Source organism: Phascolarctos cinereus, unplaced genomic scaffold, assembly GCF_003287225.1.
Source record: "Phascolarctos cinereus isolate Bilbo 61053 unplaced genomic scaffold, phaCin_HiC Scaffold_4;HRSCAF=312, whole genome shotgun sequence".
NCBI lineage: Eukaryota > Metazoa > Chordata > Mammalia > Diprotodontia > Phascolarctidae > Phascolarctos > Phascolarctos cinereus.
In genome coordinates this window covers 541,671,259-541,743,347 of record NW_027555847.1, presented here as the reverse complement: position 1 = coordinate 541,743,347, position 72,089 = coordinate 541,671,259, and the positions used below count along the sequence as shown (strand labels likewise).

Here is a 72,089-nt window from a genome sequence, read left to right as displayed (position 1 = left end):
GAAGGACGATGGGAAGTAAGAGTCAATTGGAACTTTTGAGGCCTGAAATAAAGATGAAGGGTGGAGGAGAGGTGTGTAGACACAGGCCAATTAATCTCAAGAGAAGGCCACTGGCTACTACACCAAACAATATAATCATAAGCATTTGGAAGCTTGTATGACTCACTTTCCTTCCTTACTGGACAGATTACTGCTACACAGGGAGTAGGTAAATGTATCCCTTCTCCACTTGCTCCTCCTCTGCCTCATGAACTGGTGAACTCACACTTCAAATTTGTTTCATATTGACATCTATTGTGTCCAAGGATTTGTTGAGAAGTGCTGTTGCCAGTCAAACTTATCAATACTTAAAGATATTTTAATATCTTGGAACATAGTCTCAAGGCACACAAAAACCAATGGGCTCCAACCAACATTTTCAGCAATCTTTGATAGGTTTTAGTTACAAAACAGGATAGATAGATAGGATAGAGTGATGAATACAATGGAATTTTGAAGGTAAAGCAGGAGAAGATCTTTATCAGGTAAAATAATGAACTGATCAACAAATACTAGGGAATTTAACTAGAATTTGCAGACTAATCATTAGTAGTAGCACTATAGACAGTGACAGGAAATGTTCATCATAAGTAAACTGGATTAACAAAGCTGAGCCAGAAATCCTTCTAACATTAACCAGTTAATTGCCTAAGCTAAATTTCAATATCTCAGTTAAATTCTATAAACACTAGCTAGTGATGTGACTTGCTGTCTCAAGCAAATGACAATATTAAAATTCTTATGACATTGTGTATTTGCTGTCCTTTTGACTGCACTTTGTCATAATAATGGATTGTGTCTGCAGAAAAAGATAAAATGATTTTTACTTATTCTAAGTGAGAGTTTGCTATAAGTAAGTGCATACAGTGGGGAAGGACAAAGAGGAAGCCACTGGACAAATAGTGCTAGACTTAACCAGACTATACTAAGTCAGTTTCTCTCCCTGTCTGCCTCTCTGTCTCTCTCTTTTCTGTCTGTCTCCTCTCTTTCTTTCTCCTCCCCCCAACTTTTACCTTCATACCTGAGAATTTTTGTCATTATTTGTGCATTAAGGCTTTGCCATCTCTAGATCTATATCTGGTCACTGGACCTAGATGGCTCAGGAGGGGAAAGTGAGATTGATGTCTTTGCACATCCCTCCCTCACATAAGTCCAATTCACTTAAATGTTATGGTATAACCTCCATGATGTCATGGTCCTCTTTGAGAATGCAGGACAAACAACAACAACAATCTGTAGTAGTTGAAGAAAGAACCCACATCTCAAGGGACTGCTTCTACAGCTATTTCTACAGATAACAATGGTTAGTTTGGAAAAGTAGTCCACTTCCATTTAACAGCTGGGAGAAGTGAATAATAACAGATTTGACTCTCCCCTCTCTCAACCTCCTAAAACTTATTAGCATTGCTCTGCCCCTTGCCACCTAGTAGTTTCAGTATCTTAATGGAAGGGTGAGAAGGAAGGAATAATCATTTATATAGTGCCTACTATGTGCCAGACACTGGTAAACACTTTATAAATATTATCTTCTTGGAGCCACACAGCAATTCTGTGAGGTAGGTGCTGTTATTATTCTCATTTAACAGTTGAGGAAACTGAGGGAAACAGAGGTTAAATAACTTGCCCGGAGTCACCTAGCTTGTAAGTATCTGAGGCCAGATTTGAACTCTTGTCACCCAGAACTGAATATAATGTTTCATAAATAGCTTCATCAGAACAAAGCACTATTACTTCTTTTATTCCTGACACTGTTCTTCTATTAATACATCATGAGTTTGCATCATAGTCAGGGCCTGCTCAGAAGAATTTAAACCAATTCTTAACTGAGGGCAGATTTGATGATCTCCTAGTGTAGACCCAAACATGCTAGGTAATTAGAAATTGCATTTCCAGTATATAATACAAAGTGCTTTCCTCAAAACTGTGTAACAATCCCCATTTAACAGATGAATAAACAGATTCTGAGAGGTTATAACTTGTGCTGATTATGCAATAAAATAAGACTGAAGCAAGACCTAAAAACCCAGTTGTACTGGTTTCAGTGTACTTCCCCTCTATTCTGATAGCAAGCTGAGAATTATAAACCTTTAAGCACAAGCAGAGTCTCTCAGCAGAGTGAAAACAGCCATTAGACCTGGTCCATCTCTAATTAAAAGGGATTTGTTTGCCCTATCTGGATGCTGGATATGCTAACAACTCCAACACTTGTTCTCTAGGGACATAATAGCAGAAGCAAGCTCAGCTGGTACATGACTGTATCTGAAAACAACTATCAGCATAATATGCTTCTTTAGATCTGATGGATATTGTCCAGGGATAATGGAACAAGACAAACCATGAATAAGAAACAACTTTGAGCCTAAAGATCATTAGAAAAATAGTACTCGATTTCTCTGAGAGGCAAGAAGGAGTCCCAAGAAGTTGAGAACGGAATACGCCTAGTGGGACACAACCCCCTTCTTTGAGTAATTCCTGGAGCCAATAGCTAAAGGTATAACTCCTGAATTTCCCTTTCATTTCATGAATACCACTGTAGAGTGCTCAGAAGTGTTGGTAAGGAGGAGCTGCTAGAGAGACACTCCACAAAGTGAGGGAACCCTATAAGGCAGGGGACTTTAAGCATGAAGAGCTTGTTACTATTGTTTCAAGAAAAGGAAGAGGAAGGTGAAGAGGGAATTGAAAAGGGAGGAAAGGGAAGAAGAAGGATGAAAGAAGTGATGGGGTTTAGGGGTTCAAAGGTGCTGGGACCTCAAAATCACAACACTCAGGTCCTTCCTGAAAGAATTCAATCCACGCCTTCTTTCAGCCAAGACAAGGTTTATTAGAACATCCATCATACTGGGCAGACTCTTAAGGAGTCTGAACATGAGTAAGCAGTGGCTACATTATAAGAATTTAATCAATAGCTAGATTATAAGAGTCTGACCAGGAGCTAGATTTTAAGAATCCCAGCATCTTAATGGAGACAATATGGACCTTATATACAGAAAGACTACGGGAGGGATCTAGGAGTGGCCAAGTAGTCTATGAGGTAATAGAACTCCAGCGGTGGCCAAGGGAGAATGGAGCCTAGATAGGATTAAGGGTGGGAAGTGGCCTGGGGCCATAAGGAGGTATGGAATTACAGCCTCAGGAGAACACCAGAGATTTGGCCATGTGGGAAAGTGTAGGGGTTTTCCTTTTTGAGGTCTAGATCCCATCCCCATCAGGAGGGAAAGAGGCAGAGGGACAAGGACATGAGAAGAGAGAGATTCAGAGAATAAGACAGAAAAGGTGAAAATGGAAAGAGAAGAGAGGGAACCAAACTACCAAGCAGAAAACGTTGCTATGGATTAAGGTGTTACAGATGTCCTTCTTTGTGGTGTGAGCACCAAAGTGCAACTTTGAAAGCAAAAAAAAAAAGATGTATTTTCAAATACATTGATCTTTTGATGCTCTTTCAGTCATAATGGTCTCATTCACTTAGTCTGTTCATGCATTAGATAGACCCTGTTACCATAGGTAATCAGCTATATACAAGGTCTCTATAAATAATAGGGTAATGTTTCAAATCATCTTAATAAGTTATAGGACTTCATGGGTTTTAGAAACTATATCATAGCTAATCTCCACTTATACTTCTAGTGAAGCATCTTAATAATATATTTCTATGGTGCCTTATAGGTTTTTAAAAGTATTTTCATATTCATTCTCAGAATAACACTGTGTAGATGTCATGGCAAGAATAATTATCCTCCATTTTATAAATAATGAAACCAAAGCTTAGACAGACTTAGGGTTGTCCAAGACTATAGATTATAAAGTGGCAGATCTGGAATTTAACTCAAATCTAAGTCCTTGGAATCACTGCCCAGGGAGCTTTGTATACCACCATACTGATGTAAGTCAGTCAGTAAACCAACATGTCTTCAGTGACTATTTTTGTATGTGAATAGTTTGGGTGGTTTAAGAAGAAGAAAAAGTAGCAATATAAGCTGAATTCTGGAGGACTCATAAAAAGCCGGGCAAAAGATAAAGAAGGCTATGAGAAAAGCTTCTTACAAGACAATGGAATAGAGAATGTGACTGGATGACATCAGCTGCTTTTCTAGGAGCCTACCAATTAGAAGAATAACATTGATTTGCTGATTGTCTGAGAGCTCAGCTGCTGGGAGGATGAGAGTACAGAATCTTGCTACTATCTAGCTTATTGCTCTATATTGCCATTTCTAGCCTGAGAGAGAGAAAGCCTCTCAGGGGTACCTGGTTACCCTCTCCTGCTCTTTATTGGTGAGAGGGATAAATGGTGGGATGGAGGGTGGGGATGGGGTGGGGCAGGTTGGACTTTGAGCTACGCTTTTCTGTGAGGAGAGGATTAGAGTCAACCCAACAAAACAGAATCCCTTGTTATTTAAAGATCTGAGAAGTATAATATTTCTCTGGCTTAAGGAAACTGCTTGTCACTAAAAGAGCTTAACACTTTGTCACAATTACCCTATTAAGAATAGCTGTGAGCAAAAAAGAGATTGTCACTACTACATGGGCTCCATAACAGAAGAATATCTGCCCCGTAAGCTGTAGCCCTCTCCACTTTTCCAATCTTCTCATTCTTTACACCCATTAATAAAAATGATTTCTCCCTCAAACAATTTTTTTACATGGATATATCCTTTGCATTCACTTTCATAGTATTATGGCATCAAAGAAAGAATGAATTTTCAAGGTCATCTAATCAAACCTCCTTCATTTTACAGTTGTGGAAACTGAGGACTGTAAAAATTAAATGACTTGCCCTAGGTCACACAGATAATAGTCTTCAGAGACAAGATTTGAAACCACGTCTTCTGATTCCTATCCTTCCCTCTTTCTACTGTCCCATATTGCCTGCCCACAAAATAAAAATTCCCTATATCAAAGGTAATCATGTACATGCTTTTCCTTGTAATTAGAAGATAAGCTTTTGGAAGCAAACCCTATGGCATATATAGATTTGTTACCTCTGCAACTTTGCTTATTTAAAAAAAATACTTGTTGAATAAATGATCTCTAAGATCATTTCCAAATTTATGAATTATGTTGATAGTAGGAATTCATTTCAATCTAAGTATCTTGGGCGTCTGTTAGGTCAATGATGAAAGGAAATAAAAACATCAACAACAAAGCAAAACATATTTATGAAACACAGACTATGTGTTCAAAGTTATGGGGATATCCAGAGAAATAGAAGGCAGTATTCACAACCCTCAAAGAATTTGTTGTTTGTACTTCATTCTTGAGGACTATGACATCAGGAAGGTGACATCACTACTTGCAAGTAAATTGGATTTAAGTAAGGAATGACTGTGCAAAGCTACCAGCCTCATTTTCTCCCCCAGAGCCATTTGAATCCAGAGACTCATCTATTCAGTAACTAAGGCAAGGTAAGAAATGAGGCAAAGAATAATCACTGAACAGGGGGCATTGCTTCAGTCAAACAGAGACTTGGGAAAAACCTTAGCTTAAAAAGGCCAAGGTCTCCCACTGCATCAAAGAGTTCACAAATTAATTGAAGAGACAAGACAACCAGGAGAAAACTCTACGAGTATAAAAAGTGAGTTTGAGATAATAGTAGGAAAGTCTTCATGAGGCAAGAGAGAATTAATTGGCAGATTAATTGCATAAGCACTAATTGCTTTAGGAATTCATTAAAGATTTCATTTTCATATTTAAGTTGGTTTTGTTTTGCTTTGGTGCTTAAATACTGATAAGCTGAGTTTTCTAGCACTCGTAATTAAGATTCTGCAAATGAAGGAGCTAAACCAAATCACTTTTATTTTTTAAAATGATGTTCCACTTGGACTAATATAAATATCTTGCAATATGTAAATAAAACATACAGAAAATTTGCAGAACTTTAACCTTTTCATTTTGATGTTTTTTAATCATTGTCAACAAGTATGCCTCATATTTATAGAGAATTTTAAGGTTTCCAGATTTCTTGTCTCACAATAGGCTTTTAAGGTAAGTCGTGAAATTATTATTATTCCCATTTTATAGATAAAGAAACTACAACCAGTCTCATATTTCCCTGACTTCGTAGAGATTCAATAGTCTCTAGAGTACTCTCTCTGCTGATCAGAACCTCTTAAATCCCTTTGCTTCCATTAAGGCTAGGCTAGGTACCAACCTACTATGAGAAACTTTTACTGAGCTTCTAGTTCTCTCCTCAAGTTTTCTTGTATTTATTAATATATTTACCTTTTGTATCTCTCTGTAGAATTTAACAAGCACAGGGACTATTTTTATTTCTGTCATTTTTACCCTGACACATGGCATAATTCTTTGCATATAATAAGCATTCCATATATTCTCTTGTTGCATTAAATTTATGTTAGAATAAAATTAGATAAATGCATATACACATATACATGTGCATATTCATATATATTCACAAGTCTGTATATGTGTGCATATGTGTGTGTGTATAATTATCCCTGTTGAGATTTTTTAACATGCCATGTAAAATAAACAAATAAATACTGGGTTTAGGCATGTGTGTATGTGTGTATGATCTTATGTATGTTTTTTTTGTGTGTATCTACAAGTATATATATCTAAAGCACCAAGAGATGTTTTATAAGTACTTTGTTAATTGAGTGGAAATATCTCTCCAGCATTAGGAGAATCACATTTTTAAAGAAGTCTTTCAGGGTAGGTGTAAGATGGAACCCTGATGAGGTAGATATGTGGCTTAAGAAAAATTATGATTTTTAAAATATTTTATCTATAGAATTAACAAAAAAAAAGTTTTCCTGATTATGGCTCAGTTGCAGTAATAATCCTATCTGCTAATTATGCCCACTCCCATTTTTATGCTTTCTGCTTTTTAATGTTTCTTTAGAAATAAAAGCTCTTTTCCAAGGCAGAGAAGCCTGCTGACTCTACTACTCTTACACAGACTCCAAGTTTCTTCCTCTATTTCTTAGTCTTTTTCTTTGTTCCCGCATCCATTTCCTTTTCATTGTAACTCTGGATATCAGATCTCTTCCCCTGATCACTCATCTTTATTTATTTTCTAGTTGAAAGTGCCCTTCTGAAATGCAGCGGCATTGTGTATTCCTATTTTTAAAGGGTCTTCCAGAAGGCACTGTATACATTTAAACTTTAATAATGTTGGTTGTAGGCATGATCAATCTGTAAACAGCTCATTTATTCATGTTTAGAACTACACTATACAATAGAACACAACGTATTGTCATTTCAGATCCTTATGACAAAGGAAAAATGCCTACCAGAGATGAGAAGGTAAACTCTGCCCTAGAGCTAACAGAACTGAATTCTGAATTAGTTATCAGAAGAAAGCATACATATTGGAATTTCTTTCTGACTGCTTATCTGAAAAATATTGCAGAACATTGAGTTGACCCTTTGACTTAAAGTTTTTATGGGACATTGTACCAGCTTATTTGCTTGTGCTGTGAAAAGAAACTTAACATCAGCAAATATACTTCCATACTAAATGTTCTAACTTAAAGGAAGCCATGTGAAATAATTTTTTTTCTTTTTCAGAAGTTTTTGAAATAATTCAAATATGCAAGAATAAAAATGGTGGTTCTATTTATATGAGTTACTTGGTATAAATTTTTGCCTTTTCGCCATTTCTGCTTAAAGTCATCAAACCAGTGACCAGATCTCTCTTCTCATTGGTCTCTTGGTCTCTTATATCTTTGATATATTGATACATGTATGCATATATATTTATGTGTGTGGGCACACACACACACACACAAAGACACTCACACACACACATATATATGTATATATATATGTATATATATATATATATATATATACTTGTATATATAGATGCACATATACATGTAGAGAACATAGGAGTGAGAGAGTGTGATATAGGATCTCTCAGATGCACTTGAAGATCACTGCACCAAACCCTGACTCAATTGTCTCCTACTGACTTATCCAATTATAATTTTTCTCTCTCTGAGTTCAAAGGCATTTTAGTGAGCATGTTCAGTAATATTAAGAGAAATTACCAATTGACTCAGGCCTGCCTTGAAAAATGTCCTTTCCTATAGGCTACCTTTCCTTCTCTGTGTCAATCTGAAAACATGAATTTATAAGCAAAATTACTATTAGACAAAATCACAAATGATAATCATGTAATTGCAAAATCAAGTAATACAAAATGTAAAAAAGCACTTAAAAGGCAATGATAAAACTCAAAACCAGGGTAATTCTATATGTTAAGGGAAAATTAATTTAAAAAAAGAAAACATTAACTGGATTTCTCAACTGTGAACAGCAAAAACTACCAAAAAGGCTAGTTCAGACTGATCTCAGTTCATTTTTCTGTCTAATACTTATCTCCTCTCATCTCACTTTCTGCTCTTTGAACTCTAGTGACATATCACTCTTTCCTCTCTACTTTACCCATCTGGGAACCTCAAAACTTCAAGTCCCTTCCTGAAAGCAATTAGAAACCCACATCACATTGAGTTCTCCTAAGTGTCTAAGAACAGTCTAGCATAAGGCTTTTCTATCATCCTAAGGAGGTTATTCAAACTCTCTGAGGATTCTTTGTCATCAGGAAAGTCCTTCATTAGTTTCAGGGATCCTGAGTTTCAATAACATTGCATGTATGTATGTATTTGTGTGTGTGTGTGTGTGTGTATATATATACACACACACACACACACACACACACACATTCATGAATACATGCACGCATGTATATAAATGTGTGTGTATGTGTGTATCTATCTGTCTTCATTGTATCTGCTTCTCTCATGTGTACAGATATAGGTATTTATAAGTATCTATTGAGCTATCTGTATGTGTGTGTATGCATTTATGAATGTGTATGCTAGAGACAGTGTGAGGATTGTCAAATATTCTGGGTGAGCCTTCATGCCTCAGAAAGAGACGAATGCTACAAATCAGGATTTGATTTATTGTTTTGTTGATTGTCTAGACCAGGCATCAGCAAACCTTTTCCTGTATGTAGCCAGATAATAAATATCTTAGGCCATGTGGGCCAAAAGGCAAAATCAAGTATATTATATATGTACTTCCTCAACAAGAGAGAAAAAAAATGTACACAATTTTTTGTTGGCAAAATTCAAAGTAATAAAGTATAATTTTTGTAATATGGATATACTAATGAGAAGTGTGGAATTCTTTGTGGGGTGAGGGGAATAACATTTTGCTTAATCTAAGTTCCAAGTTAGTGTTTTCTGTCATCAAAATTGATATTGATATTCATATATTAATGCATATCTGTAATGAAATTTTGCATATTTCATCTTTGAAGATTCCTTTTCATGTAGATAGTTACTTCCAAATGCTGATATCAGTCCAAGAGCATATGAATTTAATTGAGCATATTCATTGTTTGGAAGGCATTTTTAAAAAATTCTATTAGATTCTTCTCTTGATAGTTGACTTCTATTACGTCATTACATTGCAGATTACTTCCAATTGAAGATTAGGTGGAAGTTATTCAATTGCACAGTTAAGTGGATTTTGAAATATCAAATTCCTTTTGTGTTTGCACAAAAATCAAAAGAATGAAGCTGACACTGTAGTTTGAGCTCAGAAAAGATATTTGCTGAAAATGTATGAGAAGACGTCTTATTTTTTGTTTTAATTTTTGACAATACAATAAATGTTTAAGGTAGTTTGATGTTACTTGTCATTCAAACAATATTAGTTATAAATTTATCTTACTACTGTACAAGTTTCACATATAAGCACCTTCTTGCCTTGTGATTTTAGTTTGAATTCAATAAGAAACATTGTAAAATCTGCAGCAATAGCTAATTTCCAAAGCCATTCAGTGTTTGGTAATATTAGTTGAAGACAGTTCTTCTTGATCAGAAACTGTCTTGACCTTGAGCTCAAAAAAATACAATTTTTTTTCTCTTGTTTTTGTTTTTTGACATGATGAGTATGCACTAATAATAAAATGAAAATATCACAGTATGGCAATACACAGAGCGTTTGAAAGATTGTTGAGTTACAACTATCACTGCAATTTTTAGTCACATATGTCACAACTCTTCAACTCCGCCATTGTAGGAAAAGCAGCCACAGACAAAAGGAAAACAAATGAGCACGGAAATGTTCCAATAAACAATTTATGGATGCCAAAATTTGAATTTCACATAATTTTATGTGTTGTGAAAAATTCTTCCTTTTATTTTTTCAACCATTTAAATAGTAAAAAAAAAAAGTCTTAGCTCATGGGCTGTATAAAAACACACAGCAGCTGTGTTGGGCTAAAGCAACCTGGTCTTATCTAAAAAAAGATAATAATACAGATTAAACTTAAAAGAGTATTGAAGACACTTTTTTCTGCAGTTGTTACACATTTATTAGCACACCCCTCTGTGTGTATTAATATACATAGGTATGAATATATGCATGTGTGGATGTATGTTCAAGATAGAACTTAATTTTTATCTGGAGATCTCCCATACGTACATGACTTTAATGTTTACATAATGTTTTTATTAAATGTCTGTCCTATATGGTAGATAATTGTAATTGTGGATTGCAAAAATTAGATGGGAAACTTTTACAATATATAATATATAACATAGCGTTACATATTATAATAATTACATTAGTTGTGTTATGCTATGTATTCTAATGTCAGGTCATGTCACATCATATCACACCATGGCATGTCATGTGTTTCATGTAATGAAGCATATGTAACATATACTATAATATTTAGCAGCTAGTTAATGAATGAAGTACTGGGCTTAGAGGCAGGAAGACCTGAATTCAAATCTAGCTCCAAATACTTACTAGTCATGTGACCCTATAGTGACTTGCCCAGGGTCACACAGCTAGTAAGTAATGTGTGTGTATTTTAATCTACTTCTCTCTGAAGAGGTGGGACATAGAGATAAATTTTTAGGTGCTATCTCCTACTGTCACTGGATCAGGAATTTTTGCATAGTCAAAAAGGTTTATTAATTTAAAAAAAACCATAAACCTGCTCCTTAATGGGTTCTTTTGGCCTAACCTTGATATAGATCTTATCACAATTTTCTAAATCTTTTACAAGTCTTTTCAATAGTATTATACTTTCCTTATTTTCACATTTAGTATCTACTCACCATAAGCCTTCCCACTTTCATGTGTATATGCACATATTCAATACACACATTTGAAAATTTTTATTAAGGGCACTTAATGTGCCAGGCACTGTGCTTTTGGGGATACAAAAAGAGAAAAAAGTCATGTTTCCTCATTTCTTAACAGCACAAAGGTATTCTATTATATTTATATGCCATAACTTATCCATTCATTTTCATTGACCAGTTGTTTTAATTATTGGGTAGATGTCATCATATTTGTTTCATATAGCAGTAATGAGAAATAAATGAACATTTTAAAAAATAAAAAGATTAAAGAAGAGAAGGTGACCTTTTCAATAAAATTACTACAATGATATCTGTACTTACAATTTAGTAAAGGTTACTAAACTTCTCCATTTTCTTTTTTTCTTTTTTTTTAGGCAATTGGGGTTAAGCAATTTGCCCAGGATCACACAGCTAGTAAGTATCAAGTGTTTGGTCTGAGGCCAGATTTGAACTCAGGTACTCCTAAGTTCAGGGCCAGTGCCCTATCCACTGTGCCACCTAGCTGCCCCTCCATCTTTGATCAATAAACATTTATTAACCATTTGCTCTGTGTTAGTGGAAGGATCAAGTGACAGTTTTTTTCAGGATAGAAGAGACATGAGCTCATTTGTAGGCAGTAAGAGATGAGTCATTAAGCAGGAAAGGTTGAAAACAAGTAAGAGTGGGAATGACAGAGGGGCAGTCTGTTGGAGGAGGCAGATAGAATGAAATCACTTGAACAAGCACAGGGGTTAGTTTTGGTGAGGAGTAAAGCTACTCCATCATGTGAGGCAGGGGTGAAGAAGGAAACAGTAACAGAAGGCATCTGAGTGATGGGACATGACATACAACAAGACCTTGGTTAGTGTGAACAATGAATTTCCTGAATTGGTCACATTATTAAAATTCATACTGCATATATCCATTGGGCTGGGGGAAAAATGGCCATATGGTATGTGTTTATAACTTCAAATAGTGCAAATTTGAATACATGTGACTGTCATGGGATTCATTATTTACACTAATTGGGACCTTGTTGGAGTTTCCTCAGAGTAAGTTAACTTCAGGCAATTAAAAATTGGAATAAGCCTTCTCTTTAAATGCATTAGATCACATTTTCAATAAACATTTTAACTTTATTTTAAAAAATCACTGTGCCTAAAAGTAATTAGATGGAATAATAATTCTCTTTGAATGGAATATTTAGTTTAAAAAAATGTTCAATGTCTTTGATAGTTCTTGTGACACGTTGAATTTCATGGTTTCTAGATTTGTTTGCTTCTAATTGCTTTGTTTATTAAGTCCAACATACTGTATAGGAAAAGTTCTTCTAAGTGTCATTCCTGCATGACTCAGTTCCTCTCTCATCAAAAGTACACATTTGATATTTCCTTTCCAAGTATAATAACCTGATGTATTTCTATATACGACTATCCCTGCACTCTATCATGATGCAACTGCAAGAAAATGCACACTATTCTTTTCCTATTTTCATTAGATTTCATTCAATGTCACCTCTGAAAGTTCATCCCATCAGTTATCTTGATTGAATGCTGGTCCATTCATAGCCTTTATCAGATGTTTTATAAGAAGGTTCTGTTTCTTCTATTGAATTATTTATATTCACCACAAACTATTCTGCATTTTCAAAAGAGAATCATCTAAAGAGGCAGTGTGGTAGGAGGAAAGAGCATGACATTGTGGAGTCACAAAAATCTGGTTGGACACTAGCTTGTACTGCCTGGGTAAATCATTTAATTATTATAGTCCTTAATGTTCTTATCTGTAAAATGGAGATTCATTTATTGCCTGTTTCACAGGAATGTTGTGATGAACACTTTGTAAACCTTAAAGTGTTATGGCAATGGGAGCTATTATTATCTCCTGGAAGAGAAAAATCAGAATGATTCTTTGTAGCTTGGATTGTATGACCTTTAATATAATGTCTAAAAAAGTTTATAATGTGGTAAACAGTTGAGAAAAAAATATGTATGTATATATGTATTTCATATCATTCCAAATGTATGTGTACACATTGTGTACACAAGCCTTAGCCATGGATCATTCCCACCATTTGTAGCCTTCACACCTTCACATTTCAGCAAGTGACCTAGCATTCCTTTAGCTCTCCTGATCCAATACTCCATTTCTCATATCTTCTCAATATGGCATCCATTCTTTCTTTCTTCCTTCAGGTCTTAAAAGATTTATTTCCTGTTCCTAACTGAAGTTATTACTTTCATTTGCATCCTTGATCTCACTCTCTTCTGCCTCATCTAGTTCAACAGTCACTCCTTCTGTTTCATGCATGTTCACTCTTTTACAAACTGTTAGACAACCCTTAAAAATTCCCCACTTCCCCACTGCCCACTCACAGCTATGTTTCGGCCTCCAGTATTCTATGGAAACCTCCATTCCTAAGGTAATCATTGATCTACTAATCAGTAATCCAAAGTCTATCTTCAGTCTCCAATATTCTTGATTTTTACAGTTTGGGTAGTGTTGATTACCCTTATACACATTTTGTGTACCTTTCCTCCACAGGTTGCACAGACAACATACTTTCCTGGTTTCATTGCTATCTCTTCTAGCCACTCCTTTTCTATCTCTTTTGTTGGATCCTCATTCCTCACACACCTCTGAATATGGATGTTTTCCCAAGAACCTGTCTTTGGGCCCCTTCTTTATCTACATTGTCTCTGTTGTCACTTTCATTCCTTCCCTCAGCTTCAACCACCATTTTTGTGCCAATGATTCCTTACCTCTCTTCTGAGCTCTGGGCCAAGAAACTCCAGATCTGTCCCCAGACAAAAAAAAACTGAAAGTACCATGTTTTGGTTTTGGTTTTTTAAATAAATTTGGCTCTAGATTCTCCCTTATCTCATAACAAATTAGTTATCAAGTCCTTTTGATTCTTCCTCTTCAGTATCTCTTGTACTTTTCCTTTCCTTTCTATTTCCATTGCTAACACCTCTAACACAAGTCCTCTATAATACTGACATGAAATATCACACTGATATCCTAGCATGTCTCCTTGCCTCCTCTCTCTCCCTGCTCAAAGCTATACTTTAAAATGTTGCCAAGAAACCCTTTTTAATACATAGACTCTGTCAAGACACTCTTCTACTTAATAATCTTTAATGACTCCTCATTTCCTTCGAATAAACTCAAACTACTTTGCTAGACTTCCAAAGACTTTTTCAATCTGAGGTCAACTTTCCTTCCATAGCCTATGGTCCAGTCAAACTGAATTATTCCCTTCTCCCTTCAACTCTCCTATACTCTCCTTTATTCTTATATATGCTCATATTCTTTTTTCATATTTAATATTCTTTCTTCCCTTCTCCATTCATTATATCCCTTCTCTCCTTTAAAGCCTAGCTCAACTACCTCTTCTTCCCTTATCCTTTCACTCAATAACACTCTGATTTCAGGCAGCATTTTAGGGATAAATCTTTAACGTGGTTATCATATAAAATTTTGTATATTCCTGTGAACTATGTTTATTACTCATCTTCCACCACCAACATTACCACCCACTAGATTGTATGTTCCATGATTATAGGGACTCCTGACTTAGCTAAGCCATGTATTTCCCCTGACTTAGCTAAGCCATGTATTTCCCCCACTATATATATATGTGTGTGTGTGTGTGTGTGTGTGTGTGTGTGTGTGTGTGTGTGTGTATATGTGTGTGTGTGTATGTATGTATATGTATACATATATATGTATATATATGTATGTATATGTATACATATATATGTATATATATGTATACATATATGTATGTATATATATATAGTTGATGCTTAATCATAGGACTAAGGATTTAGGGCAAGAAGGAGTATCTAAGTCATCTAAGCAACCTCTCTTTTTACAGATGGGGAGATTAGAATGTAAAGGGCTTGCCAAAGTCACATAACTAGTTAGGAAATATCTGAGAAATTATATCTGAAATGGCATCTTCAGGATCCATCATCAATGTTCTTTTCACTATAATAAACAGCTTTCTTGGGGGGGGAAAGTGCCATTCAATTAATAAATAATAATAATAGCCAACATGCATATGTGGCAGGCACTGTGCTGGGCACTTTGTAATTATTATTTCAATTTGTCCTCACAACAATTCTGGGATGTAGGTGCCATCATTATCCCTATTTTACAGATGAGGAGACTAAGGTAAACAGGTTAAGTGACTTGCCCAGTGCCACACAGCTATCTGAGGTTGGAAGACTCAGGTCTTCCTAACTCTAGACTTCCTGTCTCTTTAACCACTGTTCAACCTGGCTGAAGTATTTAAATTTTAATGAGAGGGAGTCAACTTAGAAACATACAAGAACTTTTAAAATAAGAGGACATTTAGGTATTGGCATAGATGACAAGAGGTTTTGTGGAAACTCCTTTAATAGAAGAAGATACAGTGCTTTACCTTGGCAGACTTGATGCTTTTCTGATTAGAATAAAGGTGACAAATTGAATATCAACTTTTCACACACTTTGTTTGTTGATTCTCTTAATTAGTATGATAGATGAAAGAAAATCCACATTTAGTTTTACAGATAACATCCCAAATTTCTGTTTCCAATACTTCTTTTTCTCAAAATTGTATTTGTATCATTTTTTAAAAATTTTATATCTCTTAACTTTCCCCTTGTATCCTCCAACTCCACCCTCAGACTATCTTGGATAAAAAAGAATTTTAAAGAAAAAAAAGAGGAAGAATAGGAAGAAAACAGTAAAACAAGTCAATATTTCAAAAATAAAATCTTTAAATATATACAATGTTCCACACCTATAGACCCATAACTCTGCAAAAGAGTGGAGTAAGGATGTCTTCTTATCCCCTTTGTTTGAAGCCATGCTTCTTTGTAATACTGAAAGTTTCACTTTAAATTATTTTGTGATTATTGTACTTTCCATTTAACTGTTGTGTTCATTGTGTATCTTGTTTGCTTGTCTGCTTACTTCACTCTACATTGTTCATTTACAACTCTCTGCTTTTCTATACTCACCATATTTATCATTTCTTGCAGCACAGTAATAATCCATTGCATTCATGCACAACTACTTGTTTAGTTATTCCCCAACTGATAAACAGTTCTACACAAAAAAAGTTCTGCTATAAATATGTTGTTATGTATGGGGACTTACTCTTTTTTAATGAGCTCTTCAGGGTACATGCCTAGTAATGGAATCTCTGAGTTAAAAGGTATAAACATTGCAATAACTTTATTTGCATAATTCTTAATTGCTTTCCAAAGAAGTTCTATTGAATTCATAACTCCATCATCAATATATTAGGGTGACTATCCTCTATTATTTCTTTCACTAAGGTGAATTCATTCTAGGTCCAGCTTTGTGGCTTACTAGCAATGCCGTTGGGTCACTCGACCAACCAATCAATCTATTAATATTTACGTACATGCCTCATACCATGCCCTGTGCTAAGCACCAGGGATACCAGGAGTCGTAAAAGATAGTCTCTTCTCTCAAGGAGCTTATAATCTAATGGGGGAGACAACATGAAAACAAAGTAAGCTAGATACAAGATAAATAAGAAATGGTTAACAGAGGGAAAGTACTGGAATTAAGAGGGGTTGGGGAAGGCTTCCCAAAAAACGGTGGGATTTCAGTTAGGACTTAAAGGAAACCAGGAAAGGCAGTAGCTGGGATGGAAGGGAAAAAAACATTCCATCTATGGGAGACAGCCAGAAAGAATGCCTGGAGCTAGAGATAGAATGTCTTATTCCATGGAACAGCCACGTCACTGGACTGAAGAATATGTTTTGGGGAGTAAAGTATAAGAAGAATAGAAAGGTAGGAAGAGGCTATGTTTTGAAGAGTTTTGAATGCAAAACAGATCATTTTGTATTTAATCCTGGAGACAACAGGGAACTAGTCTGGACTTCAATTTCCTTGCTTGTAATATGAAGGTGTTTGGGTGTTTTTTTTTAACAAGCTACATTTTATCTTTGACATTCTATGATTTATGATTATACGTTTTAACTATAATTTACAAGAGTCAGGTATGTGAAATTTTTTCTTAATGTCTTATGAAAGGAACAGTCAGATTAGCATCCATAGAACCATTTGTGAATACCAATTTCTCTTTGTTAAGAATATTTTACAAAGAAAACTCATATTGATGTCTAAGTTGTAATATCACTTATGAAGGCTTCTTGGGGAAATACATCTTATACTAGCTTTTATATATATGTGTTAGTTTTAGTTATCACCTTTTATTGCTGAATTAAGAATAATAACTTAATATGAGTGACTCCATTTTGTACACAATAAGTAGAATAAAAGATATCATTCAGGAGATTTACAGTTGGAAAAGGCAGGGGACCAGCCAAATAGAAAGAGTGAAGAATAACACATAGGCAGCTTTTACAGTTACTCATATGAAGCTAAAAGATCCCCCAGGGTTTTGGGTGGAGCCCTCAAGATGTGAATGTGTTGTATAGGCCATGGATAGGTAGTCATCAGCACTGTTGGAGATTGTAACCATATTGATGAAATACTGTATCTACTGAAGCAGTAAAGTTAAAAGTAGATGGGAATTCAGTGAGGAGTATGATGCAAGTACTATTATACAAATTTTGTAGATGAAGAGATCAAAGCTTAGAGGAATTGTGGGAATTTGGTCAAGGTCATAAATCTAGTAAGAGGAAGAACCAACACTTATTCTTGTGTCTTCTGTTTCTACTGCAGCCTGGTGTTTCATATCCGGTCATATATGTCAGTTACCAACTTGACTGGCTGTGAAATATTACCTTTCTAAAAGAGTAAGATTTTAGAACTTTATAAATAACATTAATAGTACTATTGTATTGAAATTTAAAAAAAAGATGATTCCATAATGATGTCAAAAGGTGAAGTAATCAGAACCAGAATAATTTATAACATATCCATTTTATTAAAATGAACAAATTTAAGGACTGCTAAAGAACAAAATGAGCAAAAACAGGAGAACAATGTATATAATAACAATAATACTGTAAGGACACTTTTGAAAGCTGAAAAAAAAATTAGGATCAATGCAATGGCCATTCATGATTCTCTAGAGAGCTGATGATGAAACACAATGTCCATGATAATGAGGAGATGGATTTAGAGAGCTGAATAAGATACATGTACAGCCGCTGCACAAAACGTATTTTGCTTGACTAGGCATATTTGTTACAAGAAATTTGTTTTTCTTTTTTTTTCCAATTAGATTAGGATAGAAAGAGAAAAAAATAGATTTCTGCTTTTTGTTCTTTGTTTTAAATAAAGGTGGGAGGTAAGAGAGATGTAAAGTATTGCATGCACCTTCAGATGAGGTCATTATACTTTTAGTGTTACTTAACTCTTAAATCTTCCCCTTCCTTTTCATTCATCTTAGTCCAAGTCCTTATCACCTTGCATGTGACATTGCAGTAGCTACCTAACTGGTCTCCCTATTTTGGTCCTTTCCCCTGTCATGTAGCTTTCATAGCTTTACTATATCAATGTTCAGGGAGTACTAGAACCTCAGATAAGAGGGCTTGCTGAGCCTTTTTAGGGCTCCTCACACACTTTTGGTATCCACCTATCACTCAACTCTCATCTGTGGCTCCAGGTAGCTATAGCATGTGCAGCAGCACACCCCAGTAAACCACCTTAACAGACAGTCTAAATCAGGTGAGGGAAGCCTACAGGATTCAAACTCATTGGCGAGCAAGTAAAGACTTCTTCTGGCTCAATAGGAGGAGGAAAACAATTTGTTCCAACAGCCATGAATGCTGAATCAAGCATTGTGGAGCACTTAGAGCTTGGTAAGACATCAGAGAAACCAATGTCATCCAATGTGCTCTGGGCCACTACCAATAGTACTGACTTTTGTCTTGCTACTGGACTGGCTACTGAAAGGGAGTGAGACTGATGACTTCATACAACTCTGCCTTATTATTTATTTTGATGATGTCTTTGGTCTTCTTCAAAATTGAAGGACCAGGGGCAGCTAGGTGGCACAGTGGATAGAGCCCTAGCCCTGAAGTCAGGAGGACCTGAGTTCAAATTTGGCCTCAGATACTTAACATTTACTAGCTGTGTGACTCTGGGCAAGTCATTTAACTCCAATTGCCTAAAAAAAAAATGAAGGATCAACAATATCAACATTCAGAAGACATTTCTTTGATCGCATCACTTCCTGGTTCAGATATCTTTACTGTCTCTCCATTGCCTACAATATGAGATTCAAACTCTTTCCTCTAACATCAAAGGTCATAAGCTACCTTGCATATTTAATATCCTTTTACTCCCCTTTGTGAAGCCTCTACTGTCTCCTCATTTCACCAAATACATTTTGTGGTTTTCCACGAATGTGCTTTGCCTCATGCCTTTTCCCCACCTGCAATGTCTTTCCTATTTTCCAAATGTTACTTTTCTTTCAAGACCCAGATTAAATCCATCTTCCATTACGAAAACCTCCCAAGTCACTTCAGCCCAGTGATTTTTTTTTCCCTACTCCAGAATTGAAGGCACTAATTGTCCATACTACTCCTCTGGAAGTTAACATTGTGCTTTTCTATAACACCTCTTTTAATATGCAAAATTAGTATGTCCTTTATTTAGATTTCATGTTTTAACTGCACTTTCCTTAAGGGCAAGGACACTTTCACTTATTTGGATCTTCCACAGTGACTAGCACAAGGCCCTGCAATTCGATCAACTAGTTGACATTTTAAGGAAGCAAAGGATGAATTCAAATGAGCTTCTTTGTAAGAACCTGTGACTTGAAGACTATGCAGGTTAGTTAAGGAGGAATGTTTTATCTCCTATCAATTTATGTAAAAAGGCAATGCCACTTGATGAATGTAATTCTATGGAATAGTTGAATAACTATTTTATATAGTTTATTAACTTGGACTTTGTTTATACAACTAAAATCATAGGGGGTGCTTTTTAATGCACCATTTCATTGACTGGTTGATTCTCTAGGTCTCTGGAGTGCAATTGATGAAATGTATCCTGGGTGGCCTATTTATAGGGCTTTTAAGTTATCATTTATTGTAGGCAGCACTAACAATAATGCATCAAATGAAATACAAAGATAACATTATCCTGTGAATGACCAGAGAGAGCTCTATATCTCAGAATAGCTAAATTACAGCAGGGGACACTGAATAGTGCAGCTTCATTCCTCCTCTGTGAGCAACAGAATGATTTCAGATGACAGATGTAGTTACAGAAACAACAACAAAGCATTCCCTACCAAGTGAACATGGGAAAACTGCAGACCTCCTAGAATAGGTGCTGGATTTAAAGTCAGAGGCTCTGGGTTAGTTTCTTGGCTCTATTACTTACTTAAACACACACACACACACACACACACACACACACACACATGCAAATATATATATGTATAAATATACACAATGTATTTTATTTCATTATACATGTCTATTACATACACATATTATATTACATACATTATACATGTCTATTACATACACATATTATAAATTTAAACATATATGAATACCTTTTTTTAACCTGTTAACTCTACAATATGTCAATCATGACCTTGCTTTTAATAGTTATGTACCCTTGATCATGCCTGCATGAAGATACAATTAATTGGAAGTTAAGCTACCAGAGGTGACAGCTTACATTGTGACACAACTCAATTGTGATACAATTCAAAATCAGTAGCTGTTTGGTATAGTTGATTTGGGTCTGTTCCCTCAGTTACGAATTCTCATTCCCATGAAAATCAGACAAACAAGTTGTGGGGTTCCTTTCCCTGGCCTGAATTCTTAGTGGCTTTGTCCAATTTTCATTATTAGTTTATTACTGCAATAGCAATCCAACCTCTGCTCCCATGTTGGGACACTTCCAATCCAATAGTAGACATAATACTGCAGGTTGCCATCCCTAATTCCAAATTTCAGCTTCTCCAAGAATGTTTTATTTTCTGTGAGATCCAGTGCATTGAATACCTTATATCCTTTCAATTTGGTGAGAACCAGGGCACTACTCATGAGGTCTATAAGTGGGTGGGAATGTTGTATAAGCAGTAAGCAGCTTTCAGGCTCTAGTAGAACAAGTGGTTCATAATGTTGGAGGGCAGAGTCTAAAAGCTGAAGAAGTCTGTCTCCTCACCATTTGCATTCTCTACCACAAAAATGCCAAAGATACTCTTTTAAGGGAAGAACTACATCTTCCTGGATCAAGATAGCAATCAGATAGAACTACAAGAACTTGGGAGTTGGTGTACCACTGAAATATCCTCCTGTGCGTGAGCTACACCCCACGTGGAGTCTCAGGCAGTCAGTACAGCTTCATGATGTGCTGAATAGTCATGTTCCTGCTCAAAGGTGAGAATTTCATTTCAACCAATATCCATAGAAAAATGCACTGGTACCAGCAAGGGCCAACAAGTTTGGGTAGTACTACCCTGCAGTGTAAATAGCCTGGAAGATCCCCTCCAAGTAAACCCTTGTGATATCTCTGATCAGCATGGAATGCAATTTCTCGTAAATGCAAATAAAACTGATCTCTACCATTGTTTTCTCTGTGGAATAGATATGGATGCTTGTGGGGACAGCACTGATGGAATTCACCTTCAAAGGTTGATTCTGATATTCTAATGGCTCATTGCTTTTCTTGTTCTTCTTTTACTATTTCTTCTTCTCTTTTGGCTCCAACTATCCCTGTTATAGATATCTTCCTCCTCGTTCTTACAGTTGCTACAGCACTCATAATCATTCCCATTCCCTTCCATTAGCTGTGGTATTCAAAGTAGCAGCAGCAGTGGCTTCACTGATATCTCCCCTTCATCCACCATCTTGAGTTGTCTGCCATTTCCTCTTACTATTACTTGGCCAATTACCTGTTCTCATCATTCTCAAACATTTAGATTTTAGCTTTCTATAAATGATCAACTTAGATATCTCATTTTTATGAAGCTAGACCTTTTTTATTGTTCAATTGCTTCAGTCATGACCAACTCTTCATGATCCCATTTGGGGTTTTCTGGGCAAAGATACTGGAGTGGTTTGCCATTTCCTTCTCCAGATCATTTTACAGATGAGGAAACTGAGGCAAACAGAGTTAAGTGGTTTGCTCAGGGTCACACAGCTAATAAATTTCTAAAGCCAAATTTGAACTTAGGTCTTTCTGATTCCAGGACCAGCACTCTATTCATTGTGCCACCTAGCTACCCCTAGCAATGCCTTTAATCATACCTGTAACAGTAATAATTAACATTTAAGTAGGAATTTAAGTCTTACAGTGCTTTTTGCACATATTATCTCATATGATGGGAACAATAACCCTGTAAGGTAGATGCTACTATTATCTTCATTACACAGATAAGAACTGAAGCAAAGAGAGGTTAAGAAACTTTCTCAATGTCACACAACTTGTAAAGACTAAAGACAGAATACAGGCTCAGGCCTATCTGACTCTAAGCTCAACTTATTTAACATTATAAACCCTCTATTATTTATTCATGTTCTAAAGGTTAAAGTAAATGGTAGGTGACAAACACATGGCCTACAGGCAGCACTGCCACCGGTTTAATGCCAAGTGTAGCCCAAACCAGATTACAATGGAATTGAGAAATTTTTAACAAAATAAATAAAAACACAATAAAACATAGATAATTTTAATGTTTTTCTAAGTCTATGTATAGCAGGGATCCATTTCTTGAGTCTGACACCATATGCAATCAAAGTTTAGGTATATATTGGTTTTATTACTTGAAATTTAAGCTGTTGCCATTTTACATACTTGTATAACAATTGGATTTATTTTATTTTATCTCCCTCAGATCTTGGGTGCATTCTCTATTTATATTCTGAAGTGAGAACTAGAACCCCTTCATTGAAGGTCTTGTGCCAAGAGTTTATGAAGCCATGAGCAGATTTCTTAGAAAGGTAAGCAGCACATGTTGACCTTAGTCCAAAGAAGAAGAATAAAACCATGATTTACAATGTTAGAAACCATGCAGGGAAGTCAAGAAAAGCAAAAGGAAAGAAAAACTTTGATCTCATGAGAAATGGCAATATTATCATATGTCAAGAGTTCTTCAGGCCTTCCTATAATGTAGCTAGAGATTCTACCTTCTAAAAGTTGAAAAGGAGGTGAATAAAAATGACAGTTGGTGTAAAAATATTGTGTAACTTTCTGTGAATGAACTAGTAAAGATTAACACACTCTCATTTTTGCCCCTGTTAAAACATTCCGTCTAGCCCAAAATAATTTTTGCATTTTGGCTATTCTAATATATAAACCAAGTAGAAAAGTAACTGCAATGGAATAGTAAACAACAGAAAAGAAAAATCTTCCCTCCATGGCCAATAAGCAGTTACCATGAAGGCTAATGTCTCAATGGTCTGCTCAAAGCTTTTTTGTGGGTGCATTAAACCTGTTTAATGACACATTAGTAATAACTGATGAGGTGGAAAAAACAGTGAGTAAAAGAAAGGCTGGTCATAATGGTTCACACTCCATGCACAACTAGGAATATATTAGAAGAGGGGACAGTTATAACCACTATGGGAAAAGAAATATTATACAGGCTTTTCATATGTGCAGTGTACTCTATGATGCCAATAGTATCGAAGGAGCCTACTGTGGATAGAATATCTTAACAGTATAATGGGAATAACAAAATAAGACAGGATTGCATTTCTTGGCAGTTTGCAAACTGCCAAATTATAGCTTAACAGCCAACTATGGTTGTACAAAGGTACTGATATAAATGTTAGGTTTGGGAGAGTGGAAAGAACAAGTGGGAATTCCAGAAATTACTGAAATGACCTAAATTCTAGAAAAACATATAAAAGAGGAAAGTGGGTTGGATCTTGAAGCATCAGAAGATAGTTGTCCGGACAGATGAGCAGAAGGTTTTTGCTTTCACAAAGCAAAGACAAAGAATCAGAAAGCATATGAGCAGGCTATTCACAGGATTGCTGGGCAATGGATTGCAGAGATCACAGGTCAAACTGTAACAAGAGTTAAGGACTATCAGGCAAAGAGTCTGGCCAAACTAGTGAAAAGCCAACAAGTCTCTAATTCATATGATAGAATGTCAGGCCTGGAATCAGGAAGACTCATTATCATGAGTTCAGATCTGGCCTCAGATACTTCCTAGCTGTGTGACTATAGAGAAGTTACTTAACCCCATTTGCCTCAGTTTCCTCATCTGTAAAATAAGGTGGAGAAGGGCAAACCACTCTAATATCTTTGCCAAGAATGCCCTAAATGGAGTCATGAAGGGTTGGACACAACTAAAATGACTGAACAACAACAAAAACAAAAATCAGAGACCCTCTCAAGGTTCAGAACAGGGAAGAGTTCTATCTAAATTAAGAGACAAAGTAAACAAAGAAAGAAAAATTGTCAGGACAGGAGTGAAAGAACAATGTCCGTTGTGATCACTTCAATTTTCTGTGGTACTAGAAATGCTATTTCAATAAGACAAGAAAAATTAATTGAGAGAATAAATATAGGTAAAGAAGAAAGAAAATTATCATTTTTACAGAAGATATAATGGAGTGCTTTCAGAACCCAAAAGAGTCAACTAAAAATGATTGAAACAATTAATAACTTCAGCCAAATTTACAGGCTATAGCTAGGTACCAATTAATGAGATTAATGAATCCTGTGAAGTAGTTGCACGTATTACATTTCACATGATTCAAAATTGTAATTACGTAAAATTTAGTAGTTGGTTCCTGCCCAATGGAAATATAAGAATTCAAATCTTTGTAGCAAGTTTCTCTAATAAAGATCTCTTTGTCAAAATATGTAAGGAGCTGATTCAAATTTATAAGATATGAGCCATTCCCCAAATGATAAATGTTGTGATATAAAGAGGCAGTTCAAAAGAAAAGAAACCTAGACTATCTATAGCCATATGAAAAATGCTCTAAATGGCTATTAATTAGAAAAATGAATATTAAAGCAATTCTGAGAAGCTACGCCATACCTATCAAAGTGGCAAAGAAGCCAAAAATATATATAAATAAATAATTCATGTTGACATGGCTGCAGAAAAAAAATGAATAATGAAACATTCTGGGAAGTACAAAAGTTACTAAACAAAGCATGTCTTTTGATACCAGTAAGGCATATAAAAAAGGGATTTTAAAAAAGGAAAGGGTCCTATATGTATAAAAATATTTATTGCAATTTTTTCACATTAGCAAAAAATCTATAAACTAAAAGGATGCCAGTTCAAGTTAGAAGAGTAACTTCAGTTGTAGTGTATATAAGTTGTAATATAAAACTATGATGTAATATTAATTGTGCTATAAGAAATAAGCAAATAGATTATTTCAAAAAGACATGGAAAATTATATGAACTGATACAAAATGAAGTAAGCAGAATCAAAACAAAGAACAATTTATTCTATAGTGTTGATATTATAGAAATTAAAAATGTCAAGACATTTATAAACAATAAATGAAACAAGCAGAATCAGGAAAGCAATTTGTACAAGAAAAACAATGTAAAAACAAACAGCTTTGAAAGCTGTATGTCCGGTGTAATACAATAACTATTCATGATTCTGGAGGACCAATGATAAAACATACTAACCAACTTCTGACAGAGAAGCGAAGAATTTATGGTGCAAATTAAGATACATATGTAAATATAAAGAAGGGGAGAGAAAGACAGACAGACAGACAATGAGGGAATTTGTTTTGCTTGACTATGCACATTTGTTACAAGGAATTTTTTTCCCCTTAATGATAGCAGTGGAGAGAAAATAAATTTCTGTTCTTTTTTAATGGAAAAGTGGGGATGGTGCTACAGATGTAGAATATTGAATGCAGTTTCAGTTAGTTCATGTTATTAGTTTTACTTAGCTGTCTTATTTTATTGTAAGAGAACCTCTTATGGAATAATGTAAAAACCAAACACATAAATTAAACTTCTTAAAAAATTTTTTTAAAGATTTCCAAAAGGATATAAGGAGTTATATTTGCCACTTGGCTTTATAAAAAATCATTTGGATAATATTTATTTTCTCTGTCAGCTAAGTCAGCCAGTGACAGGTCTTCACTATTTCTTCCAGTGACTCTCCTATGTACTTCTCTAAACTCACTTCTTCCATGAAGTCATCTCAGACAAACATCAACTCCAAAAACTCAGATCATGGCAACCCTCTTAGTACTTACATTTATACCTGCGTAGATGTAGCTGGTGATTTTAATTTTTTTAACCATGTGTCTATATGTATTTGCATATATAAATAGTAATTTCCATTGAGGCAGAGATGATGTTTACTATTTCCTTTGTCATTCCTCTATTAATTTGTTTGGGGCCATATCCCATTCTCCTGATCTATGTCTTGCTCTATGTCTTGCCACTGGACCCAGATGGCTTGGGAGGAGAAAGTGAGGCTGGTGACTTTGCATAAACCTGAGTCACTTAAATCCAATTCACTTGCAAATCAAGACATCACCTTCCTGACTGTATTGATTCTCTTGGAGAACAAGGACAAACAATAACAAAAATCTGAGAGCTAATTTGTTTGCTCCTTTGGGCCAGAAGAGGGGAGGGGTGTTCTATAAGCTGAGAATAAATAAACGTTACTGAAAGATGTCCTTTCTTGACCAAAAGAAGTTGCCGCTCGTACTAGAAGTCCTTTTGCTCATTTCAAAATCTCACATAGTTTCCATGGTGGTATCTCTCTCCTGTGTGGGCAGCTCAGTTAGGCTGTAAGTATTTGATCTGTTCTTGAGATGAAAGCTAACACTTTTCTTCATCACAAGGAATCACATTCCTCAGGAGCCTACCTGTCTACATTCATGATTCATGTGTCTCCCATATATCTCTCTTCTCTTATTTAGATGTGTTGCTTCCCGGTGGTCCAGTATCCCTGCTTATATGGTCAATGGGAAGCAAGGAGTGAGGAGGTTAAAAAAAAAAAAACAAGAAGAACAAGGATGGTGGGGGAAAGAAAGAAAAGAAAGAGGAAAAAAAACCTTTACCCAAGAAATGTGATTCTTAATATCCTTTGACCCTTTTACCTCCACTCTGCTACAGTTCATACAGAGACTAGGACCCTACTAGAAACCTTTTCACTATGAGGGACCTTCCAGAGCTTGGGCTCCACTGGCACCTGTCTTTCAGAACTCAGCCTCACTCTAACACTGTTCTGAAGCCTAGTATAGGATTTTGTTTAAATGAGAAAAAGAGAGAGAGAGAGAGAGAGAGAGAGAGAGAGAGAGAGAGAGAGAGAGAGAAATAAATGATAAAATGGACAATATTGATTTTAAGCAAGAATCAAGTATAAAGGTGCAGATTGGGGAAATGCTTTGTATGTAGACATTGAAGGATATGAACAAAGAGTTTTCTAAAGAAGAAATACAAACTCAGAGTAACCACATTAAATATATGCATTCTAAAATATATTACCAAAGGAATATTTGAGTTAAATTAGAAAGGGAAGAAATGATGGCTAAGAGCCACCATGGTTTCATCAAAACAATGTCATAGAAAACTAACTTCTTTCCCTGTTATGATAGTTACTTGACTGGAGAATGCAACGTGTAAAGTCTGTGGTAATTTTGGCAAGGCATTTTTAAAAGTGTCTTTTGTATCCTTGTTGACAAGATGAAGAAATATTAACTCAATGATATAGTATAGTAAATGGATTTACAATTTTTTGGATGAACAGAATAGAATGATTAATGAATTGATGTCAGCTTAGAGCAAAATCTCTAGTGAAATATACCAGGGAGCTATTTCTTAGTCCTGTGCTCTTCAAAATCTTTGTAAGTGATTTCACTGAAGGCACAGGTGACCTGTTTACTAATTTTTAAATGATAAGAAGCTGAAATATATGGACGTTCTGTAGCTAAAGCAAGGTACAAAATGATCTTGAGAGTCTAGAACAATGTATATAATATGATAAAACAAATCTCAATTAGGGGTAACATAAAATCCTATACTTGGTTTCAAATAATCAACTCAACCAGAGAATGCAAAAAAGGCAACTAGATAGAAGAATGGATAGAAGGTTGAACCTGGAGTAAAGGAGAACTGAGTTCAAATCTTCCCTCAGACACTTACAAGCTGTTTGACCTTGGACAAATCACATAACCTCTCTTTGTCTGCCTCAGTTCCCTTATCTATAAAATAGGGATAATAATAACATCTACCTCCAAAGATTTTGAGTATAAAATGAGAAAATATTTGTAAGACATTTTGCAAACCTGAATATCTCATGTAAATGTTAGTTAGAATTATGTGGCTAAATATCAGTGCATCTGAAAATGGTAAGAGCTTTTAGTGAATCAAAGCTTAATTTGATTCAACATTGTGACCTACCAGTGAAAATGCTAATGCAATCTTAGACTAAGTAAATAAAATTATATCCACAGTAATCAAGATGATAGTTTCGTTATACACTGTCAACATCATTCCACTTCTAGTCATTACATTTTAGAAAAGATGTCAAGGAGGATGACTGCGTTAATAGTGTACCAAGCCAAACAGCTCTCAAATGAAGAGCTAGTAAGACTGAAGAGGTTTAGAGAAGATGTGATAGCTGTCTTCAAATATATGGAGGACTATCCTGTTGCTGAGGGGTTAGACTCAGTCTGCTTGGTCCCAGAGAGCTAGAATCACTGGGTGGAAGATGAAAAAGTGGAGTATGGCCATAATTTAAGGCAAGATTTCCTTGAGATATAAGTAAGATCCCCATCTCTAGGTATCTTCAAGTGAAAACTGGATTCCTATTCAGGAATATCAGAGTGGGTATTCTTATTTGAATATGAGTATGACTCAATTTCTAATGCCTCTTCCAATCCTATAATAAATCTTCCCTGAGCAAACCAATTGTAAGCTTCTCTTTCTCCTAAGTACTTCCATTCCTTCTCATTTAGATTACACTTATGATCTCTGGAGATGATATTGAAATATTCTCAGTACTTTCTATACTTTTGAATCAGTGTAAATTAACAAACATTCATTAAGTAACTACTATAAGGTTGAACACTGATAAGAACTAGGGATAAAAAATGGTCTCTGCCCTCTAACAGATTGCATTTTGCTAGTCTTATGACATATTGATTTTCACTGTAGTGATTTGTACATTTTTTTCCCTCTTGTATTAGATTGTAAGCTCCCTGGTGGAATATGCAGAACCTGCTTCATCTGATTATGTTTCTATTTCCTCCCACAGTGCCTTGCCTGATACATGTTTGTTGAATCAACTAACAGGCAGAATATTTTTTTTAATTGTGGACATTTGTTATAGTTCGTAAAATCAGAAGAAAACAAATAGAAAGGTAAGTACAGTGTAAGACACATTTCTTGTTGCCTTGAATCACATTTTGTATTTGTAAGTTAAATATTATGATGAACTCCAAAGCACCTAACCAGGAAGCACCAAAAGTTCACATTTTATTCAGAGCACAATTTTATGATTGAGTAAAGCAGGGCAAAAAGCATCAGTTTTTACTCCTCTGACATTTCTTTCAAAATCAATTTCAATGTACAGTAATTTTTATTTAAATAATTCTAAAAGATAACCAGATTACCCAAAATTTATAATATATCACACCTATTTTTTATTTTAATTTTTTTAATAGTTAGAAGAGTCTTTGTGACTCTTTTGAGCTTGTTCAATTTTAAAAACAACTCCATCAAGAACTATTGAAGAAGAAATCTCCTTTGTGAAAGGCAGTTTGATATTCCGCAACAAAACATACATAAGTTACATAGTTCTCCTTATATAGCACATCATTTTTTGACATATACTTCTCACTAAATTAGGGCGATGAACTACATATCCTAAACTCTAAGTGTTTCCACACTGAGAAGTATTTTTCCTCCCACATCGATGTGCTGCTGATACTGAATTTAAATTCAAGTGGGAAAATACCATTATCAGATCCTTGCCATCATTTTTGAAATGGCACTTTTTAGAATTATAGCACACATACAGCCAAACTGAAAAGGAATTTAGCTGGCATGAAAGGACCCAACTAGTTTATTTTTTCCCTAGTGTTATCTTTCTTGTTGTTGATTCACTATTCCTAGGTTCAATTTAGTTCACTGCTAATGCCATCAGATAAACTAGGCTCTAGAAGTTGCTCTTTTGTTCTCATTGCCCAGGGCAGTCCACAGATTTCTGAAAACTATTCCCTGGTGTTGTAGCCATTGGTAATAAGGCAACCATCTTCTTGAGTTCATTCCTCACAATAAGTGCTAGAACAGGACGATTATCACCATCATTCTCACCATAAGAGCTAGAACAGGACCATTTTTACTGACAGAACTATTGCCCACAATCACATAGATAAAACATTGATCTATAAAATATAAGGGAAAGGAGAATCAAGCACTTGTGTGCCAGACATTGTGCTAAGCATTTTTTACACATAGTATCCATTTGATCCTCACAACAAGTTGTAAGGTATATCCTATTATCATCTCCATTGTACAGTTGAGGAAACAGCCAAACAATGGTTGAATGACTTGCCTTCAGCCATACACATGGATTTAAACCCAGGTCTTCCTGACTCAAGATTTAGCACTTGATCCACTGTACTACCAAGTCCCTTGAAGAACCATATTTCAATAGTTGTTGCCATTTCAAAATCACATCATCTCCAAGCTGCATGGGATAAAAATATTTTTTAAAAAAATAGCAATCTAACAGAAAAGATCAAAATTATAGGGAGTAGGATGAGATGATTATCATCCCTGTTGTCCTATCTGCTGCCAGAGCTGCACTGAGGATATTTTCAGTGAAGTTATAGAGGATGAGATTCCTTCCTCTTTTGTGGTTAATCAACCACAAAAAGCAGCATTTTATCCACTTGTAAAGTCAGGACTCATAAAAACGTGAAGTACAGAAAGGAACACCGTATTTCTTTGGATCCAATGACTTCTTCCTGGTAACTTTAAAAGTCAGACTGGACTACTACTAACCATGTTAATACTAACAGTGGCTACTCACATATCTATAGTGTTTTAAGCTTTGTAAGACACTTTTCCCCACAATACTACTAAGTAGATAGTGAAGATGCTCAGAGATGATAAATAACTTACTCATAGTGATACAGTTACTAAGTTTGTTTGTTTGTTTTTCGGAGATTCAAATCTCAGCTGCCTCTCATGAGACAGCTCACTGGTAGTAAATTGGATAGAGAGGGCCAGACATGAATCGGAAAGACCAGATTTTGAATTCTGCTTCAGATATTTACTAGCTGCATGAGCAAGTCATTTAACCTCTCTCTGCCTCAGTTTTCTCATCTGCAAATTGGGTGTAGTAATAGTAGCTATCTCACCAGGTTGTTCTGAGGACCAAGTAAGTGCTTTGCAAATCTGAAAATGCTCTACAAAGGTTGCTACTCCTCTTCCTCCTCCTACTACTACTATTCAATTTCTCTTTTGAATGGTGGGGGCAGGGCGGGGAGAGAGACTGGTGATGAAAGGGCAGAAGGAGCATCTGAAAAGCTGAAGGTCTTGGTGCCTTGTTGCTTTAGAATGTGTAATTTGTGCCTCATTAATTCAGTCAGTCATTCAATAAACATTAAGCACCTACTCTATACCAGGCGCCATCCTAAGAACTGCAGATACAAAGAAAGACAAAAGACAGTTCCTGCTCTCAAGGAGTTTACAATCTAATTAATGGGAGAGATGAAATGCAAACACCTATGTATATATGTAACAAATGGATGATATTCTATTGCACTCCTATGGTACTACAGAGGCACTAAGAGTGTTGTGAGGATACAATGAGAAACATCACTGATATATAAAAATTACCATTGATGACAAATCTTGTTATCCTATTATTGGAAAGTGGGTGGGTTCAATTTTCTGTCTTTCTTTTGAGGAAGCCAAGTTTCTGTAGGTCCAAGAATCTCATTGTTTTGCAGCAAGTTTTTGTCACTAAGGAAGAAAGGATCTTTTTAAGTGATTCGTGTGTCTAGGAACATGATTTTCATTTGACTTTGAAGAGGCTCTGGGCTTAAGTTCCAGTTGGACATTTGAAGAGTGAGAAGTTTGAAAAATCCCATTTTTCAAAAGAGGAAATTCAAAACAGGCAGGGAACTTTGAGAACTCCTAGATTTGTGTCTGTCCAGATTCAAATAAGTTGGATACTGACTCCCAGCCATAGTGATGCTTTATCACTGTGCCCTCATGACACCCTTATTTCTCTTATTGTATCATGCACCACATTGTATTGAATACTTAACTGTTTTTAGCTTTTACTATTTTAATTTATCCCTATTTCTACCCCAAGTGAGAAGTCCAGTAATGAAAATCATTCATTCTATGTTTTTCATTATTTCTCCCTTCTGCCCCAGAATTGGGACAGGAAAAGCACTGCACCTGGAGTAAGAGGCTAAATGTACATCTCAACTGCATTAGCTGTGTGACCAGGAGCAAATCACTTAAACTCTCTGAGCTCCCACACTACCTACCTATAGTAACAGAACTGCCCAGGATCACATAGCTAGTAGGCTGGATTTAAATTCATGTCTTCCTGACTATAGACCAAGGATGTCTACACTGTGCTATCTAGCTGTGTCCAGTGTTACTATAGGTGTCTCCGAAAGCTCTATCTTGGGCCCTCCTCCTCTTTTCAATCTATATAATCTCACTTGGTAATCTCATTATCTCTCATGGGTTCAATTATCATTTCGAGGCTGACAATTCCCAGTTCAATAAAGGCAGCATAGTCTCTCTGGGGAGCTACAGTCATATATCTCCAACTACCTCAAATTAGATGTCCTCTAGACATATTAAATTCAATGTGTCCAAAACAAAATCCATTATATTCCTCTTCTGAAAACCTCCTCACTTCTGAACATTCCTATCAATATCAATAACCCTATTGATCATTGAATCTTCTTTGCTAATGGCCAGACTTGCTTATTACCTTGGATTTTCTCTGTGCTTGAACAAGATGCTGGATCTATATTCCTGAATATAATTTCAGACCTTGGTTTTTATTTATACTCATAGCCCAGTTTCTTAAAGACATTTTCCAGGACCAGGTGCCTAAATTGCCTGGCAACAACCATTAGTCATATTCTTGCCATGTAGATTAACCAATGGGATAAAATCAGTTACAGGCTAAATAAAAAATGAATCCTCCAAATAACTTCCAAACATGGTAAAAGTTTGGGAATCATGGAAGAAAAAAGTATAGTATAAGAATAGTATAAGAATGCTCAGAAGTACTAGGTGGCTCCTAATTTTTTTTCTTTTTCCAAGTCATAATGGAGTTTCTTCCTCTTCATAACTATAATTTGGCCTCCATGAATAGTCTATGGTCTAGTTTCTCCTATGCCAAATGTGAGAAGTATACACATGACTTAAACTATGTTAACAAGTTTTCATTTCAAAAGCATAATTTTCTCTTTTTATAATATTATCGCCTTTTCCCTGTTAACAAAGTGGGCATATTACTAAGAAGCCATCACACCACTGGCTCCATTGTCAAAAACAGTTAAAATGAGTACTTTCAGTTCAAAGACTCATCCTGACCTTTTTATTATATGAACCTTAAATAAACGAAAAGTTAAAAAGGTACAACATAATTGAGTTTCCTTGGTTACAACTGGAAATCCTGATAATACATTTTATGGGGGGAAAAAAACAGACAAGGAACTTCACAATGGGAAATATCCTGCAATTATTTTATTATTACCATTGAAAATGAGAGGAAATCACGCACACTCAGTCAGTGACCTGATCTTGGTTCAGAAGAAGTAGTCTTCCAAAGCTGTATTTTAATGCAAACCTTCCAAGAAAACCTTCAGCACACTAGTGAGTGAAGTTGAGGATACAAAGAACCAGGTTCCTTCTTAGTCACTTTTGATGGACTTGACGACTGATAAACTGTATGAGGTGCTTTCCAATGCTGAAATAAGAAATAAAAGAAGGTCCTATTTTCTGTTTGCTACTAGATACCCCTGGACAGTTGCTACAAATTATAACCCTCCCTTTAAACTGAATGTCAACTCTTTAAATCAGAGGATATGAAGCCAATCCCGAGTCATTCATGAATTTCTACACTGTAAATTAAGTGTTTTACTTTTTAATTTCTTCTTCTTGACTACCTTTTAGACATAATTAATAAGTAAAAGCCTTACCACCTCCTCCACCAGAGGAGGGGTGAAGAAATAAAAGATTAGAAAGTTTAATTAAACCCATTGTTAAGTTGTTAAAATCTTAGACTGAAACTAATAGATAAAATCGTATTTGAATTCTCCATAATATCCTTACTCCAGCCTTGTTGAGAACTGATAGTATTTGCTGAACTATACATGCATTTGCATTTTTAAAAGAAGCATACTCCAAATTACTTTTATAATTTCGGTTTGTTCCATGCATTATTCATAGAGATTTGTTCCCACATTTGGAGCAGGAAAATACCTGAGTGGTCATCTAATAACTTAAAAGTGGCAGAGTCAGAATTCCAGTTCAGATTATTTGACTGCAAACAGCATTCCATCTACCTACCCCCCAAAAGGACTCAAGATCCTCAAGAACGTTCAATGTTTGGTTCTGTGTAAACATAACTTCAAAGCCTGGTATATTTTAGAAGCTTCATAAAATGCTTGTTGATTGATTTCCAGAGCACTCTGCTGCTAATTAAAGTCAGTTTATCCTGTTGTTGCTTTTGTTTTCTTCCCTGAGTAAATATTATTTCTCATTATATCAAACAAAGTTTTTCATTTCTGTTTCCCCTCTGATCACAGAATGAAAAGGTGAAGTATCTTATTACCTGGGGAGCTTTTATACATAATCAATGTAATAACACAACTGTCCTCATAAGATTAATTTCTGGCTTGGCCACTGCCCAGACATGACAAGGATAATAAAAGTTGTATCTTTTAAGGTGTCCTTAGTTCTGCTAGCTGTAAGCAATATGTCTTTACTCTGGTTTCAAAACGATAGGACTTGCAAGGGGGAAAAGGACAGAAAAGTAACAACCATTTATCTGCTAGGACAAGTTGGATCTCTTTTACTTCTTCATTGAGAGGGGTAATCCCTCCTTCAACGTAGATTTCAAACCCTTCAATGATAAATAGATTTATAATATTTGTGGCAAAAAAATCACCACCTCCTGGTTAAGTATCAAATGATGATCCTTACCAAACTTAATTAGTCTGGCCCTCTTATAACAGGTGTACATAGTAATACTGGGTGTATACTGAGAGCCTTTCCAGCTAGGTGGAAGCTACCAGAATGTGCGCTCTACTGGAATGGACTTAAAGAACTAGTGTCACTAATGTCAACTAGTGTCAGATAATGACTTTAGGGGAGAACATCTCTTTTATCCAATTTTTAAATCAAGTTTTAATCTCAATTCCATGGGAACTGATTGTGTATCAAATCATGGCCCTCAGATATAATGGTATATAAATATCTAAAAGTCTAAAATGGAAAAAAAATAGAAATTAGATATTATCCTTATTCTCAAATAGCAAGGTTATAACTGTATTCCCTCAGCAGAAAACTGGGGGAAATAATTTACAGTAACTTTCTTTGATAAAAATATCATTTATAGGGAATTGAGGCAAATTTATAAAAATAAACCATTCTCCAATTAATAAATGGTCAAAAAGTATGAACAGGCAGTTTTCAGAAAAAGAAAACAAAGCTATCACTAATCACATGAAGAAATGCTCTAAATAACTACTTGATTAGGTAAATGTACATTAAAACAACCGTGAGGTAATACCTCATTGCTCTCAGATTAGCTAAGACGACAGAAAAAGAAAATGATAAATGCATGAGGGGATGTGGATAAATAGGTACTCTACTATACTGTTGGTAGAGTTATGAACTGATCCAACCATTCTGGAGAACAATTTGGAACTACATCCAAAAGGGGAAAAAATCTGTGACCACTACTAGGTTTATATCCTAAAGAGATCAAATGAAAAGGAAAAGGAAGCTATATGTACACAAAATATTTATAGCAGCTCTTTCTGTGGTGGCAAAGAATTGACAAAGGAAGTGCAATGGCTGAACAAGTTGTAGTATGTGATTGTGATGAAAGACTACTGTCCTATCAGAAATGATGAGCAAGATAGTTTCAGAAGAACCTGGGAAGAGTAGTATGAACTGATGCACAAAGAAGTGAGCAGAACCAGGATAACACTGTATGCAGTGGTAGCAGTATTATAACAAAGATCAACTGTGAAAGATTTAGCTACTCTTATAAGTACAATGATCCAAGACAATTCCAAAGGTCCCATGATGAAAAATGCTATTCACCTCCAGAGAGAGAACTAATCAAGTCTGAGGGAGTATATATGGAAGTATACTTTATTTTCACTTTCTTTATGTTTATTGCTTTTTTTTTGCAATATGGCTAATATGGAAATATGTTTTTGCATGACTTCACATGTATAACTGATAATGATGTTGCTTGCCTGTTCAGTGAGGTGGGAAAGAATGGGAGGGAGGGAATTTGTAACTCAAATTTTAAATGAATGTTAAAAATAAAGAAATAAAAAAGAAAAAAATGCATTCCATCATACTGCCCTAATCTAAACTAGAATAAAATATGACAATAAATCAATAAATTAACATTTATCAAGCATCAGGCACTGTACTATGCATTGAAGATACAAAAACAAAAGTGAAAAATGAAAATCCCTGCCTTTAAGGCATTTTACCAACTAACACCAAGCACATAAATACATGGGTACAAAAAATATACTAAATAAACACCAGGCAGTTATAGAGGGTGATAAAGGCCCTAGAACCAAGGGAAATAATAAATGCTTTATGTAGAAGTTACCTGAGCTGAGCTTTAAGAAAACAAGAGATTGTGAGAGGCAGTGGCATTCTAGGCATGCTGGACAATCAACAAAAAAAGGTAGAAATGGGATATAGAGTGTGTTCCATGTGTTAGGATTAAAAAGAATACAAGTTTGGCTAGACCATAGAGTATATTTAAAGAAGTAACCTTCAATCAATCTGGAAAGGTGGACTGGAGTCAGGTTAAATGTCAAACAGAAGAATATTAAATATTTGCAGGCAGAGGTTACAGTCGGAAAGTCTATCTGTTCAGATCTCCTTGACAATATCATAAATATGAACTATTGAGTTGCTTAGGATAAGGATAGGATAGGATGATTTGCTCCTCTCTCATTCTGGTCCAGTCATAACAACAGGTCTCAGCAAAAATTCACATGACTAGACTCAGGAATTGGTTTTCTACTGTTAAGAAATTTTGGTGTCTTTGGTTAAAAGTTGAGTTGTCCAGAAGTCAATAAAATAAAAACAAATTTCAAAACTGGGATTCTTTCTTCCTTCTCTGTCTCCTGGCTTCTCTGGCTTCCTTCAAGTCTCAAGCTAAAATGCCAGCTTCTGCAAAAAGCCTTTCCTGATTACTATTAATGATAGTGTTTGCCCTTTGTTGACTACCTCCAATTTATTCTGTATATATTTTGTTTACACACAGTTTACATGTTGTGGATTGTAAGCTCCTTGAGGGCTGTGACTGTCTTCTGTCTTTCTTTGTGTCCCCAACACAGCATAGTGCCTGTAACATAATAGATGCTTGATAAATGTTTGTTGATTGATTGATAGGCATTTAATAAAAATAAATGGTTGTTGGTTGAATGAAAGAAAGAGTGTTCTTCATGATAGGCAGGAAAACAAACAGCAACTCTATTTCTTGTTTTTCAGGTGGTTCAGCTGCTATTGGGTAGCAAGGATAAGATGATGAACACCCAGATGGACTTTGTTTTCTTTGTTCATTTCTGTCTCTGTCTCTCCATTTCTCTCTGTCTCTCACTTCACTCTCCCTAATTTCTGTTCTGTGATAATTTGAATAAATGGGTTTCTTTGCTACATGTGTTCATTGTGGAACTAGTATTTAGTGGGAAAGGAATCAAGCCTTGTATATACAGCTTAGGGTCCTCCTCTCCCCAAAAGTAACAAAATGATCAGAAGTTAGCTCAAACCCAATCACATCCCCTAGATGAACAGTACTTTAAGGAGCAGAGATGGGCAGCCAGGTGGTACAGTGAATAGAGCACCAGCTCCAGAGTCAGGAAGACCTGAGTTCAAATCCGGCCTCAGACACATAACACTCACTAGCTGAGTGACTCTGGGCAAGTCACTTAACCCCAACTGCATCACTAATTTTAAAGAAAGGAGCAGAGAGATGTAATTCTATCCCAATACCAAAGAGAGAATGGAGTGGCCTTGGCCCCAAATTCCTGCTTCTTCTCCTGTCAGGGATCAAAGCCTCTTTTGGAGAAAGGTCAGGGGTAGAAGAGGCTAGAAAGGTCCTTTTTGCCTTCCTTAAAGTGTCCTCACTACATGTATGAGGCCCCTCTGTTCCTTACAGAGGTCACCTAATTTGATCACCTTTATAGTGATATTTGTGTGATTTTTATCTCTAGAATTACTCAAGAATTATTATATTCTCAGTTCAAACCACAGGATCGTAGATTTCTATTTGGAATGCCCTTAGAGCTTATTTAGTCTAACCTCTTCATTTTGTAGATGAGACACAGAGATTATGTGACTTGTCCAGTATTGCTCAAATCTAAGGTGGCAGTGCATAGTTTAAAACCTATGTGCTCTGATTCCAAATTCAGCACTCTTTCTATTGTGCCACGGAACTCAATTCCACAAGTGCTTATTAAGTGCTAATTATTAATATGCCAAGCACAGAGTAGACATGAAGAATACAAACACAAAAATAAAACAGTTCCTGCCCTCAAGGACATTCTACAGAAATACAAGCCCCATTTCTGGTGTGTGTGTGTGTGTGTGTGTGTGTGTGTTATGGATCTGCATATATATATTTTTAACTGAACTAGAAAATTTTCCCCAAAGCCCCTTTAAATTTAAATACGTATTAGATGTTTTCCCCCTTTTCTTAAACAAAATTATTTTCCTTCATTTTTCAATGGAATTCAACCATCCAAGCATCTTGTGGTTTGTTTTTTAAAGATCCCAAAATCTTTTAGAACATTTAGTAAGCAATAGCTTTTACTTTTATTTCCTTTATTGTTTTTTTTTTAGGAACAGGAAGTACTTCTATTCCCTTCATGCTTTCTTTTAAAATTAAGATTCTGATACTTACCCATACGTTTCATTGAAATAAAATATTATTAGACTTTATAGGAAATAGAGAAAAAACAAGAACCTCCTTCTATACCATTATCACAAAATTAATTTGTGATCAGACCTGACATGAGGCAGATCCCACTCTTTTTCAAGAAGGTCTAAAAACCGCAGTTTCTGCAGGCTTTTTTCCTTTTAGGTCTGTGCTGAAGTTATTAAGAATGCCGTTTTCAGAGCTGCATTACAGACAGTGAGAGTGAACATGGACAGTTTTTCTGAAGACGCTTGAGTGTAAAATGCCATTCCTATAATTAAATTTGAAGAGTCAGAACTTATGGTCATACGTCCAAGACCATTTCGCATTTCTATGGGATTTGATTGCATTTTTTGTAAGTGGCAAAATGTCCTTTTTGAATATAATAGGCTAAAGCTCACAATTACATGTAAGCTAAACATGTACTCCTGAGTGATGTTATTATGTTGTATGTGTATGTGTGTGCATGTAAGCACTATTTCAAAAAAGAAAGAAACTTATATACACAAACTGAAGTTATCCAGTTTATAGGCCAATAGCTTGCCCTACTGCAATCCTTTCCAGATCAGTGGTTTTCTTTTGTTTGCCCTCTCACAAGCTAAAATATATTTTTCTTCTCATTGACTTAAAATTGTCCTTTTCCCCTCAAAGAACAAATTCAGAGTATAAATGAAAATAGAATTACCTTTTAATTACTGAGTCTAGTAATTGCATTGGTGTCCAGGCTTTGCTCTCTCAGCACACTCTTGTCATATTTCATGAAGCTGCCTCAGGACAAGTTCAGGAACATTAGAAATTTTCACAGATAATCCTCAGTGATTCATTGAGGACAGAGACCTGTGAAACTAACAGGAACTATGGAACACAGGTTGTGGATGATGATTCAACTGAAAAAAAATGACTCCACTAAGAAATAAGATAAAATGAATCAGAGAACTTATAAACTTGAATCACTAAGAGGATGTTTGCCTCTTAAGAGGTAAGCCATTCTTTTGATACAACCTAAATGAAGAACAAAGCAAGAGCTGAATCCTACTGATTATTACTGCAAAATTTCTCTATGTAATTGGTCTTCTTACTTCCTTTTGGCTGCCTCAAAAAGAAAACAAAGATATTACTTGATTCCATGATAATTGTATAGATAAATCATCATTCGGTGTTGTACTTTATTGCATCATACATGGGCATGATGTGGTTGTTGTAAGAAAAGATAGCTTAAAACTTAGGGAACTAAGTATGACAGAGGAAGGAGCACTGACCCTATAGTGAGAAGATCTGGGTTCAAATGCTACCTGATATTTACTACCTGAACTGCTATTTGCTAGCTCTGTAACTTTGGGCTTAACTTTGCTGCTAGACCCCAATGGGATGGATGGAATAGACTGCCCCTGTGAGGTTCCTTCCAGCTCTAGATCTCTTTCTCTAAGATAGTATAAGGTGGTCTTAAGCAGAAGTATCATACATGTCACAACACTCCTAAGTGCAGCTGGATTAAAATGTAATTGGGAAATATTTAATAAAATAAATAAAAATATAGTAGACTAATCGATAATATTACCATGAGGCTTTCAAAGTGAGTATGCATCTCACAAGGACCTTCATGTGTGGGACCTTCTATTTGAGTCTGATGCTACTAGTCTTTAAAAACACTTTTTTCCTAGTTAGATTCCCTCTTGACAGAAATTATATGTGCTTTTTGCTTCATGAAGTTTGGAGATGTAAGAGTTTTTTGAATTTCCTTTTTATTTGGCTCTAGAATGGCCATTTTATTTGTAAGGAAAATCACATAGCTGAGACTTCCAACAATTAACTCAAGAAGATTAACTGTTTAGAAGTAAAAGAATTCTGGCTCTGCTTTAAGATAACCATTTGCTAACTCCTGTCTATTATGATGATCAATTTACAACTTGATCTGATGTAATTTTTTCTCTTTCCATTATCTTTTGATGTGTAAACCTTGTTCCACCCCGTTTGTGTACTATAAATTTTACAAGTTTATCTTTGAAATATAAAGTTTTCCTTTTCCTTTTGGCATGGTATCTTTTTTTTTCCTCTGATGTAACTGGTAACTATATAAGAGAACTTTGTTTGTTGTCCAGAGGTAAAGCAGAACCATAAGCCTGTGTTCAGAGCAAAATAATAATGAAACTTGGTTTTAATGTCTCTTCTTCTGTTTTAATATGTCTCTTTAATGTGTGCTGATAAGTATCATTTGGTGCTATATCTATCAACAAATCATTGGATATTTCTATCACAAATATGGCAACAGTCATCCACATTTCCAGCTCAGTCTAAGACTGTGCAAGCATATGGCTTTTTCAAAGGACAAATCAGAATTGAATCAAGGAAGTCCTTCCCCATAGTAAAAAGAGCCAGTTCCTCACTGCAGTCACTTTATTCTTTGGGGCCTGGTTTCTGGCTATTGTCTTGGCTAAAGCAAATGGCTAGAGGGACAAGTTTATTATAACAAAATATTCCCATTTTAGACTCAGCCACATGTAATTATGGTATTGCCAAGGATGACTATGCCAGCAGGCTTTTATTACTAGAAGTTTTGAACTGGAAAGGAACTTCTTCACATTTTTTTTTCTCGGAAGTCCATGATTCAATCTTAAAATGCTGCTAATCACAGCATTCAAGGGTAGCATGACCATGGACAAGTCACTTAACCTCTCAGTGTTCCATGGAAACTCTCCAAGGCCATAATCAATCAATAAATCAATAAACATTTGGTAAACACCTACTATGCTTTTAGGGGTTTTTTTGTACAAGCACTGAGTATACATACAAAAAAGAGCTAAAAGGCAGTCCCTGTCACTAAGGAGCTCACAATCGTAGGCAACAACATGTGAACAAATATATACAAATGAGCTATATACATGATAAATAGGAAATAATAAACAGAAGGAAGAATAGAATTAAGAAGCATTCCAGTAAGAGATGGAATTTTAGTTGGAAATTAAAGGAAGCCAGGGAAACCAATAGGCAGAGTTGCCAAGAGAGGTATGAAGAAACAGCCAGAGAAAATGGCAAGAGCCAAGAGATAGAATGTCTTCCTCAAGCAACAAAGTCAGTGATGCTGGATCCAAGAGTGTGTGGAAGGGAGTAAGGTATAAGAAGGCTAGAAAGATAGGAGAGAGCTAAGTTGTAATGACAAGCAATGGATTTTTTTTTCATTTGATCCTGGAGGTGATAGGGAGCTACCAGAGCTTTTTGAATAGAAAAGTGATACGATTGGACTTGCATTATAGGAAAAATCGCTTTGGTGGCTGAATGGAGGATTCATGAGAGTGGGGAGAGACTTGGGGCAGGGAGTCCCACCAGTAGCCTATTGCAATAGTCCCAGATTACCAGCTGTGTAACTCCGGGCAAGTCACTTACTCCTGTTTGTCTCAGGTCCTCATCTGTAAAATGAGTTGGAAAAGGAAATGGAAAACCACTCCAGTATCTTTGTGATATAGTAACAATGAGGCTACTTCTACTGCAGACAATCAGAAACTACTCAATGGGAATTAATGAAAAATGAAGGTTCAACAAACAAACGAGCCAAAGAGGTCAAAATTTAGAATTTGGCAATAAATTTGCCTTCATATCACCTTCCATGTTCTCCAAAAGTGAAACTGAAGTCAGGGGATTGCTGGACATCTAAAGCAATCTTAATCCTAATTGGGAAATAAATTCTAACAAAATAAATCCACAGCACTAATTTTTCAAGAGCAAACAATGCTGCAAAGAAAGACAGAGGCAATAACCTAGACTGGACCTTCTCTCACCTAAGATTAAACTTCACAGAAAGGTCTGTATGCATTCCAGGAGAACAAGGATGATGAAGTAACACCATTATGAGCTTAGAGAGAAAATACAAATACAATATTATTCAAAGAAAAGGGACTTCATAAAAGAGTCAGGAGCTGGTGTTACATGCTTGAATTACTTATTATGTTACTGATAGGAAAGACAGAGAGACAGAGAGACAGAGAGACAGAGAGAGAGAGACAGAGAGAGAGAGAGAGAGAGAGAGAGAGAGAGAGAGAGAGAGAGAGAGAGAGATCCAAATACCTGAAGTCAGTGCTGCCTTCTCAAGGTAAGATCGACTGGTAATTTATTTTTTTAATTTCTTTATCAATCCTCACTGAGGATTATAGGAAAAGGAAAGAATGAAAGAGTCATTCTGAGTAGCCTTGCTCATCCCAAAGCTATCATTTAAATTTTTTTTTCTCTGCATCACTACACAAACTATTTTGGCTAAGATCAAGTAGATCAATGTGTTCTCTGGAAAAATTATGTAAAGAATATATTACTTGGTTTAATTGGAGTCCCTGTGGTTCAGGATTTCAATTCTTCCCTAAAAAAATTCAAACCTATGAAACATAGCCAAATATAAAATAAAGAAAACATTTACCTAAGTCATTTCTTTTTTTCCCTGAGATTTCTATTTATAGTTTACATATTTTATAATAACAAAATTTTGGAGCTGGAAAGGACCTTAGAGATTATGTAGTCCAAATTCCTTATTTTATAGGAAAAGCATATTGCCTAGATACATTTTAAATGACCTGCCCAAAATCACATGTACTGATAATTATTGCAAATAACGCAAAACAATGCTATTCTCTCCCAGGTTAACTGTCACACTCTATTGCCGTAGCACAGGATTTTTCATTTCAGGATTGAAAAGTGATTTTTTCAAATAATTATTACTGTCTTCTTCTCAACAGGATTTGAAGGTAAATAACCATGCACCTAATGTTCCAGAATACCTGCAAGATCATGTTTTGTATTCAAGCTACATTTATTAATAGGACTGAAATCAACGGTTCAGATTAAACCTTTAAGGTCAACAAACTAGAAGGGAGACTGAGAGGCAGAGCACCAGTACTATTGAAATGCATCTCATTACAGAATGCAAAGCTCACTTTGAATAGGCTAAGTTCACAGTGACTCAGGGACAAAGCTGTGCTGAATCTCTGTTCCCACTCCCTTGACTGAATCTCAACTTCCTTTCTGGTATTTAAGGGAAGGACACTGAATATTATGGGTCATGCAAATGCACAGAAATGAACATCGTATGGGTAAAACAAGGAGATTCAAGTTGACTTTTTCCTACATACACGAAAACCATGCTCTTCCAGCAAAGTCCATTCTTATGTCTCATTATGCCATGGGATCAAGTACAAATTACTTGTTGTCAAAAAAATTATGTGATGAAATTTATTTTTTGAAAATAGAGTTCATAAAAGTAAATTGAAAGCTTACATTTTTGTTGGGATCACTAAAATGTCAAATGTATTTAAGAGCTTATCAATTTGGATGTTGTGTCTCCAACTCCACAGCTTGCAATCCACCCAAGTCTGCCAAGACTGATGACTCTGGGTCATTTCCTCCCAGAAATTCACCACACTGGGTCAACAAAATATGCTAGAGGACTTCTTCCCTTTCTCCTAATATTGTGGGACATGTTGGGGGACATTCAAGCTGTCCACCTATCGTCAATGACCTTTGTCATCTTCTGTTACTATCATACAGTTCTTCAACAGCTTATTTTATTCCCGTTGTTCATCAGAGCTCCTCATTGGCTATATGTCATAGCTCACACCCACCATGCACTTCTCCATTGCCCTCTGGGTGACATTAATTTTTGATTCTTTGGAGATTTTAATGTTCCATATCTGAGGCCACACAGCCACAGTAGTAGAATTATGATTAAGTAAAGCCTGCCACTTAATAAGCACTTGATTATAGCAAAATACATTATAATTTTTGTGGTACTTTGGATTTTTTTAAGTGTTTTCATATATACTGTCTCAGTCGCTATTTATTCACAACAAATAAATGACAAATAATAAAATAACACCTAGGATAGTTGTTATTATTATCCTAATTTTATGCATAAAAGGCTGAAGTTCAAAGGCTGTATCTTATCCAAAGGTCCTCTTTATGATCCGAAGATCATAAAAGCCAAAGCAAGGACACAAGCACAGGTTACAAGAGTGTAGATTTAAAGGTGACAGAGGCCTTAGAGATGTATTTAGTGCTAGTCCAACCCCTTCATGTTCCATTTGAGGAAACTGGGGTCTAGCAAAGTGAAGTGCCTAGTCCAAGGTGACAATCTAGCAGGGTTAGGCACCTAGCTTACTAAATGTCAGAAGTGGAATTTGAATCCAGATTCTCTGTGTACCAAGCCAATGTTGATCTAGTTCAAACCCTAGTTTTATAGAGGAAGAATCTGAAGCCCAGAAAGCCAATGAGCAGAAAACCCGAGATTTGAATGAAGGTCCTTGGACACAAGATTCATTTTTCTTTTTGGATATACTTCTCTAGTTCTGGAGCATCTAGGTGATTCAGTGGATAAAGTGCTGGGTCTGGAGTCAGGAAGACTTCTCTTCCTAGGTTCAAATACAGCCTTAGACACTAGTTGTGTGACCCTGGGAAAGTCACTTTGCCCTGTTTGCCTCAGTTTTCTCATCTGTAAAATGAGCTAGAGAAGGACTTGGCAAACCATTCCAGTATCTTTGCCAAGAAAACCCCAAATGGAGTCACAAAGAATTGGACACAACTGAAACAACTGAACAACAACTCTAATTTCTGGTTCCAGGAACAGTAACTTTTTTCTAATTCTTATATTTCTTTTGGGGAGGGGAGGGGAGGAGTTTATTTTTTTTTAATTTCCCCAGTCACATGTAAAAAAAAATTTTAACATTCATTTTTAAAACTTTGAGATCCAAATTCTCTCCCTTTCTCCTCCCCAACCCCCATTGAGAAGGCAAGCAGTTTGGCATGGGTTATATATGTGTAGTCATACAAAACATATCCATAAATAGTCATGCTATGAAAGAAAACATAAACAAAAAACTCAAGAAAAATAAAGTTAAAAGAAAGTGTTCTTCAATCTGTATTCAGACTCCATCAGTTCTTTCTCCCATTATATTCCTAACTCTACAATGAGGTAAATTATTTTAATATAAGCCATTTAAATAGAGGCAGGGTGGCCTAAAAGATAGAAGGCTGACTTCAGGCTCAAGAAGATTTGATTTGAGTCCTGACTCTAAAATATAATGACTGTGTGACCCTGAGAGAATCATTTACTCTTTCATTGATCCAGGAAACTCTTTTTAGATGATAAGTTGTATAACATTTGTTAGTTCACACTTCCGGGGAGCATTCCATCTGGACCAAAAAGAAAGCAAAACATAAATAGACATCTCTCATCTAACAGATTGCATGTGTTTCTGGAAAGTTGCGTATAAACAAATCCTATTTTCCCTTTGATTCCCATTACAAAATGTGAAATATATTCCTACAGGAAAAATATGCCAAGTAAAGGAAGTTAAAATGTTTTTTTAAATTAGGACAATAACCAACCCAATTTAATAGTGAGCATAAATTATAAGCTTTTTTTATCTTTTTCAGTAATCATAGCTTCATACATTTTTAGAACTGAAAGGGACTATAAAAGTAATTGAGTCCAGTTCTTTCACAGGTGAGAAAACCAAGGCTCAGAGTTTCACAGACTTGTTCACAGTCACACCAGTAGTAAGTGGCTAGGCTAGGTTTTGAACCAAGGTCTCCTGACTCAAAATTCATTTCAAACTGCTTGCTAGATAGCTCTCATTGATATCTTATCAGCATCTCAAATTCAACATACCAAAACTTCAACTCAACCTCCCAAGAAAACCCTATTCTTTCTTGCCAATCTTTTGTAAAATTTTATCCATTCTACCTCCTTATTTCTTACCTCCATCCCTGAACTCTTATATCCTCACCAGCCCAGTTCAATGCTCATCACATCTTGTTTGACTCTTGTGATCATCTCTACCTAGTCTCCCTGTTCTCCTCTCTGTAATGCCTCCTTAAGACTCCTAATCTTTCTATTATATAGGTACATCTATGCCTTCCTTGTTTAAGAAATTCCAAGAGGTTTCTATTATCCATAGGTTAAAATATAAACTCTTTAACCTCTGACTTTCTTTTATAATAATGGAGCAATTTTGTTACCCATCCATTTACAGTCTTCCTTCTCTTTTATCCCCAATTCCTTCCTCTACCACTTTCCCAACCACTTCACCACACACACCAAGGACCATGCTCTTAAACAGAACTTCTTATCCCTTTTGTATGCTTCAGAGGCCCCATTTGTAGTCTGATAAAGCCTATGGGTCCCTTCTTACTATTATGTTTTTAAATACATAAAATAAAACATATAGTATTACAAAGGAAATCAATTATATTGAAATACAGTCTGTAGAGAGGAAAACTATAATCATACGAAATCTGGTGATGGGTCTACTAAAAATAGTAATTCCCAAACAGTGATGAGTGTAAATAATTTTACCAGATATCAATAAGAATTGTAATATAATATAAAAAATTTGTAATTTCTGTTGGTGACAAAGTCACAGTCACAAATATTGTTAATGCTACATATTGTTGCCCACATTCAAATTGAAAGAAAGGCTAAATTTCAGTTAGATGTTACTGGAAATATATATATATACATACACACATATATATATATATGTACATATATGTGTATAGATATACATACATATATATGGGGGGGAGAGAGAGGGAGAGGAGAGAGAGAGAGAGAGAGAGAGAGAGAGAGAGAGAGAGAGAGAGAGAGAGAGAGAGAGATTTTCCCCATTCAAGTTAACAGACTCCTTGAAATCTATCCATGGATCTTCAAACCCAAGTTAAAAACTCCTGTCTCAGAGGAAATTTCTCACTGGGGATTCACTCTCTTGAGTGGTTACTATTTTTCCCAAAACATTATTTCAGGTTGGGATAGCCCCAGCTGCAAGGTTTCACTTCACTCATCTCTCCTACCCTCTCCTCCACTCCTGGAACCATGACCTATAATTAACTCAATGCTTCCATTCACCCTGATTAGAACATATCAGTCTATTCCTCTATGGCCCCACTCACCATTCCTTTAATTTTCCAGACCAAAGTGCTCTTCCTTTTTCACCACTGCCCTATATGTGTTGGCTTCCTTCATTAGCTCCTTAAGAGTAGGGTCTGTTTTTGCTTTGGGATTTTGTATTCCCAGCATCTAGTACAGTCTTTTATACTTAATAAGACTTAATAAATGTTTATTTTTCATTCATTTATTCCCTTAGAAACCATAATAATCCTGTCCTTGCCTGGGGATCATGCACATCTGAAATTATCATGGCCTCAAATCTACTCCCATTTTTTTTGTATTTATGGTTTTTAATGAGTAGAAGGGCAATTTCATCAGGAGGTCTTTAAGATGCCTTTCCCCCAACTGAAAGTGTATTCAAGTTTAAAGCTTTCAATTCTTGTCAAGCAAAGATGTTTCTTTATAAATCCTGGCTTTAATGTTATGGTTTTCACATTTACTAAGCACCAGGAAAGCCTGTATAGTTTTAAAGTTTAGTGTTTAATTCAGAGTTTACCCAATAAAATTATTGCTGCCGTTACATAGTTCTTATGAAGCTCTTCCGGGGCTATCATCTGAAAGCCAGATAAGCCCCAGCACGGAAGGTCCATGCACTCTCAAAGGCATAGTTTTGCAATGTCAGGAAAAAAATAATTAGGCACACGGCACTCCAAGGTGTAGATGAAAGCAAAGATTCATCCGACCAGTAAGGTAATAAAACACAGAACGGCAAGCAGTCATGCTATCAGATAGTAGAAAATATTACCCATCCCCCTCCAAAAGCAACAAGAGCTAAGTCTTTGACTATGAATGATGTGAAACGGTTAACGAAAATATTTATAGGATGTTTATAATAGTCCCTAAAGGGCAGTGATAAGATAGGCCTGCCTTATGGCTCAACTTATTTTATCATGTTATGAATATCCAGGGGCAGAAATATGAACATTTTGATTTTTAAAAAAGTTCTATTACCCATTTATACAAAGAGAAAGGACAATGTTATGTATGTTAAGGTCAAGTATCTACCGTATATCACAGTATACATTCAATTCAGTAGAACATTGGACTCGTAATCAAGAAGATCTGGGTTCAAATTCCCTCCCTGCCCCTTACAAGCTGTGTGATCCTAGGAAAGTCACAGACTTTCTGGATCTCAATTTCCTCATCATTAAAATAAGAGTTTTGAATCCAGTTTCTAAGGTCCCTTCTTGCCCTAAATCTATGATGCTCTGTTCCTATCTAAATGCAAGCTTTTATTGAAGGCTTACTTACTATGTGTCAGTCATTGTGCTAGCAACATAAAAATAAAAATGAGAAAGTACCTGCAGGAGCTTGCATTCTAACAGAGGAAGAAAATTAACAACCTGACGTATAAATGGACTAAATTTTTTTTCCTGTAGTATTGTTATCCCTTTGCTGCCACATCAGCAGTCTACTCAAGCTATGTGCCCTTGCTCCCATGTGCTGATAAAAGGAGAGAAGACAGGGGGGAAATGCTATAAATAATGGTGGCAAAAAAATAAACAAATAGAAATTTAGAAGTAAAGATAGAAAATGATGATATTAATTTGGTTTATTTGGTCTACCCTTCATTAAAATACAAAAAGATACAACTAAGCTGAATAGACCTAGCCTGTTCCACTGAATCAGCAACAGGATCTCCCTAAAACATAGAGCAAATCAACACTTATTTAAATGTCAGTGGAGGTCTATAAACTCCCTAGTGGTTGGGCTTAGAACAGAACTGACAGACTGACATTCTGCTGAGTTTCATCACACTTGAAAGAACCATGACAACAGCCTCTTTACATTTCAGTTCCAAAGAAATATGTGACCAGACTTAGAATAGAGGCTCTCAGAGTTATTTGTAGAATTTAACAGTGGTTACCCTGGCCCCCATGCCTGATGGGTAGAAATATTATATTTCATCCCTCTCCTGGGGCTCTCAGACATCCCTAAAGGGGTTTGGGGATGTCTAGTCTCTCTGCCATTGGCTCCAGCCCCCACCAATGGTTCCCCCATTGCAGGAGGAATGCCTGTACCCCAGTTCCATTTAACCACTTAACACATACTTAACAGTCAAATTGTTGTTGTTCAGTCACGTCCAGCTCTTCATGATCCCATTTTGGGTTTTCTTGGCAAAGATACTGGAGTAGTTTGCCATTTCCTTCTCTGGCTCATTTTATACGTGAGAAAACTGAGGTACACGGCTAAGTGACTTGTCCAAGGTCACATAGCTAGTAAGTATCTGAGGCAGGATTTAAATTCAGGTCCTCCTGACTCCAGGCCCAGTGCTCTATCACTGTACCACCCACAGACAGATTAGCTTTCACAAAAGAATATTAAGTTCAAAGGTACAGCAAGAATAAACATATTATATTCCTTGACACTTGGGGCCAAACCCCCCACTTCCACTTCTGCACCATCATCTCATATTCTGGGGAAGGGACAGGGATTAGGTTCACAGCTTAGTTCATTTCCAATATGACACAGTTGCTAATTCCCACATTGCACTCCAGTCATAGGCACTCTGACTTGAAAATATTTTAATAACTATTTAAATACAATTTTTCCTTTGTTATCTGATGTGTTTTATTTTGTGCATTTAAAAACATTATTTAGAGAAAGGGTTCAAAGGTTTCACCAAATTATCAAAGGAGTCCAGGACACAGAAAAAGCTGCTCCAAGACTAGAAATCGTTGGCTTGTAGTGGTTGAGTTTGTTTTCTCATCTGGGAGCTCATTGTACCATTAAAATCACGTGTCTGGTCTTTATCTCTATAAAAATGCAAATGAACAGCATACAGGAACCACAGAGAGTTTACTTTGGTCCAAACAACTGTTAAAACCAACAAAAAGATTTAGAGAATTACTAAACTTTGTGTTTATTTCAACTTACATGATTTTTTACATTGAAATTTTACAATCATCAAGAAATTCAAATATTCCAATATCCTAAAAAGGATAAGGAAGAGCATTCTGTTCAAAAAAAAAACTGTGGACTTCTGTTAAATATACTCTTCACCACAGCATTCTCCCCGTTATGTTTTTTGTATAGATTATATTCAGGAAATGCAGCACAAGAGCAAGTAAAAAAGGAAGGTGGAATTATAAAAGGGAGCTAATTTATCCCCCTCTAACTCTATGGTGCAAAGCTTCAGCTGGCCCTATTGCTGATCAACCATCTTTCTCCCACTTCTGATTGCCTCTCATTCCCAGAAGTGTCCAGAGGAAGACAATGAAGATAAGCGTCCTGGAGACCACACATAGAAGAAAGTGAAGATGCTTTGCTAAGAGAAGAGTCAAGGGAGTCGGGGCATGAGAGCTGTCTCCAAGTATTTGAATGGACTTCTCACTAGGCAGAGGGATCAGATTTATTCTGTTAAGTTCCAGGAAACAGAATCAGAAGTAATGAGTACAAAGAGACAAATTTAGACTTGATGTCAGGAAAAACTTCTTAATGGTTAGACTTGTCTAGAGGTAGAATGGATTGCCTCAGGAGGAAATGAATTGTCTCAACCCTTAATTTACTGAGAAAATTGAAGCTATTCAACATGGATTTCCTCTTTTCATGTCTGAATCTCAAAACTCTTTGATAGCATCCCCCACTTTCTCCCCTTTTCCCTCAGTCTGTAATAAAGAAGTGGCCTGTCTCCATCTCTTCGTTCCTTTCCAGGATATACTCCTGACTCTCCTGGACTTTCTCTACAATCCCCAGGCTCTGGGTTCCTCCATCTTTTCCTTAGGCCTTCCCTTTTCAGCTCCCTCCACCACTACCATAGGGTGAATAACTTTCTCTCTGTTTATATTTGTAATCCAAAAAGCAATCATAGAGGCTAGTACAGAGTAAGTGCTTAATAAATGTTTATTGGCTTGATTTGACCAACCTGTCCATATGTACCTTTGTTCTCATTCTTTCCCATCACTGCATCGATTGTTCTCCCTCTCTTTAATCCTTCACCTTGTCTTTCCTACTGCCTTGAAAAGTGCCCAAAACTCCACCACCCTTAAGAAACTTAATCCAAACCAGTTAAATCACAAACTTCACTTAAATCCAAACTTCACAGAACAAATCCCTTAATAAAAGGATTTGTTCTGTAAAACTTGGACACAGTCAAAAGGCTCCATCCAAGGACCTAGAAGGCCACATGTGGGCCTCAAGCTACAGGTTTCCCACCAGTCTGCTGTTTTTGAGCACATTCTCCTCTAGAATAATCTCTTCCTCTCAGGGTTTACATTACAATACTCTTTCCTGGTTCTTCTACCTGTCTGACAACTTCTCCTCAATCTACTAGCTCATCACCTATATTGCATTCCCTAAAAGTGGACATTCCACAGGCTCTGTCCTGGGCCCTCTTCTCTTTTCTCTCTACATCCTCTTTTAGTGAACCCATCAGCACACCTCTATGCAAATGGCTCAAAGATCTATATATTCAGCCCTAGCTTCTCCTTGAGCTTCAGTCCTGTATCAACAACTGTCTATTGTATGTATCAAACAATGACTGGTAGGCATCCCAAATTCAACACTGAACTCATTATTCTTAGAAAATTCATCTCATCTTCTGAACTTCCTAATTTCTTAGAAGGCACCACCATTATTCTAACCCTTCAAATTGATAAATCCAGTTTGATTCTGAACTTCTCATTCTCCTTTGCCTCAAATAGCCTGTCAATGGCTAAATCTTTCCATTCCAAATGCCACAAAATTTCTCAATCCAACTTCTCTCTACTCCACAACTACCACCTCAGTTTAGACCAGGAGTGGGGAGCCTGCGGCCTCAAGGCCATACGTGGCACTCTCGGTCCTTGGGGGCAGCCTTTTGACTGAGTCCAAGTTTTACAGAACAAATCTTTTTATTAAGGGAATTTGTTCTAGGAGGTTTGGATTCAGTCAAAGGGCTTCACTCAAGGATCTAGAGAGCCACATGTGGCCTCGAGGCCACTGGCTTCCCATCCCTGGTTCAGACCATCACTTCTTGCCTAGATTATTGCAGTGCTATCCCAATTGCCCTCCTGGGTCCAGTCTCTTCTCACTCCAGTTCAGCCTGCACTCTACTGCCAAAGGGCTTTTACTTAAACACAGATCTGACCATTCTGACTCTTATTCAATAAACCTCAATGGCTCTCTCTATTGCCTCTAGGTTCAAAAAGAAACTCCTCTGATCGTGTTTTATAGCCTTTCCCAATCTTCCCCCAAGCTGCCACTTCCAGCCTCTTTAGATGTTGCTCCCACTCCTGCACTCTGTGACACAGCTAAACTTGTTTTTTCTTTGTTCCTCACACACAGCTTTCTGTCTTATATCTCTGTGCTTATACACTGCCTGTATCTGATGCCTGCAATGCACTGCTTCCTCACTTCAGTGTCAGAGCATCCTTCTCTTCCTTCAAGTCATGGTTCAAATACAGTTTATCCACAAAGCTTTTCCTGATACCACTAACTATTGCAACAGTCTAACATCTTCCTTTCTCCAGTTTCTCCTATCTATATTCTCTTATTCATTTTCCCCTATCTATATCCATACTCTGCCTACTTATATTCTTCATCCCACTACCAATTTAATCTTCCTCATACATAAATCTGTTAATGTCATTCCTCTGCATGAGATCTTACAATTCTCCCCTCTTGCCTGCTCAATAAATTTCAAACTCTTCAGTCGGTCTTCAAACGCCACCCCCCATGACTTGACAATGCATAACCTTCCCAGCATTTACTTATGTCACCCTTTCACCTCCAAACTAGACTCCTCACCAGTTTCCATAGATATCTTGTGTTTTTCTGTCTATGCTAATGTTATCATCTTTGTCTCTCCTAGAATGCTTCCCCATATACATTTGTTGAATTTGTATCCATTTTTTAAGGTTCAACTCAATGTCACTTCCTCTAGGGTCCTACCCTGATCCTCAGACCCTACATAACTACTCTCCTAAGCCTAAATAAGCTAATTTTTTAAACTTTCCAATATATTTATTATGTATTGTTTTATAGTCATGTGCATGCTATAATCCCATAATTGACTTTAAGCTGTAGTGACTGTGCTTTATCTAAGCTTTGTATCTCTTGTGACACCTCACAAAGTATTCTTCATACTGGGGGACTTAATGAAGACTTGTTGGACTATAAAAGATAACCTTTACTTTATAGTAATAATTTAAGCAAAAGGATTTGATACAGCTTGTACCGAGTTTGAAATACAGACACCATTTCTCTGAACATACACATCTATTTTTTTAAGTGACTCATAGCCAATGAGAATTTGTGAGTGTTTTCTGTATCTAAAGCCCAAATCTCAAAGGTATAGTTAAATCCTGGAAATTATGAGATCATATTATTTGTCAAGTACCAATTATTTGTGCCCTTATAACACCTCTTTTAGCTAAACTTTAGTTAACACTTCCCGAAAATTATTTTGGATTTTGTCCTGTTTTAAAATGCTTCTTCACACAAATGATTCACTTAAATATATAATACCCTCAAGAGAAGCATGCACATGTTTGAACTCTTGAGGCTAGAATAAAAAGAAATCTTTTGTTTCTCCCTGTGATCAACACTCAATTGCCCTAAGTGAAAGGTGGTGCCCATTGCAATTTCTGAGTAATTTACAATTGCAATAAAGGCATTTTAGTATACATACATCTACCTAAGTCAAAATGAAGCAAAGAACTGTGCTGATTATTTTCTGGAATCAGGATGACCTTTAGGACCTTCCTTTCATAATCACCATGTGAAGGCTTTAGGGCTTGTCCCAAAGAAACTACTTAATTCCTCCTCCAGATGCTGCCTTGACTTCTACTTGCTATCACTCACTGATTATTCTATTTTGGGTAGAATAACAGGCTTAGAGGTCGGGGCATGGTCAAATTGAAGCCTAAAATAATATCCCATGGTGGAGAAGAGGGTGGGCAGAGTGGTGCCAGAAACTTGATACTCATTGATATTTACAGGAAAAAAAATTGTTGTTTAAAAAGGAATAAATCTTTAAAAGCCATTTAGTCTTAACCTCATTCATCCAATCTGTAGTCTTCCTCCTTTTCAGAGGTAATCTAGGGGAAAAAATTAGTCTACACATATTTCCATTTCCTCATTTCCAACTTACTTCTCAACATCTTGCAGACTACTTCCAAACCTACCCCTTGACTGAAACTGCTCTGTCCAAAGTTACCAATGAGTCTCTTAATTCCTAAATATTAAATATTTTTTTCCTAGGTAAAGTATTTTTAGTCATCTTTCATTAATTTTCTATAGTAGTTGACTTTTTTTTTAAATCACACCTACCTCTTTCAAATTCTTTCCTCCCTAGTTTTCATGGCACTATTCTATCCTTGTTGTCCTCCTACATTTCTAATTGCATTGTCCCTTTCTTCTCTGCCGAATTATCATCCATTTCTAGCCCTATATGCACTGGCCTACCACAAGTCTTAATCAAAGTTATTAATGTTAAAGAAAAACCCCTGTGAACTGTTAAACAGGGGGAAAAAAACCCAGATCCAAAAGGGAGCTAGAATGAACCAGAATATGATCACAGTTTACACAGATTATAAATACATGTATTTGCCTGAGAAGAAAAAGCTTGCAAGCTGGAACAATGTCTGTTCTGACATGTTCAAGGCCCAATTGAAAAGATGTATTTATATTTTTTGAACAAAGGAAGGAAGGGAACTGGGTGAGAAAGGCAGGAATCCTTCAAATGGATGGAGAGATCCAGGAGGGGGAGTGAGAAACTCTAGCTGTTAGCAATGTGGCCCTTAGATTCATAAAACAGCCTGATATTTCAAGGCTTAAGCACAAACAATAAGATTAAGAGATGTGAAACAGGGAGTCTGCAGATAAGGATGTCTCTTGAAGATCCATAAACCACCAAATGGCTCAGGGTCTGCTTCAGAACTGTTATGATTTTAATTAGCTTCAGAGTTGCTGATATTCTACATGTCCAGCTAGGTTTACTCTCCATCACCCCAAAGGATTGTTGGTATGTCAAGCCCTTCTGTCCTCATACTGTTCTTCTGGTTACCTAGATAATCGGGAGGGGTGGGGGGGGGAGAGCAGGAAGGAGCTCAAGCAAATCAAGGTATCCATTTTCACACTAACAATTAGCTAAATATTAATGGCATTTTTCAAACATCGTTCTTCTTGACATCTCTTTAGCATTTGATACTGTTGATCCCCTTATTCTTTTGGATTTGGTTCTCTAGGATTTTATTACACTATTCTCTCCTAGTTCTCCTCCCATATTATGTGCTGTAAACAGCTAATTGTGTGATTATTAAATAGCTAATTATTGCTGTCTTAAATAAAATGGCAAGTGCACTAAAATTCTCTTTTAACACCTACTATAGTTCCTGGGACAACGCACTCCATTTCCCATCTCTACACTTTTGTACTGTCTCAAATCTCATATTCTGTAAGAAGGTATTCCCTGTCTCTCTAACAAATTTTTGAAACTCTGAGATTATTTTCCATCTATTATTGATATATTGTGTATGTTTCTAGATATTATTCGTCTTTATCTTCCTCTATAGGAATGAGAGCTTCTTGAAAGCAGAAATTATTTTTGCCTCTCTCTATATCTCCAGCACTGAGCATAGTAAGCACAAAGTAAGTGTTTAATGTGTTCTTGTTAAATGATTGGCCATTGGATACCTCTCTTTGAATGTTCCATAGGGGCAGTTAGGTGGCACAGTAGATAGAGCACTGGGATTGGAGTCAGGAAGACTCATCTTCCTGAGTGCAAATCCAGCTTCAGACACTTACTACCCGTGTGACCTTGAGCAAGTCTCTTAACCTGTTTGCCTCAATTCCTCATCTGTAAAATGAGCTAGAGAAGGAAATGACAAACCACTCCAGTATCTTTGCCAAGAAAACCCCCAGATGGGATCACAAAGAGTTGGATATGGAGCTGAACACCAACAACAAATGCCCCATAGTCACTGGAAGCTCAATGTGTACAAAATGAAATTCATTGTCTTTCCCTTAGTTCTTTCCCCTTTCCTCAGTTTCTCTGTTTGTGCCAAAGGAATCACCATCTTCCTTGTCATCTGGGCTTATAACCTTGGAGTTATCCTTTGCTCTTGCTTGCCCTCACCCAATGTATCAAAGTACTTGCCAAGTCTTAAAGATTCTACCACCACATTTTTCTTTTCCATCCCCTTGTCTTCACTCACCAGCCTAGTTCAGTCTCTACCTCTCATCTAGACAATTAGAATAGTCTCTTAATTTAACTGACTCTAGACTTCACGAAGTTGATAAATTTACATTCCTAAAGCACATCCTGACTATACAAGTCCTCAAGAAGTTTCAGAGGTTCCCAATTGTTTCTACTACAAAATTCAAACTCCTTTGTCATTTAAAGCCCTTCATAATCTAGCTTTGACCTAGTTATTCAGAATAATGTCATATTGCTCCCTCTCACTTTGTATAACTGGCCAAGAGGCTGAAACCCCTCTCTTCCATAATTAAACGTTCTCTTTTATCACCTATGTTTCTTGGAATTCCTAGCCCCTTCAAGAATCAGCTCAAAGGCTACCTCTGGACTTTCCTAAAGATCCCAGTTGCTAGCACTTCCTCCATTCTGAGATTCCTTTTTATTTACTTATCTTTCTATAAGCTGTTGCCCCAAATAGACTACAAACTCCTTGAGGTCAGGAACATTTCTCTTTATGTTGGAGCATCAATTGCTTGGCATATAAAAAGTATTTGATAAAAGCTTGTTGAATTAACAGAATTCCCTTTTCTTAAAACTAACAAATGTACTAAGCAGTTTAAAGAACAATGCTACCAAGTACAAAAGGTATCTTAACTGCTTAACTAAAAGAAAGCTCTGCTTTGTTTATTTAGTACTTCTTCCAAAGGTCAGGGAGAATTGGAGGTCTGATTTCTAGACAAATTATGTGCATTTAATCTGGAATGAGTTCCTGTATTTGTAATGTTTTGAGAACTGTAGTGAAACTTCCTCCCCTCCTCAGTAGGAATATAGTAGAGAATTTTTATATGAATTATAGTAACACTTCCCTAAATTCTCCAATTCATATTTAATCTCAGTTCTCAAAATCTATCTGAAGGTCTCCACTGCATACTAAAGTCCAAATTCCAGCACTTGGCATTCAAGATCATTTAACCTGGTCCTACCATTTCAACCTTATTCCCCCTTTTCAAGCAACCAAAAGGAATTTTATAAGTACCTACTATGGGCCAAGTACTTTGGAAAAAAAGACAGAAATGATACAATCAACAAACAGAAAGAAAGAGAGAGAGAAAAGAGGAACACATAAATGACATACTATATTTAAAAATGCATAGAAGAGAACAAAAGAAAATTGAGAATAGGACATAAAGAAACAGAAAAATTTTGGTCCTACCATATTATATTTAATGTGTTCTTTAAAAAACAAGCTATATATAATAACATAATAGAAATAGTTTTATGAATGGTCCCTTTCGGTCATGTTTTATTTTTATATTTGCAATGTTCATAATAAAAAGGGAAACATTCAAAAGAGAGGGTTTATTGGAATGAGAGGAAAAAATTCTCAAGAAAAATATTCATGGTAAAGGTAAACATCAGCTGTTGTTGGTTGTCCTTTGTTCTTGAAGAGGGCCATGACATCAGGAAGGTGATGTCATAACTTGCAAGTGAATTGGATTTAACTGAGGCAGGGCTGTGCAAAGTCACCAGCCTTACTCTCTCCCATGGAGCCATCTGAATCCAGTGGCCAGATATAGATCAGGATGACTAGAGATGCCCCAATGCAGTGGGAGAATTTGGCCTTTCTGAGGAAAGGTTTTTCCCAGGTCTCAGTTTTTCTGAGGCAAATCCCACTCAGTGATTAAGGCTAGGTAAAAATGAGGCAAAGCATGGAGTCTTTTATCAAGTCAAAAACAAATAAGTAAAATCAGTCTGGGAGGGGAAGACCTTCAGGATTTCTGGACAAAACAGAAACAATTTCTATGTACACTCAACCTGGCCAATCAATGAGAGCCAGAGTAATTTGGTTTTAAGGCATGGTCCATTAAAAAGAAATCTAGCCCAGAAACCCCAAGATATCTTGCTAGATTTCAGCAACCAAATTTATATTCCTTTGGGCAGAGCACCAGCAGGTAAGGGTATGATTCCCTATGTGGACAGAGGAAGAGGGGGGAGGGAAGGAGTGAAGAAAGGAAGGAAGGAAAGAAGAAAAGGTAGGAAGGAAGGAAGGAAGGAAGGAAGGAAGGAAGGAAGGAAGGAAGGAAGGAAGGAAGGAAGGAAGGAAGGAAGGAAGGAAGGAAGGGAGGGAGGAATTCAACTGGAACTGGCCAGTTGGGTCCCCAGGGGGGCAGCTACTACTATTCACAGGTTGTTTGTCCTTCATTCTCAAAGAGAATTATAACATCCTGGAAGGAGATATCACGATTTGCAAATGAATTACATTTAAGTGAAGTAGGGCTTTGCAAAGTCACCAGTCTCATTCTCTCCTCTGCAGCCATCTGGAGGCAAGATATAGACCAGAACAACTGGAGATGGCAATGGATGCAGTGGGAGACTTTTTAAGCTAACGTCTTTCCCAGGTCTCAGTTTTTTTCTGACGGAACTCCTGTTCAGTGATTAAAACTAGGTAAAAATGAGGCAAAGTATGGCCTCTTTTACCTGGTTAAAAAAAAAATCAATCTGGGAGGGGAAGACCCTCAGGGCTTCTGGCCAAAACAGAAACAATTGCTATTTGCACTCACTCTGAGCCTTCAGAACCCAAACAATGACCAAGTGATGCTTGGGCTGGGACATTAGCTGCAGAATTAGCTAACTGAGATAGGTGGCAGCCATTTACCGTTAGAAAAGGAGTTGCTTGGAAAGAAATCCATACATGAGTTGCTCACAAGTGCCACCTGGTGGTTATCTCTATCACAGCTCCTAAAACCTCAATGTCAAGTAATGTATTATAACAAAATACTTTACTATTGATTAAATTACTGAAATGATTCAACCAACAATTGAGTTCACCTCTAATCTCATTTTCCCTCCCTTCATTTCTCAGGAGAGCTAGGCTTTGATACCAGTTCCCCTTAATCTGAAGAAGACATCCCCCTAAGGAAGCATTTCATTTCCAGTTTTCTTACAGTCTTTGGTGTTTCTCTTAAAAAAAAATTCTCGATCTCTTTTCATGGATACACTTTGTTTTGATACAACATACCTTGCAACAAATTCTCAAAGAAATCCCCCCACAAACTTTTCACCTCTTACTCTATGACTAGTCCACATCTTCCTCCAGCCATCTTTTAAGATGATCCTAGAATGCAAGTAATTATTAATCATATGTTACAGACCACTTACTGCCATCCAATAACTTTCTATATCCTACCATGTAATTTTGATTCTTCATTGATTATGTTGGTCCATCATCCCCAGCTGCAAAATGTTCTCCCCCAGCAGCAGCCAGGGATCATTGAAAGTATTGTGTAATTTCCCAAATTAAATCTAGCTCATTCCTACTTTTGACCTAGCTCTTTCTTCTATTTGCCAGAAGATACATGTATCAGTGAACTAATTACTACTGAGGGCCATAATCTGGGCAGTCACATGTTTTTTATGATACAGACCTGTGATATCATGGAGTTTGCCCCAATTCTATTAAATTCAATATACCCTTATTAGACATTTATGATGCTCAAAGAAGGCAAAAAATGTCATAGTCTCAACCTCAAGGAGATTGTATCTAGTGGCAAGTGGAGAAGGACAATATGTATAGAAGTAAGTAAATATAAGGCAATTGGAGGATAAAGAGAAAATCAATAACTGGGGCTAATGTTTAAAAAAAAAACCCTTATAAAAGAATGGTAACTAACCTGAACCTTAAAGGAATCTAATGTTCTAATAGTTGGAAATGAGAGAACATGCTTCAGGCAAAAGGGAGGTAGGGGTGGGGATGGGGAAGTTCAGAAGCAGTATAGCATGAAAATGGTAGGGAAGTGGGATGATTGGAGTGAAGTCTTATCAGAGCCCAGGATCGTAAGGATGGAACTTTTGATTCAAATGGGAGGAGAAGGCTGGAGTGCAAGTGGCATGGCATGAAGTTAACCTGAAATAACTTTCTACTAAAGGGTTCCCATTAGAAAGATAATTGGTTCTACAATGCTTTAAAAACACATATTACATTTGAAGAAGGTCTCAAGAAGACTCTGGAAGTTGAAATAATCTCAGCAGTGAAGAATCTCTGACATAAAGCTGCCTAGTTCTAATTTCCCAGGCCAATACGGAAATGGGTTCACAGACTTAATGGCACCTTTTGTCAAACATGTTGTTTAAGTGACAGGAACCTGTTAATATTCTAAATCAGTGAAGAAGCCATGTCTCCTAAGTTATAGTCCATCTTCGTATTGCTCACATTCATTTGGATTAAGTCTAGTTAGAGATTACTTGAGTTAATTGGATTATCAAGGCAATTGCTTCTCAACTTAATTATTGTTTGATAAAGCACTAAATCTAATAAACAGTGCACTTTAAGAAGCAAACTGTGCTAAGAAACTGGTAATTAAGCCTTGCTTAGATACCAGTTGCATTGCCTCTCTAGCTTCTTTTATTTTAAAAAAAAGGTTACTTCCCCATTGTCAGTGATAACAAGAGTTGACAATTGTATAGCACTTCATGGCTTATAAAACATGTCATGCCTGTTATTTCATTTGAATGGATTCTCACAGTCACCCATGAGTTACATAATATGAGCATTATCACTCCGATGTGAAAAGTAAGAATCAGAGAGAGTTGAAGTAATTTGGTGAAGATCATCTAATTTGTAAGTAGCGGAGCCAAATTTTGAACCCTCACCTCCTGAAAACAAAGTGATCTTTCTACCACACCACAACTAATCGAACAATGGTATCAGAAGATTTTAACTTATATGGATCTCAGGTCAACTGACACAAAAAGTCACAATAACTCTGTAGCTGCAGCTTTGAAATAACTGCCACGCCATGTATTCGTGGGGATCTCCTCATCTGCTCCCCTCCCTGCATCTCTACCTAGACTTTAGAAATCAACAAAATTACACAAAATATTAATGGCTTCTGTCAGTATGACCATTCTCACCTACCCTAAACAAGCCCCTATGAAGGGATTCACCTGAAGCAAATGCGATGACTTAATACTGTGTTCACACCAAAGCCGGATTGTTAACACTGGACTGTCTTTCCCGAGTTAATATGTTTCAGTTAACCCCATATACACACCTTGCCCAAAACTGGCATGAAGACAAGGCCTGTAGGAGTAAGGATGGAAATCAAATTCTATTTTTTCATATTTCTTATAGTAGATAGAAACTGCACCTTCTAGTTCACTGATAAAGGCAATTCTCAGATGAGGAAACTTCCTCTACCGATGTGGGTCAGCATCTTCTCTGCAACTTATGGTCTTAGAGAGTTGCCTCAAACACTGAGGGTTTAAATGACTTGCTCAGTTCACATTGTTAGTATATGTTAGAGGGAAGACTTGAACATGGGTCTTCTTGATGCCAAGATCAATTCTCCGTCCATTAAATCATGATACCTCTCTCTCCCTTTCTTTTTTTCAATATGTAGAATTCTGTGCTCCGGAAAAATTTAAGAGTCCCTTTCACTTTTTTATTAAAGATTAGTTTTATCAAAAATAATAACACAATGTAGTACACATGTAAAGTACTTTTAATAAATTTTTTTTGCTTCTTATAGCAACTCAATGGGGTGTATATGTGACAAAAATGAAATTCAAAGCCATGTCTGTTAATACCAAGTCCACTGCTCCACACTACTATAGGACAACCAAGAATGATAATGGTTGTAGCATATCTCTCAATCTTAAAAAAGTTATCATTTTATGTTGTTATATGAAATACACACAAGAGATTGTCACACTTAATCTTTATTGATTGATTAACTGATCTATGATTCTGGGTAGCTGGTGGCATATCCATGACTCTCAGGTTAACACCATGGAGGATAGCCAGGTTTTCCTATGGTTGTCAGAGGGACTTTCCTACTATTTCTATTCACACCATTCCACACCATCACACGTGATGCTACATAAAAAACAGAGGAGTCAAGAGGGCACATGTACTGATAGAAAAAGAATCATTTTTCCATATTATTGTGGGCATATCCAGGAAAGTACTAAGCAGGGATTGCTGGGTTGGGAAACTACAAAGACAAAAGAAGAAGCTTCAGTGGCAATAGGCAGGGCTGCCTAAAGAATGATTAAGCAAGCTGAGACCTGTAGAAATTTTTTTTTAAATATAGTAGGGGCAATATAGGTGAACAGAATATGGCTAACCTAGCGTTAGAAGCAGAAGGATTGTGCTGAGAGGAAACATAAGGAGTAAACAGTCAGTGGCAAGATCTAGAATCAGTGAAAATAATAGCTTGTCTGAAGTGACCCCAGGACTACCAGAAGCTGAGCACTTGCATTAAGAAATCCCCATGATATGGTTTCACATGTATCCACAGTACCTTTTCTTGGGTGTTATGCAATATGTACTGGTAAATTAAATAATTGACTCTCTGAGGGGAAAAAAAATCGTACATATAGCACACTTTTAAATTTAATTTGCATTATTAACATTTTCTTCACTTTCTTAAGTCTAAGTATTAACAATGCAATAAATTAAACCCTGAATATTAGCATTTCCCAGTGTTCAGACTGAAATTTTTGAAAATTGGCTCTCTTGGCTGATAGGAGTAAACTCTAGCATAGCCCTGAATGGGTCATGAATCACATTATGTCTTCATAAGAGAAATGCAGTTTGGATATAGAGTCTCCAAAGTACCTTAAACTTCCCCTTCTAGAAGCTTGGTCATTACTGATACAAAACTAAGAAAACATAAATTTTAAAGTAGTGCCAGTATTTTAAAAGTATCTGAGGAGGCAGAACCAAGCTGGTAGAGTAAAGAAAGCACTACAGCCAAGCTTTCCCAACATTCCCCTCCAAATAACTTTTTTTTTTAAGACAATCGGGGTTAAGTGAGTTGCCCAGGGTCACACAGGTAGTAAGTGTCAAGTATTTGGTCTAAGGTCGGATTTGAACTCAGGTCCTCCTGACTTCAGGGCCAGTGATCTATCCACTGCGCCACCTAGCTGCCCCTTCCAAATAACTTTAAAATATTACTCCTTAAACCAAATTGTGGGAATAGCAGAGTCAACAAAAGGTTGGGGTAAGACATTTTTCTAGCCCAACAGTATCATTTGTAGTTACTGGGGAACAGAGACCCTATGGAATAGTAACACTTGCAGTCATGAGGGAGCAGGGGCCTTGAAGAATAGTAGCACTTGTGACTACAAGTGATCAGAGGCACTTCCTTGGTAATGACCAGGGCATAGATCAGAAAAGCAGTAATCATACCTCTCCTCAGATCACACCACGTCAAAAGTTCCAAAAACTTCCAAACTGCCAGAACTAGCTCTGAAAACAGCAATGCAAATAAGCCTAAAGCTTGGGACAGCATCATCTTCCACTTCCACTTTCACCTTGAAACAGAGCCCAACAATAAAGTTCAATGTCAAAAAATAGGTTGGGGAAATGAGCAAACAACAGCAAAAGGAACTTGACCATTAAGAAGCTACTATGATGACAAGAAAGATAAAGACACAAACACAGAAGACAATGATGTCAAAATAGCTACAAATAAAGCCTCAAAGGGGAAAAAAATGTGCATGCATAGAAGCCCAACAAGAATTCCTGGAAGAGCTTTTAAAAAAATGCTTTTCAAAAACCAAATAAGAGAGGTAGAGGAAAAATTGGGAAAAGAAATGAGAATAATACAAGACAATTATGAAAAGACAATTAGCAGCTTGGCAAAATAGACACAAAAAATATTAAATAGTACCTTAGAAAACAGAATTGGCCAAATGGGAAAAGAGGTACAAAAGCTCACTAAAGAAAAAAAATCCTTAAAAATTACAAATGGGCAAGTAGAAGATCATGACTCCATGAGATGAAGAAACCATAAAACAAAGTCAAAGAGTTTTTTAGAAGTGGAAGAAAATATGCAATATCTCATTGGGAAAACAACTGACCTGGAAAATAGATCAAGGAGAGATCATATAAGAATTATGGGACTACCTGAAAGCCATAATAAAAAAAGGGGGGGGAGAGAGGGTGCTGGACATCATATTTCAAAAAACTATCAAGGAAAACAGCCTCGACATCCTAGAACCAGAGGATAAAATAGAAATTGAAAGAATCTACTGATCACTTCCTGAAAGAGATCCCAAAATAAAAACTTCCTTGCATATTATAGCCAAATTCTAGAGTTCTCATGTCAAAAAGAAAATATTTCAAGCAGTCAGAAGGAAACCATTCAAATACCATAGCACCAAAGTCAGAATCACACAAGATTTATCAGCTTCTGGGAGGCAAAAGAGCTGGGATTACAACCAAAAATAACCTATCCAGAAAAACTGAGTACAATCCTTAAGTAGAAATAGTGTATATTTAATGAAATAGATGATATTCAAATATTGAAATATTCCTGATGAAAATACCAGAGCTGAATAGAAAATTTGATTTTCAAATATGAGACTCAAGAGAAGCATGAAAAGGTAAACATAAAAAGGTAAACTCAATGAAGTTAAACTGTTGGCGTTCCTATGCAGGAAGATGACACAGGTAACTCCTAAGAACTTTATCATTATTAGAGCAGTTAGAAGGACTCTACATAGACACAGCAGACAGGAGTGAGTCAATTATGTTGGGATGATCTCCAAAAAAAATAGGTAGGTGAGAAAGAAGGATGCACTGGGGAAAAGGAGAAGGGAGAGAAAGAGTTGGGAAAGTATTTTTACATAAAAGAGGCATGCCAGGAAGAACTTTTACAATGGAGGAGAAATGGTGGGGCAAGGTAAGGAACACTTGAATGTCACCTTCATCTGAATTGTTACAAAGAAGGATGAATACATACATACATACATACATACATGTATATACATATAAACACACACACACACACACACACACACACACACACCCACCACTGAACTGGGTATAGAAATCTATCTTACCCAACAGGAAATGAGAAGAAGAAGGGCATAACTGAAGGTGGGTAGGTGATAAAAGTGAGGGCAAATTAACAACTCTAGTAAAGTTCCTGGAAATATAATGAGCCCACATAAATCATCAACATTCCCATGTATAACAAACAAAACCAGAAGGAAGAGATAGAAAGAGAAATTCCAGTTTAAATAATTGTAAATAGTATAAAATACTTGGGAGTTTACCTGCCAAGACAAACCCAGGTACTACATGAACACAATTAAAAACATTTTTTTGCACTAATAAAGACAGATCTAAACAAGTGGAGAAATATTAATTGCTCATGGGTAGACCAAGCCAATATAATAAAAATGACAATTCTATCTAAATTAATTTACTTATTCAGTGTTATACCAACCAAACTACCAAACAATTATTTTATAGAGCTAGAAAATATTATAACAAAATTTACTTGGAAGAACAAAAGTGCAAGAATATCAGAGGATTCAATGAACAAAAAATATGAAGGACAGCAGCCTAGCTGAACTAGATTTCAAACCCTATTACCAAGTGATAAACACCAAAATGATCTGGTACTGGCAAAGAATTAGAGTGGCAAATAGGTAGAATAGATTAGGTATACAATACGCCGTAGTAAATGACCATAGTAATGTTGTATTTCATAAGGGAAGAGTTTGTGACCAAACAAGATGTATAGAAGATCAATGGAAACAAAATGGATAGTTCTGATTACACAAAATTAAAAATGTTTGCACAAACAAAACTAATGCAGCCAAAAATAGAAGGAAAGCAGGAAATGTGAAAAAAAAATATAGCAAGTTTCTCTGATACAGGCCTCATTTATCAAATTTATTGGAACCTAAGTGAAATTTATAAAAATAATAACTATTCTGTAATCAATAAATGGTCACAGGATATGAACAGGTAGTTTTCGGAAGAAAGCAAAGTCATCAGTAGTCACATGAAAAAATGATTTAAATCACTATTGATTAAAAAATGCAAATTAAAATAACTCTGAGATACCATTTCACACCTATCAGATTGTCTAACATGACAAAAAAGGAAAAGGACAAATGCTGGAAGAGACATGGGAAAATAGGTGTACTCATGTGCTAGTGGTGGTTATGAACTGATCCAACCATTCTAGAGAACAATTTGGAACTATGACCAAAGAACTATGAATTGAATTCCCTTTGACCCAACATTAGCACTACTAAGTCTGTATCTGAAAGAGATCAAAGAAAAGGGGAAGGAACTTGTATGTACAAAAATATTTATAGCAGCTCTTTTTGTGGTGACAACGAATTAGAAACTGAAGGGATGCCCATCAATTGCGGAATGGCTAAACAAGTATATGGTTGTAATGGAATACGATTGTGCTATGAGAAACAAAGAGCAGGATGTTTTCAGAAAAACCTGGGAATACTTACATGAACTGATGCAAAGTGAACAGAACCAGAACATTGTACATAGTAACAGCAATATTGCAACAATGATCAATTGTGAAATAATTAGCTACACTGATCAAGACAAGAATCCAAGACAATTCCAAAGGACTCATGATGAAAAAATGTGATCTACCTGCAGAGAGAGAATTGATGAACTCTGAGTGCAGAGTGAAGCATGCTTTTCCTTTTTCATTTCTTTTTTTTCTCCAACATGGCTAATAGGGAAATATATCTTACATGACTTCATACGTATGATTGATCTCAGATTGTTTGAATTCTCAATGGGTAAGGAAAGGGTGGGGAAAAGAGATAAAATTTGAAATTTAAACTTAACAAGATGTTTTTAAAAAGACAGAAAAGCAAAGAAGAAAGGAAGCAAGGAAAGAAAGCCATACCATTTTGGGACTTTTCTGACTTTTTCATTATGCCACTGCATTGGATACTTTCTCCACCCCTTACCCTTTTCAGTTTCCTTTTGTGTGTTGTCTTCTCCCATTTGATTATAAACTCCTTGAGGGCAGGGACTTCTTAGATACATAGATAGATAGATAGATAGATAGATAGATAGACAGATAGATAGATAGTCATATCCCTAGTGTTTAGCACAATTCCTGGCACATAGCACACACTTAATAAATATTTATGAACTCTTAACTTTAGAAAGTATCTGAATTATTCCTCTTTGTCAAAAATGATCTGATATTTTCTAATTAGGTATCTAAGCACTGTGGCCAATGTGTCAATAAGTGGGGGGAAAGAAACATATCTCCCAATAAGTGCTATACCTATCACCTTAATGCCTGGACAAGTGGCAGGGGAGAGCACTCAGATTACAAGGCTCTATGGTGGAAAGATAAGACGCCAGGTAACACAGCCTCCATGGTTATAGACATTAGAACACCAAGAAACTGCTACTGAAGAAGCTACCCAGAATGAGATGAGAGAGCAGGGTAGAGTTGATCAGGGGAGGAGCTCCTCTGGGGTGGAAGAGGAAGTGTGTTATGTATAACTTTCTACTTAACTAAACATTTTGCTAACTAGGCACTAAGCTCAGTTTTTTCTGTGTTGTAGGAATGCCCGTATTGTCAGTATCCTCTAAATTTGTGTGCCCTGAACAAGGTTTCACTGACCACACCCTAGTTATGTTTTCGCTTATAGCTGAAAAACATGATACAGTAGAGTGCACGTTGTACTGGAATTCAAAAGATCTGAGTATGCCATTAACTAGCTGTGTAATGTTGGGCAAATCACTTACCTGACCCCCTTTAGACTCCAAGTTTCTTGCCTGTAAATTGAAAAGATTGGATTCAATGATCTGTAAGGTTCTTTTTAGCTCACAAGTTCTTTGACTACAAACAAGAGCATGGTTATCTGACAATACTTCCCTCATCATGGTCTGGTAAGTTCAAAACAAATCTGTTCAAAAGAATGCTCCGGTCAGGTGCTTTAAAATCCTAGTTTTTCTTTCCTTTTCTTTCCTTTGCTATGAACAGGATATGATGTGGCTTCAGAATAGGATTTTGGGCTCCCCCTGCACTTACATTTTCAGATTTAACAGAACTTGCTGGGTCCAGTAAGTTTCACTACAAAGACAGCAATTCTAAGCATGAGATTCATTAACAGGAAATACAGTTCAGGTCTACACGTCATCATGAATAATGTCATAGGGAAGAGGTGGATAACAAAGGAGAATGACAGATTCAGTTGACCAGCATGGTATATATATTAGCCTAATTCCAATTAGGACCATGCTTCATAGCTCAGGAAATAAGTGAGAAATAGATTTCCTGGAGATTCTTCAGATCCTATAATAAACAACAATATTTGTAAGATCATGAAGACACAAAAGTGGATACCAATACATTAAGGCTATGTCTACACAATAAAAACCACTCCAGTGGCTGATTTTTTTCAGCTTTTTCTACCTGGGTTTTTTGTATCAAACAGCAACCCCAGGCTTTCAGATTCTATCCGTTATAGATCAGTTAGCTTCCCTTAATTCCATGAACACAGCTTGTATCCTTAATTCCTTCTAGCTAGATTATCAATGTGTGCTACTATTCACAATTCTTCGTAGAGTAGCATTGATACATCATCTCTGTTGGAAGACCAATTCCAGAAGGATGGCCTATGGACAGTAGCTTGGCAATATTATTTCCAGGAATGATATACAACAGCTCATCAGACACAGCCTGAAATTCTGGCTGGAATTTTGAACTATATGAGGAAATCTACAGTAATCATCATCCCTGCAGAGTGGGCTTCAATCAAGGCTGATTAAACATAAAGGGACTGAATGCAAATTACAGATGCTGAGCAAAATGGCAAGCCCTTCTGACAGTAGTAATGTCTACTAAAAAAAAAATGTCTGAAGCCACCAGATCATTAAAGTGTATGAAGACAATGACTTCAGAAAAAAATAACACAGGCATTGTCTATAGGCATAACTTGACAGTGGTCTTCACAAAAAATTCTTCCCATGCATATTAGTGAAAGCTATTGCTTAGTCTTGTAAGAGTGGCAAAGGAAAAGATGTGATTTTGAAATAGACAGATTTCATCATTACCAAGCAGACATTTTCTTGACATTTAATGGTCATTCCAATCTCATCCAACACGCATTTATTAAGCATCTACCAGTGTAGAGCAAAGAGTATGTTACTTAACTCTCTGAGCTGCAGTTTGCTCATCTGTAAAATGGGGGTAATGGCACTTGTAGGACCTACTTCACAGCGTTGTTATGAGGATAAAATGAAAGAATGAATTAAAACGGTTTACAGACATTAAAGTATAACATAAATAGCTATGTTCTTATCATAGTGCTATGCTAGGGATCAATTTAAAAAGATAAACTGAAAAACAGTATATACCCTCCAAGGGTTTACATTCTGTTAAATGAATACAACATGCAAAATGAAAAGTAAATACAGGACAATTTAAGGAGAAAGGATTATATACTGTTAGAGTATGTCAATAGGTCTTTCCAATTCTCCCATGGTCTCTCACTGCAAATCTCTGCAGACCAAGTCAAGTACCAATATAAGAGTAGATTATATATGCACACATTTTTATATATTTATACATACATGCATATGTGTATATACATACAATCATATACATATACATATATGTACATGTGCATATATATGTGTGTGTGTGTGTGTATATATATATATATATTTCTTCCCACTCTTTTTTGTGTTTAGCAATCTTTTGCTTAGTACTAATTTTCATATCTTTCTTAGTTGGGAAAAACAAAAAGGCTAAGGACTAAGTTTTAGTTGTCTATACCACCTCTTGGTGATACCTAAGCAATTGTTGTTAAGGTTCTATTGTATTTCATTCAAGTCAAATAGTTGTATCCCTTATACTTCCAATGAGGTATGTAAGTAGGTGACGTTCTTCACTGTCACATTGGAGATGTTCTGTGTAGTTTTTAATCCTCCTTGTTATGATTGTGATGTATAGGAAGAGTTGGATCTTGAAAAACCAATCAGAAGGCAAAGCTTTGGTTGCAAGTGGCTGCCATCAAACCATTAATTAATTCTAGAAGATATAGAGGGCCGGCTCTGGGGAGTTGGAGGGCTTAGGCCAGCCTGGTTCTTACCTGTAGTTTGTACTAAGCCCGACAGCTGTAAAACTCAGGATGTCAGCTCACCCCCTCCCTACACCCCCCCCCCCGCTCAGTCTCTTGAGAACAGGATGCAGGAAGGGAGGAAACGGATGGGGTACAGGACAGGACACAGGAAAGAATGTAACAGACAAGGTACAAGGAAGTAAGGAAATCACTTAATTAGGTTTGTACTTTTCATGAATACTAATGTTACTGTTGCTTGATCCAGTACTATATAAGCCTGAGCCCTCAGATCAATAAACAAAGTTTGTTCTTCACATCTTCCACCTGGCCAGTGATTCTTTCTCTCTTCACACTCTGGTGGCATCAGACCACAGCCGCAGACGCAGGCATTCACAGCAAGAAGAGACAATTGGGACAGGAGATTAGAATACAGTATGGGTCACAGATGCACCTAGTCAATTATTCTAGGTCTCCTTAAAACTGTTCACATAGTTTTACGGCCAAGATGGCAGAGTGAAACAGTGACTTGCTTGAGTTCTCCTCCAAACCCCTCCAAATACTCATAAAAAATGGCTCTAAACATGTTCTTCAGCAGCAGAACCCACAAAAAGGCAGAGTGAAACAAATTTCCAGCCCAAGACAACCTGGATGATTGATCAGAAAGGTGTATCGTGCCAGGCTGGGAGCTCAGCACAGCAGTGTGGGCGCACAGGCCGCAGCGAACCTGGAGTAGGCCTCAGAGGACTGAATCACCGGGAACTGTGGAGGTTTCCAGACTTCTTAATCCACCAATGCCAAAGACAACTTAGAAGGTCAGTGAGAAAAGTCTGTTTCTGTCAGTGCTGAGAAAGGAAGGCGGGGTCTCAGCTCCATTCCCCAAGAGTGGCCTGGGGGGCGGGGGGCAGCTGCTTCCTGAGCTTCCAGCTCACAGACTGAGGGTGAAT

At 36.4% G+C, this 72,089-nt stretch overlaps 1 pseudogene; it reads right to left on the bottom strand.

Moving 5' to 3' along the window:
• Positions 1 to 20,966: 20,966 nt before the first annotated feature.
• On the bottom strand, positions 20,967 to 68,962 carry LOC144456573 (glycylpeptide N-tetradecanoyltransferase 1 pseudogene; annotated as a pseudogene).
• Positions 68,963 to 72,089: the final 3,127 nt, after the last annotated feature.